Source organism: Coregonus clupeaformis, chromosome 30 (assembly GCF_020615455.1).
Source record: "Coregonus clupeaformis isolate EN_2021a chromosome 30, ASM2061545v1, whole genome shotgun sequence".
Lineage (NCBI taxonomy): Eukaryota > Metazoa > Chordata > Actinopteri > Salmoniformes > Salmonidae > Coregonus > Coregonus clupeaformis.
Genome location: NC_059221.1, coordinates 26,741,989 through 26,811,679, shown reverse-complemented (window position 1 = coordinate 26,811,679; position 69,691 = coordinate 26,741,989). Strand labels below are relative to the sequence as shown.

At 42.8% G+C, this 69,691-nt stretch overlaps 2 protein-coding genes and 1 non-coding gene across 5 annotated transcripts; 1 reads left to right on the top strand and 2 right to left on the bottom strand.

The window, feature by feature from the left end:
- Positions 1-286: 286 nt before the first annotated feature.
- Positions 287-359, top strand: trnaf-gaa. The gene has a single exon. It is a non-coding gene; the product is annotated as a tRNA-Phe (tRNA).
- Positions 360-11,590: 11,231 nt separating this feature from the next.
- Positions 11,591-22,249, bottom strand: tbc1d25 (TBC1 domain family, member 25). 3 transcript variants are annotated; one of them, XM_045209320.1, is made up of 7 exons: positions 22,081-22,249; positions 20,990-21,099; positions 20,174-20,328; positions 19,676-19,875; positions 19,388-19,579; positions 15,844-16,119; positions 11,591-14,440 (listed from the first exon to the last, which is right to left on the bottom strand). In XM_045209320.1, exons 1-7 carry the CDS (start codon positions 22,123-22,125, stop codon positions 12,674-12,676), a joined length of 2,745 nt encoding a protein of 914 aa, XP_045065255.1. In that variant the 5' UTR covers positions 22,126-22,249; the 3' UTR covers positions 11,591-12,673. The 3 variants fall into 3 exon arrangements, with proteins under 3 accessions (XP_045065255.1, XP_041712071.2, XP_045065256.1); XM_041856137.2 differs by having other exon boundaries at positions 19,751-19,875; XM_045209321.1 differs by lacking the exon at positions 22,081-22,249 and having other exon boundaries at positions 20,174-20,351; positions 20,990-21,069.
- Positions 22,250-31,651: 9,402 nt separating this feature from the next.
- nt5dc2 (5'-nucleotidase domain containing 2) lies at positions 31,652-66,647 on the bottom strand. Its single transcript, XM_041856136.2, has 14 exons — positions 66,107-66,647; positions 53,100-53,284; positions 52,913-52,987; positions 52,744-52,799; positions 51,666-51,759; positions 43,666-43,794; positions 39,141-39,201; positions 38,289-38,391; positions 38,039-38,140; positions 37,833-37,914; positions 35,410-35,496; positions 35,102-35,242; positions 33,373-33,437; positions 31,652-32,561 (listed from the first exon to the last, which is right to left on the bottom strand). Exons 1-14 carry the CDS (start codon positions 66,471-66,473, stop codon positions 32,300-32,302), a joined length of 1,809 nt encoding a protein of 602 aa, XP_041712070.1. The 5' UTR covers positions 66,474-66,647; the 3' UTR covers positions 31,652-32,299.
- Positions 66,648-69,691: the final 3,044 nt, after the last annotated feature.

Sequence of the window (69,691 nt, the reverse complement as noted above, 5' to 3'; positions counted from 1 at the left end):
CCACTGTTTTGGTAAAAAGCGTATTCAATCTCAAATTCATAGACAGAGCCATGACATCAACATAAACCATGTTTTGAGGGCTTACGTTGCTTGTTTACAATGACATTGTATACAAACAATGAAGTAAAACAAGTTTATATTCTGGGTTCTGATGGGGTCCGACAGTTGAACTAAGCTCATGAGGCACTTATAACGTATACTGTTCAAGAATCAACGGGAATGTAGCGTTAATGTAAAATACCAAAAGTGGATTTAGGTGTTGCAGATTGCAAGATTCTTTAACGTGGCCGAAATAGCTCAGTTGGGAGAGCGTTAGACTGAAGATCTAAAGGTCCCTGGTTCGATCCCGGGTTTCGGCAGTTAGTTTTTCCTTTATAGCCTAGTCTCGCAGAACTGTCCTTTAATGCTTGCAAAACACTGATACGATACATGATGTGTGTTTTGACTTTATTTTACACTACCTGCTTTGATGCCAGCTACATAGAAATGCTGCCTCTCTCGTTCTGTTCTCGCTTTAGATGTGACGTCACTCCCTGCAGTGCTCATGCAGGTGCTTTATATTCACGACCCCCGGCCGGAATATGGCGCTCCGGTATGCAACAATGATGGTATAGACACAGTTTCTAAACAGAGACGAAACATCGCGAGATTTCCGGCCGGGGTTTGGCGTTTGAGAAGTCAATGAGAGACGCAATGTTTTTTTCCTTAGTTGTTAATTTTCTCGAAATATAAAGGCACAAACTAGATTCGAGCCAATGTCTTAAGTATTTGATAATGTTATTACTTAAACTTCATGAAAGTGACAAACTGACACGTTTTTATTTTCGTAAAAAATTACTTTATATCGAAGGAGTGCTGTTGATTTAACGGCCTGCACATGCGCAGTTCTGCGCGAGACGACCGTTAGACCCGAGGGCATATTTCTGCGCATGAGTTTAGCCAGCCAAGGTTACCATGACGTCGCCTACAAGTGTGATCGGGGATTTCTATTGGAGAAATTGGAGAAGCAGTTTTATCGTCATACTGTACTGTCTTTGGTATGAACACTGGATAGAGCCCCACGGTGGAGGTGTCATAATACCCATAAAACCAGGGAAAAGGTCAAACAGGGAAATTGCTCCATTCATTTTTCCCATATGGAATTTTTGAAATGCTTAAAATAAGGGCTGTGTTTCGTGAAGGCTTACCCTGGCGTGACGTTTTGATAACCATTTAAATCTCTCTTTGATTAGGTGACTTTTATCAATATATTTGGCTCTCAGATTCGAAAATGCTAATTAGAATTAACATTTACATTACATTTACATTTACGTCATTTAGCAGACGCTCTTATCCAGAGTGACTTACAAATTGGTGCATTCACCCTATAGCCAGTGGGATAACCACTTTACAATTTTTTATTTTTTATTTTTATTTATTTTTTTAGGGGGGGGGGGCGGGGGGGTAGAAGGATTACTTTATCCTATCCCAGGTATTCCTTAAAGAGGTGGGGTTTCAAATGTCTCCGGAAGGTGGTGAGTGATTAAAGTAGATATCATGCAAGACTACAAATCCCTGCAAGCTCCTGCACGTCATCTCTAGCTGACACCTTTACTAACAGGTATTGTGTCAATTTAAATCTTGCAAAAGACTGATCACATAATTGTCCATTTAAATAAATAATTACTAAATTTAGCTAACATTAGATAGTTAATCCAGAGATTCTTACCTTTGCCTCGATTTGCCAGTCTCGTCCAGATCATCATGGCATTTGCAGTTCTTTATGATAGCCACATTAGCAGCTAATTAGCATTTCATTTTGGGGGGTTACAAACAGGCAAATATATTGATAAAAGTCACCTTGTCCTAGAGAGATTTACACAGTTATCAAAATGTAAGCCTACACGAATCACAGCCCTTATTTTAAGTGTTTCTAAAATCCCATATGGGTAAAATTAATGGTGGAAAAACAATTGGAACCATTTCCTTGTTTGACCGCTAGGTTCGATGGGTATTATGACTCATACTGTGGTACCTTATTGCTGATGCTTTGTATTAAGGCCAGCAAAAGGCATTGAAGTCACCGGTCGGCCATATTGGCACTCCCCAGAAGAAGCAGTCCTCCATAGGAATGAATGGAATTCTACAGTATTTAAGGTGTCCAATCAAAACTGCATCTTTTGACCAATGTTAATTGCGTAGATAATCCTCTAAGAAAACTGATGGTCCAAGCCTCAAAGTTATTGGAGTGTTTACCCTTGTAGGATACCCAGCATTAGGGTGACTAAATCAATGGAGGCCAGAGAAAAAAATAGTGGTCAGAAATCTGGAAAATTCCATTATATCAGCTAGGCTGGATTCTGTGCAAGAATTAAGGCTACTGGCTACATGACGGACTAACTTTCCCGTTTATCTCGTCATCTTTCTTCTCAAATCTGAAGAACAAATCTGAAGAACATAAAACAATATAGAGGTAAGATGGATATCGATTTTGAGACATGACATGCAGTTTTTTAATATTTTAGTTTACGCTTTTGATATTCATTAGAAATTCCTGTTCTTTTTTGAAGATTTCTCACAAGAACAAGCGTATCTCTGTCAAGTATCAACTGAGCACTGAGCGTATACCAAGCTTTCTATTTTCAAAGCCTTTTACATGTATTTCAGCTCGTGTCATGCTAATTTAGCGACCTGGGGGAAAGAACTTTGAAGACGATGACCACAAAAAGTACAACGGTGGGGGAGTGCCAAGATGGAGGCATGGTGGCTTCAAAACAGCGTCCTATGTTAGTCATCTAGTGTATATATAAATCATTTGGATGGAAATACCTCTGCCAGTAAAATGTGCATATCTTTTTGAGTGAATATTATACAATTCACTTGAAAATCTATCTACAAGCGGATGGAAGCCTAACTATTGTCTTCATATAGTGAAACATTTTTAAAAAATTAGTCTGACCCTTTCTCTCTGAAAGTGTGCTTGATCTAATGCAAACTTGTTACAGATAGAAAAGTTTTTTTGGTCAATGATACAACAGTCAGTATTAATAACTGTTTTATGCATATATGAAGTAAGAAATAAAAATATTGAGTTTATTTATTGTACAAATACACATATTGCTAGCATTCAGTCTAGCAAGTTTCTTCAAGGGGTAAATATTTAAACAGGCTTTAAAACACTATCCTACAAAAAACTAAGGAAACAAATAATCATCATTATGTTTCCAAATATCACAAGTACATCTCCAAATCCAGGACAATATCTTCTAAACCTTGTTAAAGGCCTTCTTCAGTTAAAATCATGATTTTCATATGTTCTTTTTACAACCTCAGACTAAATTAACCAGGTGTAAGAAATATGCTCAATGTTTTCAGGAAGAAAAAAAGATTTCTGCACATTGCAACAGATATTGCACTCAGAAGGAAGACTCAAAAGCTGGAAAATAGAACACTTGAGAGAAATTGCAAAGCAATTATACTGAACAAAAATATAAACACAACATGCAACAATTTCAAAGATTTTACTGAGTTACAGTTCATATAAGGAAATCAGTCAATTGAAATAAAATCTTTAGGCCCTAATCTATGGATTTCACATGACTGGGAATACAGATGTGCATCTGTTAGTCACAGATACTGTACCTTTTTAAAAAAAGGTAGGGGCATGGATCAGAAAACCAGTCAGTATCTGGTGTGACCACCATTTGCCTCATGCAGCGCAACATATCTCTTTCGCATAGAGTTGATCAGACCGTTGATTGTGGCCTGTGGAATGTTGTCCCACTCCTCTTCAATAGCTGTGCGAAGTTCCTGGATATTGGCGGAAACTGGAACAAGCTGTCGTACACATCGATCCAGAGCATCCCAAACATGCTCAATGGGTGACATGTCTGGTGAGTATGTAGGCCATGGAAGAACTGGGACACTTTCAGCTTCCAGGAATTGTGTACAGATCCTTGCGACATGGGGCCATGCATTATCATGCTGAAACATGAGGTGATGGCGGTGGATGAATGGCACGACAATGGGTCTCAGGATCTCGTCACGGTATCTCTTTGCATTCAAATTGCCATAGATAAAATGCAATTGTGTTCATTGTCCGTAGCTTATGCCTGCCCATACCATAACCCCACCATGAGGCACTCTGTTCACAAATTTGACATAATAATATAATAATAATATGCCATTTAGCAGACGCTTTTATCTTACAGTCATGCGTGCATACATTTATTTGTGTATGGGTGGACATCAAACCGCTCGCCCACACAACGCCATACACGGTCTGCGTTTGTGAGGCCGTTTGGACATATTGCCAAATTCTCTAAAATGACCCTGGAGGGGTAGAGAAACAAACATTACATTCTCTGGCAACCGCTCTGGTGGACATTCCTGCAGACAGCATGCCAATTGCACGCTCCATCAAAAGTTGAGACATCTGTGGCATTGTGTTGTGTGACAAAACGGCGGCAGGTAGCTTAGTGGTTAAGAGCGTTGTGCCAGTAACCGAAAGGTCGCTGGTTCTAATCCCCGAGCCGACTAGGTGAAAAATCTGTCGATGTGCCCTTGAGCAAGGCACTTAACCCTAATTGCTCCTGTAAGTCGCTCTGGATAAGAGCGTCTGCTAAATGACGTAAATGTAATGTAAAACGGCACATTTTAGTGGCCTTTTATTATCCCCAGCACAAGGTGCACCTGTGTAATGATCATGCTGTTTAATCAGCTTTTTGATATGCCACACCTGTCAGGTGGATGGATTATCTTGGCAAAGGAGAAACGCTCACTAACAGGGATGTAAACATTTGTTTACAAAAGTTGAGAAATAAGCTTTTTGTGTGTATGGAACATTTCTGGGATCTTTTATTTCAGCTCATGAAACATGGGAACAACACTTTACATGTTGTGTTTATATTTTTGTTCAGTGTACATTTTCATCATAAAATAAGATGCTTTCTTCCATGGGACTAATCTAGATAGATACAGTGCCTAGAAAGTATTCACACTCCTTTACTTCTTCCACATTTTGTTGTGTTACAGCCTGAATTTAAAATGAATTACATTTTTGAATTTTTTTTGTCACTGGCCCAAACATAATACCCTATAATGTCAAAGTGGAATTATGTTTTTTTGAAATTTTTACAAATTAAAAATTAAAAGCTGAAATGTCTTGAGTCAATAAGTATTCAACCCCTTTGTTATGGCAAGCTTAACAAGTCACACAATAAGGTGCATGGACTCACTGTGTGCAATAGTAGTGTGAGAAGATTGGTGAGAAAAAAAAATCAATTGAATTCAGGATGTAACACAACAAAATGTGGAATAAGTCAAAAGGTATGAATACTTTCTGAAGGCACTGTATCATGATTTTGTTGTCTGGTTTGTTAAAATATGCAGTTCGGGCATATTTATTATTGTCCATGACATCATCTACACTTGGTATTAACACGATTTAAAATCGAAAATACAGACAATATGATCACTCAGCATCTATGAAAATGTGTCCAGTATATTATGAGATTATGATCTATTTCCAAATGTGTCTAGCATGCCTGCAGGATTTCACACTCACTGAAATGACTAATAGACAAAACTTGGACACACCAATTCAACCCATTCTCTGGCCTGTCTTCTCTACACCTATAGCTACTTCACCTGATGAAGGCATTTTGTGCTGGGTATTGGCATTTCAAAAGATTTTAACCCACATTCTCATTGCCCATGTCTAATACATAGCACTTACAGTACCCTTAAGAAATGTTTCAAAAGGACTCGGTGGTTTTGGTAGGTCCCACAAAGGAATACATTTACCTTGTGATAATCAACCGTAATGGCTACACAAAAGCTGTTCAATATGAAGATAATTAAGCCTTGTTGGTGGAGTAAATAAAGATGATTATTAAGCTCACAAACATAAAAAAAAAAACAAGGCTACACAATTACTTCTGGTGATGATGAGGCACTTATCTGCAAAGAGGGTCCATTTAGGCTTACTTGATACTACATAATTAAGTAATGGCCTCTTCTTGTTACATGGTGTATCAGTACCACATTTCCAATGCTACTGCACGATACCAGGGTAACATTCAGTAGGCAAACGTTGCGGAACATTGCAGATAGAAATGTAATGAAAAGAGCTGACATGACTCCCAAGAATTGGAAAGAGAGCCGCAAAAATAAAAATCAATTCCTCAAGGATTTTCCATGATGCCAACGTTATTTTACACGTCAGAGGCATGTTTGTTCTAAATAATATAAGCCGGACAAAAATATAAATGCAACATGCAACAATTTCAAAGATTTTACTGATTCACAGTTCATATAAGGAAATCAGTCAATTGAAATGAATTCATTAGGCCCTAATCTAAGGATTTCACATGACTTGGAATACAGATACAGTGGGGGAAGAAAAGTATTTAGTCAGCCACCAATTGTGCAAGTTCTCCCACTTAAAAAGATGAGAGAGGCCTGTAATTTTCATAATAGGTACACGTCAACTATGACAGACAAATTGAGATATTTTTTCTCCAGAAAATCACATTGTAGGATTTTTAATGAATTTATTTGCAACTTATGGTGGAAAATAAGTATTTGGTCACCTACAAACAAGCAAGATTTCTGGCTCTCACAGACCTGTAACTTCTTCTTTAAGAAGTTACAGGTCTGTCCTCCACTCGTTACCTGTATTAATGGCACCTGTTTGAACTTGTTATCAGTATAAAAGACACCTGTCCACAACCTCAAACAGGCACACTCCAAACTCCACTATGGCCAAGACCAAAGAGCTGTCAAAGGACACCAGAAACAAAATTGTAGACCTGCACCAGGCTGGGAAGACTGAATCTGCAATAGGTAAGCAGCTTGGTTTGAAGAAATCAACTGTGGGAGCAATTATTAGGAAATGGAAGACATACAAGACCACTGATAATCTCCCTCGATCTGGGGCTCCACGCAAGATCTCACCCTGTGGGGTCAAAATGATCACAAGAACGGTGAGCAAAAATCCCAGAACCACACGGGGGGACCTAGTGAATGACCTGCAGAGAGCTGGGACCAAAGTAACAAAGCCTACCATCAGTAACACACTACGCCGCCAGGGACTCAAATCCTGCAGTGCCAGACGTGTCCCCCTGCTTAAGCCAGTACATGTCCAGGCCCGTCTGAAGTTTGATAGAGTGCATTTGGATGATCCAGAAGAGGATTGGGAGAATGTCATATGGTCAGATCAAACCAAATTAGAACTTTTTGGTAAAAACTCAACTCGTCGTGTTTGGAGGACAAAGAATGCTGAGTTGCATCCAAAGAACACCATACCTACTGTGAAGCATGGGGGTGGAAACATCATGCTTTGGGGCTGTTTTTCTGCAAAGGGACCAGGACGACTGATCCGTGTAAAGGAAAGAATGAATGGGGCCATGTATCGTGAGATTTTGAGTGAAAACCTCCTTCCATCAGCAAGGGCATTGAAGATGAAACGTGGCTGGGTCTTTCAGCATGACAATGATCCCAAACACACCGCCCGGGCAACGAAGGAGTGGCTTCGTAAGAAGCATTTCAAGGTCCTGGAGTGGCCTAGCCAGTCTCCAGATCTCAACCCCATAGAAAATCTTTGGAGGGAGTTGAAAGTCTGTGTTGCCCAGCGACAGCCCCAAAACATCACTGCTCTAGAGGAGATCTGCATGGAGGAATGGGCCAAAATACCAGCAACAGTGTGTGAAAACCTTGTGAAGACTTACAGAAAACGTTTGACCTGTGTCATTGCCAACAAAGGGTATATAACAAAGTATTGAGAAACTTTTGTTATTGACCAAATACTTATTTTCCACCATAATTTGCAAATAAATTCATTAAAAATCATACAATGTGATTTTCTGGAGAAAAAAATTCTCATTTTGTCTGTCATAGTTGACGTGTACCTATGATGAAAATGACAGGCCTCTCTCATCTTTTTAAGTGGGAGAACTTGCACAATTGGTGGCTGACTAAATACTTTTTTCCCCCACTGTATGCATCTGTTGGTCACAGATACTTTTTTTTTTAAAGGTAGGGGCGTGGATCAGAAAACCAGTCAGTATCTGGTAGGACCATAATTTGCCTCATGCAGCGCGACACATCATCTTTGCATAGAGTTGATCAAGTTGTTGATTGTGGCCGGTGGAATGTTGTCCCACTCCTCTTCAATGGCTGTGCGAAGTGGCGGGAACTGGAACACGCTGTCATACACATCGATCCAAAGGATCCCAAACATGCTCAATGGGTGACATGTCTGGTGAGTATGCAGGCCATGGAAAAACTGGGACATTTTCAGCTTCCAGGATATGTGTGCAGATCCTTGCGACATGGGACAATGCATTACCATGCTGAAACATGAGCTGATGGTGACGGATGAATGGCACGACAATGGGTCTCAAGATCTCACCACTGTATCTCTGTGCATTCAAATTGCTTATGCCTGCCCATACTACAACCCCACCGCCACTATGGGGCACTCTGTTCACAACGTTGACATAAGCAAACCGCTCACCCACACGACGCCATACACATGGTCTGAGGTTGTTAGGCCAGTTGGACATACTGCCAAATTCTCTAAAACAATGTTGGAGGCGGCTTATGGTAGAGAAATTAACATTCAAATCTCTGGCAATAGCTCGTGGACATTCCTGCAGTAAGCGTGCCAATTGAATGCTCCCTCAAAATTTTAGACATCTGTGGCATTGTGTTGTGACAAAACTGCACATTTTAGAGTGGCCTGTTATTGTCCCCAGCACAAGGTGCACCTGTGTAATGATAATGCTGTTTAATCAGCTTATTGATATGCCACACCTGTCAGGTGGATTGATTATCTTGGCAAAAGAGAAATGCTCACTAACAGGGATGTAAACAAATTTGTGCACAAAATATGAGAGAAATAAGGTTTTTGTGCATACGGAACATTTATGGGAGCTTTTATTTCAGCTCATGAAACATGAAACATGACCAACACTTTATATGTTGTGTTTATATTTTTCTTCAGTATATTTCTACTTGGATGTTCCACAACGTTATGTACTGCTGAAAGTGGCCCATATAATTCACAGTGGAATGTTTTGCTTCAGAGTAAAACTTTGACCAATTAATCGAATATCTTACAGGAAAAGAGAATTCTCTAGACATACAGTTCCAGCCAAATATATTGGCACTCTTGCACTTTTCTTTAATTCCCTATTTCTTCTAAAATAAGGTGAAATTGAAAAAAAGCTTTTGGTCTCCACACCTGGTTATTGAATTTCCAACATTGCAGAACAAATTGATTTTTGTAAACTTAAGTTTACAATTTTAATTGAGAAAATAAAGACAAGTACTTGGTTGCGCAGCCTTTTGCAAGATATAGTGCATTCGGAAAGTATTCAGACCCCTTGACTTTTTCCACATTTTGTTACGTTACAGCCTTATTCTAAAATGGATTAAATTGTTTTCTTTCCTCATCAATCTACACAAATACCCCATAATGACAAAGCAAAATCGATAAAATAAAAAAAACTGAAATATGACATTTACAGTATTCAGACCCTTTACTCAGTACTTGGTTGAAGTACCTTTGGCAGCGATTACAGCCTAGAGTCTTCTTGGGTATGATGATAGAAGCTTGGCACACCTGTGTGTGGGGAGTTTCTCCCATTCTTCTCTGCAGATCCTCTCAAGCTCTGTCAGGTTGGATGGGGAGCGTCGCTGCACATCTATTTTCAGGTCTCTCCATAGATGTTAGATCGGGTTCAAGTCCGGGCTCTGGCTGGGCCACTCAAGGACATTCAGAGACTTCTCCCAAAGCCACTCCTGCGTTGTCTTGGCTGTGTGATTAGGGTTGATGTCCTGTTGGAAGGTGAACCTTCGCCCTAGTCTGAGGTCCTGAGCGCTCTGGGGCAGGTTTTCATCAAGGATCTCTCTGTACTTTGCTCCGTTCATCTTTCCCTCGATCCTGACTAGTCTCCCAGTCCCTGCCGCTGAAAAACATTCCCACAGCATGATGCTGCCACCACCATGCTTCACCGTAGGGATGGTGCCAGGTTTCCTCCAGACGTGAGTTCGATCTTGGTTTCATCAGACCAGAGAATCTTGTTTCTTATGGTCTGAGAGTCCTTTAGGTGCCTTTTGTCAAACTCAAAGCAGGCTGTCATGTGCCTTTTACTGAGGAGTGGCTTCCGTCGGGCCACTCTACCATAAAGGCCTGATTGGTGGAGTGCTGCAGAGATGGTTGTCCTTCAGGAAGGAGGACACAGAGGAACTCTGGAGCTCTGTCAGAGTGACCATCGTGTTCTTGGTCAACTCTCTGACCAAGGCCCTTCTCCCCCAATTGCTCAGTTTGGCCGGGAGACCAGCTCTAGGAAGAGTCTTGGTGGTTCCAAACTTCTTCCATTTAAGAATGATGGAGGCCACTGTGTTTTTGGGGCCCTTCAATGCTGCAGAAATGTTTTGGTACCCTTCTCCAGATCTGTGCCTCGACACAATCCTGTCTCTGAGCTCTACGGACAATTCCTTCGACCTCATGGCTTGGTTTTTGCTATGACATGCACTGTCAACCCTTGGCCCTTATATAGACAGGTGTGTACCTTTCCAAATCATGTCCAATCAACTGAATTTACCACAGTTGGACTCCAATCAAGTCGTAGAAACATCTCAAGGAGGATCAATGGAAACAGGATGCACCTGAGCTCAATTTCAAGTCTCATAGCAAAGGGACTGAATACTTATGTAAATAAGGTATTTCTGTTTTTTTTTTATTATAAATTAGCAAAAATGTCTAAAAACCTGTTTTCGGTCTGTCATTATGGGGTATTGTGTGTAGAAAAAATTATTTAATCAATTTTAGAATACGGCTGTGACATAACAAACTGCTCTAATTCTTAAATATTTGAGGGGTGCCCTCCACCAACTGCTGTTTTTAGCTCTTGCCATTGGTTATGGATGTGATTCAGATCTGGACTCTTTCCTGGCCACTACAGAACAGTCCAAAGTTTCTTCTTGAGCCATTCCAGCGTGCTTCTGATGTGTGTTTGGGGTTGTTGACCTGCTGGAAGACCCACAACATTTAACATAAGACGGTTTTTGGACACTGGGTTGAACATTGCACTCCAAAACACCTTGATAATCTGCTGATTTCATTATGTCTTGCACACATTCAAGGCCCACAGTAACAGTGGCAGCAAACCAACCCCACAGCATTATTGAACCTCCCCTATGTTTTATTGTAGGGAGGGTGTTATTTTCTTTGAATGCTTAATTTGTCAGTTGGTCGAAAAACCAATAAGTTGTGGTGATCAAAAGTAAATTTTTGATTCAACTTATTTGAGAAGAAATAGGGAATTATTTAAGAAAAGTTCAGGGGGTGCCAATATATATGGCCAGAACTGTACTATATAACATGAATAATAAGGATTGACACATTTATAAACATTCTCATAAAGCCATGATGAATCCTATATCTTATGAAATCTTTTAGCACCATATAGTAGCTATGTGCACATTGTGCAATGTACCCGTCACCTACGGCGATACATGATCCAGGGAAAATGCATAACTTGTGCAATCCATTTTTTTTTTTTTTCGATTGAATGATCCATTGATTCATTGAACCCCTGAATAGCAAAACATTCCCATTTAATACAGTATATTGTTCAGATCATAGTGGTTGTGTGTGATTCTAAAGCAAACAATAGTAAATTGTGAGAGCAAATGCAGAAACTGGCCATGAAACTGCAGTACTGAAACCCATTCATTTCTTATAAGGCCTCTCCCAATATACTGTAACTTTTCTTTGCCGTTCAGATTCCTATACGGCACACCATGCTTCATAGTTTCTTTGGAAAGACTAACTTCATCTCACCTTGATATTTAAAATGTGACCTTGCAACACCAAAATGATATACAGTACTGGAATTATTTTGATAGAAAATGTAATGTAATGAGGTGATGAACACAATGCAATTACTGACTCATGAATATAACATTTACAAAGCTCAGTTGTTGTCGTGTCCTCATAATCACTATGCTGGCATGTGTGCAGTCAAATACAGACATATTTTATATATTCTCAACAGGGCATTTTTAAGGAGAATCAAATGACTCATTCATATTGTTCATATTTCTCCATACTTCCAATGGCCAGTAGCCACCGCTCACTCCAACTGTAGCCAAGTCAGGGAACAGAGGGGGCAGAGCTTGAACCAGTAACCACACACACTGCCATTGTGCTAAAGAGTCCAGACTAGCAAAGTGGCAGTGTTGGTTCTTAGCAGTGTGATCACACAACTACAGCTCTTTCGTCAAGAAGACACAGTTGTGGCTTATCCAATATGAGGTTATAATCTAAGTTAACCTTGGGTAACACAATGTGTTCAGCCCTGGGCCCTCATTTAAAGGTATTTGAAATGTTCAATGATCCCTGTAACTAAAAGAGAAGGCAAAAACAGGACAGTTTGAAACAGTAAAAACTCAAATGGATGAGTGCATAGCAAGGCGAGAGTAAGCCTAGAGGAAATGGAGAGAAGAGCAACACAGACAGCATACACAGGGAACACTAACAGTAGTAACCTTCTAGTCTAGTCTGGTATGGGTGGAGAGCTAAATAAGATGAGCAACGATAAAGGGACAAGCTGGACTAGGCCACCATTAGTCATTGTACTGTAAGTGTGTTGGGGACGGGGTGGGGATATAGTGACAGAAGTCAAGAGGAGGGAGAGAGGGAGACAGGTGAAGAAGGGGAAGGTATGGTGTCAGCCAGGTTATAGGTGGAGTTTGGAGAGGATGGTTGTGGGGATGACAAAGGGGTAAAAAGAGGCCTGGTGGCGGAGGGGGGCGGGGAGTGGAGAGCAGCAGTGACTGTGGTGGGCGAGTCCGAGCTGACCTCATCCCCTTCCTCCGAATCCCACACCTCACTCTGCAGGTAGTCCGCAAACAAGGCCTTGGCGCGTTGCAGCACCCTGCCCAGATTGTGTCGGCGGACAAGGCGGTCAAAGTGCATAGCCAGCTCGTTGTAATCGAAGCTGTTCTTTATAATGTGGTCTCGATGCTCCAGCAAGATCGACAGGCACAGGAACAACATGAAAGGATTCCCTTTACCAAACTCTTGAGGCGGTGGCAGGGAACAAGGTTTGATGGTGGTAGTCTCTGGTTTGGTCGAATTTGGAGTGTTGGGCGCGGTGCTGGAGGCTCTGCTGCAAGGAGAGGGGAGGTTACTGGAAAAGGACTTGTTCACTGTGCTGACCGGTAGCGAAGGAAGAGCTCTCCCGAAGGACAAAATGGGCGAGGAGAGCAATGATCTAGTCAGCAGGGGAGAGGAAACCAAGGACCTCCCTGTGGGGGTAGCAGGTGAGTTAGCTCCGGTTCCGTTCGGCACCGAGGCAAAGGACACAAATCCTCTTGTGGCTTTCTCAGGCGACTCAGCCCTTCCGTTGGGTAAAATGGGGGAGGTGTACTTTGGTGACGGGGTGTCCGGGGAGACACCTCTCCAACTTGAGGGGGAAGGAGTGGAGCCTGGAGACGGAGAGGAACCATTCTTCCAGCTTGGCAGGCCATGAGGAAATGGGGAGACCGGAGAGGCAGTTTGTCCATTGGGGGAGCTCCTCTCTTCCGTCTCTGGGCTGGAGGACTTGTCCTCGTCCGTTATAAGAGGTGCTCTCTCCCCTGGATCCTCCTCGCTGTCCTCGGTGGCCTGCCGGGCCGGTGGACTTGATACAGGGTGCGAGGAGGCTTCCATCACAACAGGACCCTCTGGTGGATCTCTCTCCACGAAATCAAAGCTGTTCTTGTTCCGTGCATTGTAGTATTTGAACTCACCAAAACTGGTCTGCTTCTGGAAGGGAGGAACAGGCGCATTGTTGTGCGCCTTCTCCTTTCCTACGTAAGGCATGTCGAAGTTCCCCTCACCCTCTCTTCTGGCTCCTCTGTCCTCCCGCTCTCCTTCCTCAATGTCGATCTTTCTCCCACCGTCTGCCTCCTCTCTTGAAGGCCTCAACATGTGTCGTCTCCGCTGCTTCTCTTTTTGCTCCCCTTCTTCTTCACCTGCGAAAGCGGGCCTCTTTTCAACACCACTCTCAGATGTCACTCTGGTCTGGTCTGTCTCTAGGGGCGGCCCAAAAAGCTCCACTTCCGTTTCGGGAGGGTCAGGAGGCAGGGAGCTCCAGGTGACCTCCAGCATCCTCAGGGCATCGTCGAAGGCAAACTCCCGTTTGAGTTCCAAGAGCAGCCAGCGGTAACAGAAGAACAGGTCATCAGCTCCGCGGGACACCAAATAACAGTAGAACTCGGGGTCGGAGTACTGCAGTAGCAGCTTCAGATGCTGGAACTTGACGGACATGAGTTGGCCATCTGGGCGGAAGTTGCCCTCTAGGCGTTTCATGATGCCACAGAAACAGATGAATGCATGTGCCTCATTGTCCATGACGGCAAGTATCGGAGAAGCGATGTCACTCATGCCTTGGCAGTACGACACCTACGAAACAAGAGTTGAAATGAATTAAACACAGCAAAAATATATGAACACCAAAAACTAGGATTACATACACTACATGACCAAAAGTATGTGGACGCCTGCTCGTCGAACATTTCATTCCAAAATCATGGGCATTAATATGGAGTTGGTAGGCTTTCCACTAGATGTTGGAACATTGCTGCGGGGACTTGCTTCCATTCAGCCACAAGAGCATTAGCGATGTCGGGCACTGATGTTGGGCGATTAGGCCTGGCTCGCAGTCGGCATTCCAATTAACCTCAAAGGTGTTAGATGGGATTGAGGTCAGGGCTCTGTGCAGGCCAGTCAAGTTATTCCACACCGATCGACAAGCCATTTCTGTATGGACCTCGCTTTGTGCACAGGGGAATTGTCATGCTGAAACAGGAAAGGACCTTCCCCAAACGGTTGCACAGAATCGTCTCGAATGTCATTGTATGCTGTAGCGTTAACATTTCCCTTCACTGGAACTAAGGGGCCTAGCCCGAACCATGAAAAACAGCCCCAGACCATTATTCCTCCTCCACCAAACTTTACAGTTGTCACTATGCATTGGGGCAGGTGGCATTCTCCTGGCATCCGCCAAACCTAGAATCATCCGTCGGACTGCCAGATAGTGAAGCGTGATTCATCACTCCAGAGAACGTGTTTCCACTGCTCCAAAGTCCAATGGCGGCGAGCTTTACACCACTCCAGCCAACGCTTGGCATTGCGCATGGTGATCTTAGGCTTGTGTGCGGCTGCTTGGCCATGGAAACCCATTTCATGAAGCTCCCGACGAACAGTTCTTGTGCTGATGTTGCTTCCAGAGGCAGTTTGGAACTCGGTAGTGGGTGTTGCAGCACTCAGCGGTCCCGTTCTGTGAGCTTGTGTAGTCTACCACTTCGCGGCTGAGCCGTTGTTGCTCCTAGATGTTTCCACTTCACAATAACAGCACTTACAGTTGACCGGGGCAGCTCTATCAGGGCAGAAATTTGACGGTGACTTGTTGGAAAGGTGGCATCCTATGACGGTGCCATGTTGAAAGTCACTGAGCTCTTCAGTAAGGCCATTCTACTGCCAATGTTTGTCTATGGAGATTGCATGGCTGTGTGCTTGATTGTATACACCTGTCAGCAACGGGTGTGGCTGAAATAGCTGAATCCACTAATTTGAAGGGGTGTCCACATACCTTTGTCTATATACTGTATCAGACAGAGTTTACTAATCATAACTCGAAAGCAAATAGACATAATCTAAGATGCCAAACACCAGTGTTGAGCATATATTTGTTCTCAATGAGCTAATACCACCACACCCCTTAGCATGTCTGCATGTCAAGGAATGTAAAAGGAATGCCACCGTTAGGCTACCAAAGAGGACAGAGGAAAAATAGATCCCCACACCTGTGGATGTGTAATGGCAAAGGTGGTTAGCAGGTCGGTGAGAGCGGTGAGGTGGGGGCTGTCCTCGGAGCCGGCGTAATAGGGATGGGCCCGGTCGGTCCTCAGGACGTCCTTCAGTACGTTGCCCCTGATGAACTCCAGGTCCTCTGGACTGGCCCTTGCTGACCACTCCCCCTTCAGCTGGTCATACTCCCTAGTCTTTCTCTTCATGTAGTCCATCCTCTCCTGACCGGTCAGCCCATCGGGGTACACGTTCAGGAGGTAACGCCACACAACCTGGGTACAGAGGAAATGACAGATCTAAAATTATTTTAACCACGAAATGTCCATTAGAGAATGGGTTTTGACATGTAGAATATACACTCCCCTACGTATTTATTTGGACATTGAAGCTAAAACTTGTAATGTGGCTCTATACTCCAGCATTTTGGATTTTAAATCAAATGTTTTATATGAGGCGACAGTAAAGAATGTCACATTTTATATGAGGGTATTTTCATAGTGTCATTTTGGAGTAATTTTTATTGTAAATAAGGATAGAATATGTTTTTGAACACTTCTAAATTAATGTGGATGCTACCATGATTACAGATAATCATGAATGAATCGTGAATAATGATGAGTGAGAAAGTTAGAGGCACAAAGATCATACCCCCAAGACACGCTAACCTCTCACCATTACAATAACAGGGGAGGTTAGCATATTTTATCACCATTATTCACGATTCATTCATGATTATCCGTAATCATGGTAGCATCCACATTAATGTAGTGAAGTGTTCAAAAACATTATATTCTTATTTACAATAAATTGACTCCAAAATGACAATACATTATTTAACATTCACTTCTATTGGGCACAACATTATCTGAAAAACAAACAAAACAAATGTTGCAAGGTTGTTGTAGTATATATACACACTAAACTTTTGACTACTTTAATACACATAAGTGAATTTGTCCAAATACTTATGATAGCTTCAAATCGGGGGACTAGATACAGTGCTTTCAGTTCTAAATGGTAAAACAGACATGCATGAAAATACCCTCAAATAAAAGGTGTAAATGTACTGCCGCCTCAGAGCCAAATTAAACGTTTTAGCTTCACTATCTAAATAAAATATCTATATTCATACAATACAGTGAGTGTATAGTAATTTAACAATATAGCTCTTCTACTTCCAAATGGCATTTCATTGTGCTCATTTCCTCATACATTCTTGTTCCACATTGAATGACCTACAGTGGGGGAAAAAAGTATTTAGTCAGCCACCAATTGTGCAAGTTCTCCCACTTAAAACTCCTTACTCCTGAGTGGCGCAGTGGTCTAAGGCACTGCATCGCAGTGCTAACTGTGCCACTAGATCCTGGTTCGAATCCAGGCTCTGTCGCAGCCGGCCGCGACCGGGAGACTCATGGGCGGCGCACAATTGGCCCAGGGTAGGGGAGGGAATGGCCGGCAGGGATGTAGCTCAGTTGATAGAGCATGGCGTTTGCAACGCCAGGGTTGTGGGTTCGATTCCCACGGGGGGCCAGTATAAAAAAAATATGTATTCACTAACTGTAAGTCGCTCTGGATAAGAGCGTCTGCTAAATGACTAAATTGTAAAATGTAAAAATGTTAAAAAGATGAGAGAGGCCTGTAATTTTCATCATATGTACACATCAACTATGACAGACAAATTGAGGAAAAAAAATCCAGAAAATCACATTGTAGGATTTTTAATGAATTTATTTGCAAATTATGGTGGAAAATAAGTATTTGGTCACCTACAAACAAGCAAGTTTCTGGCTCTCACAGACCTGTAACTTCTTCTTTAAGAGACTCCTCTGTCCTCCACTCGTTACCTGTATTAATGGCACCTGTTTGAACTTGTTATCAGTATAAAAGACACCTGTCCACAACCTCAAACAGTCACACTCCAAAATCCACTATGGCCAAGACCAAAGAGCTGTCAAAGGACACCAGAAACAGAATTGTAGACCTGCACCAGGCTGGGAAGACTGAATCTGCAATAGGTAAGCAGCTTGGTTTGAAGAAATCAAGTGTGGGAGCAGTTATTAGGAAATGGAAGACATACAAGACCACTGATAATATCCCTCGATCTGGGGCTCCACGCAAGATCTCACCCCGTGGGGTCAAAATGATCACAAGAACGGTGAGCAAAAATCCCAGAACCACACGGGGGGACCTAGTGAATGACCTGCAGAGAGCTGGGACCAAAGTAACAAAGCCTACCATCAGTAACACACTACGCCGCCAGGGACTCAAATCGTGCAGTGCCAGACATGTCCCCCTGCTTAAGCCATTACATGTCCAGGCCCGTCTGAAGTTTGCTAGTGCATTTGGATGATCCAGAAGAGGATTGGGAGAATGTCATATGGTCAGATGAAACCAAAATAAAACTTTTTGGTAAAAACTCAACTCGTCGTGTTTGGAGGACAAAGAATGCTGAGTTGCATCCAAAGAACACCATACCTACTGTGAAGCATGGGGGTGGAAACATCATGCTTTGGGGCTGTTTTTCTGCAAAGGGACCAGGACGACTGATCTGTGTAAAGGAAAGAATGAATGGGGCCATGTATCGTGAGATTTTGAGTGAAAACCTCCTTCCATCAGCAAGGGCATTGAAGATGAAACGTGGCTGGGTCTTTCAGCATGACAATGATCCCAAACACACTGCCCGGGCAACGAAGGAGTGGCTTCGTAAGAAGCATTTCAAGGTCCTGGAGTGGCCTAGCCAGTCTCCAGATCTCAACCCCATAGAAAATCTTTGGAGGGAGTTGAAAGTCTGTGTTGCCCAGCGACAGCCCCAAAACATCACTGCTCTAGAGGAGATCTGCATGGAGGAATGGGCCAAAATACCAGCAACAGTGTGTGAAAACCTTGTGAAGACTTACAGAAAACGTTTGACCTGTGTCATTGCCAACAAAGGGTATATAACAAAGTATTGAGAAACTTTTGTTATTGACCAAATACTTATTTTCCACCATAATTTGCAAATAAATTCATCAAAAATCCTACAATGTGATTTTCTGGAATTTTTTTCCTCATTTTGTCTGTCATAGTTGACGTGTACCTATGATGAAAATTACAGGCCTCTCTCGTCTTTTTAAGTGGGAGAACTTGCACAATTGGTGGCTGACTAAATACTTTTTTTCCCCACTGTACATAGATACTCTGTTTACACTCCGAAGTGAAACAAGGATACACCCAAATGCTTTAGTCCCACATCTAATCCACATTTTGGGAAATTATTAATATCCAAAGACCATAAGTATACAATTCCTGTCAATGTTTTGGAGACCATGGGCCCTTCTCAATCGCAACTCAAATGTGTGCGCAAATCTCCCATTGACATCAATGCATGGTTTACGAGAAAGTCTAAATTACACACACTCAAGTTAAGATTTGGCCCTATGGGATCTTATATGATATTCTAGCACTTTCAATTATATTTCTGAAATGGTTTGGTATCGAGGGTTAAAAGAGCCGTCTGGTAGCACACTTGTTGTTGGAATCTCTCAGTGAATGCGCTGTTACCTTGCGTAGTGAAGGCTCTACCCCACCATGATAGATGCGTAGCCTCAGTTCCTCTGGTCGGGAAAGCTGGCCTTGGCCGTTGAGGTAACTGTGGAACTCTGCGTCGCTCAGAGGGGGCTTGAAAGGCTTCACCTCCTCCCCGTACGACCAGCTCAAGGCCTGTTGTACTCTGGACAGTGTTCGACCCATCATCTGAACAGAGACAGACAGCAAGAGGTTAAACCGCAGGTGGGTCATTGGGAGCAATACTAACCTAGAACTGGAGTTATTTAGCATTAGCAGAAGGACCTGACTCAAGGCAGCAGTGACTGGCTGGTAAAAAAGATGGCTGACAGGGTGAAGAGCGAGAGCGTCGTCAGTAACCTGGGACAGTAGGGACTGGGTGAAGGGGAGGGCGGCAGCCGCCAAGGACCTCCTATCACCAGGAAGCTGGTCAGAACAAATCACTTCTTTGGGGCTTATTATGTCCCAGTCCTCCATAACGGGACCTAAAAGGAAGAAAGTGAAAAAACGAGGTGATCGATAAATGGGACTGTATGAAGGAGGCCAACAAATACATTGCGAAAAAGTTTCAATAGGGAAGAGATATTTGACACAAACTCATTTAACACATATCCCAAAAACATATACTGAATGAAAGCATGCACGCACACACACCAGTTTTCTTCAGGTGGTGAACCATAGGAACACATCAACAGACATTGGCAAATACAGAGATTGACTGTGTCTAAATTATCTAAATGAGGGCATTGGTTATACAAGTGAACGTTTGACAAGTCTGCTTACTGTCTTCGCAGGGCTTAATGTCCATCTTGAGCTGTAGATAAGGTTTAGCTGCACTGACAAATGCAGCATCTAAATCCCAGTCAGACAGGAGCGAAAGATACACTTCCACACCTCCACGGTCCCGGGATAGGTAACTTATCCCAAAGTTGCATTTGCTAATAAGGAAACAAGAAAATAGCTGATAGCAATATTTAAAAGGCTGATATCAATTCTAGAAAGTATGGCAATCCAAGGCATTCCATATCCATCTCCATCATTTTTTCAAACTTTATTGTAGGCAAAGATTTCTCCCAAAACAATACTTTCTAATATTGTCTGCAGAATGGCGAAAGTGCATAATGATGGTGGAATTCAGATATGATGTCAATGTTTAGCACTATCCATTGAGTTTTTAAACTATGGCACACGACATGGTTCAATGCACCAACAAATCAGCACAATCTACTTTTTCAAACTGCTGCCATCTTGGAGCTAAAATTGGGATCATGTATACTGTGCTAATGCCAATACAAAAAAAGAGTAACGGAGAGCAATGTACAATAGGGCGAACTTAGTAAAGTGCATGGAGGCCACCATTTTTATGCACCTACGCAATTCTGCTTGCATTTTACATTTACATTTTAGTAATTTAGCAGACGCTCTAATCCAGAGTGATTTACAGTTAGTGAGTACATACATTTTCATACTGGCCCCCCGTGGGAAACGAACCCACAACCCTGGCGTTGCAAGCGCCATGCTCTACCAACTGAGCTACACGGGGCTTGCCATGTCAATCAACAGCACTGTAGATATTATTATGTTGATGATGCTCCTCACCCATTTAACTCGAAGGCTCGGATGAGGATGTGCTGTAGCACCTCAAGTGATGTTATCTGAGGATCCACAGCAAATGAGCGGAACTCCACTGGAAGCATTCCCTCACACTTCTGAGGAAGGTGAGAAACATTGAGGTACATTGTAGGCCCATTTCATACCATCACTGTACATCACGTGTGACTGAATCAATGTCATTCTTCAGTTCCAATAAAAAGGCTAGCCTGGGTTACAGAATTTAGTTTCGAAATTCAGTTAACCCAGGCTACCAAATGCCAACAACAAAGGTGAATGTCATAAATAGCAGACTGACCTTCTACAATGGCAGACTAAATTTTTTTTGTAATGATTGGGTCATATATCAAATATGGTGTAGGCTATATTTGTCACAAGAGAGCAGAAATGCTTACTTTCATCTCACTAAATGACGTGTCACCTGTTCTCAGTCAAGAGCTCTCAGAGCTGACCTGGTGATGACGGTGATGTTTACTAAATGACTCACTACTATTACTAAAGCATCTAGTCAACGTTATATTAACCAGCCACGTCACTGTGGGGTCTGTCTGTGAATAACTGAGTTCATTATTTGGAATATCACAATAAACCAATCGAGCTAGCTGTGAAGATTCGCGGGCTTAGTTGACTCGCAATCTTGCTTTAAATCGTTTCCCCAGTGCACGATCACGTATCACCAGCAGCAGGTAGCTAGCTAGACCTATTGTCAATAATCGAATCTTCATAATCCGTTAGCTTTCTTTTTCATAGATACATTATTTACTTTTTGTAGTCAGAAGATCCAAGAGGGTTACGTTCAGAATAACTGTCCACTATTGCTCATTAGATGTTAGCAGGTGTAATGCTAAAAACAACAAAGCACTGGTCTGGGCAGAAGAAGAGGATAGCATTCAAACAGGCTAGCTAAATGCTAACGCAAAAGTCAACTAAATGTAACGACAAATGGCCAAAACACGTCGGCCACAGTGATGACAATAAAGCTAGCTAACGATCTAGCCAGCTACCTGGAAATGTGATACCTGTCAAAGGGTACCCCAGTAAGCTAGCTGCAGCTATTCCATCGTTCACATATTCCTCACCTTGACTTTGACACGCACCACGCCCCTCTCCTCATCAGTTGCCATGTTGATGAGGAGTCCACTGGACCCACGATGGTTGTATTCAATTTGATTTTTCTTACATATGCGTTTGTAAAATTAGAAGAGAACGATTGCAGCGACTCATCTTGTTCTTCTTCAGTGGGGTTTATCGGCGGTTGGCATCCAACATTATGGTGCATTACCGCCACCTACCGTACTGGAATGTGGGCCAGAGACTGGGAGAAACTAAATCCTACCTGCCAACCCCGTTTGTCTTAAAAAATATATACATTATTTGAGACTATATCTAATGACGTTCTGCTCAATATACTCTTTAAACTAATTTCCTGTATCCCCTTCTCCCTCATACTAAATCTCATCCTCTCTCTTTCCCTCTGATACTGCCCACACTGTAGCAATACATGCTCCACAGTCTCTATTTCCTGACAATAATCACACTTTCCTGATGGATGCTTTCCTATCACGTTTAATGTCTTATTCAACTGGCTGTGTCCCACCCTTAATATTGTAAATATAGCCTCCTCTCTTCTGTCCCTTCCTGCCGTCCTCCCCTCCCCAACTTTCCTCTGTACCTGAAATAAATGCCTTACCTTATTATCTCTATTCCACTGCTCCTGCCATCTCTGCACCATCACTGTATATATATATATATATATATATATATATATATATATATATATATATATATATATATATATATATCAGCCTTTTTGCCTCTGCCTTGCTCAATGACACTTCAACATCCCCACTACTAAGTGCTTGTTTAGCCTGTTCATCTACTGCCTCGTTCCCCTCCACCCCCACATGGGCTGGAACCCAAGTAAATCTTATCTGAATACCCATCTGTTTAATCCTGCCATGGGTTTGTAGCACCTCATAAAGCAGGTCTTGTCTGCTACGTGAGGTAAAGGACCGGAGACTCATTAACACTGCACTTGAGTCAGAGCAAATAACTATTCTGTCTGGCTTAACTTCCTCCACCCACTGCAAGGCCAACAGTATGGCCATCAGCTCCGCCGCATATACAGCCAGATGATCTGTAATACGTTTCCTGACTTCCACCCCACATTCCTGCACTACAAATGCTGACCCAGTACGTCCTGTCCTTGGATCTTTTGAACCATCTGTGTAAATGGCCACAAAATCCTGATACACAGTTTCCAGACGTCTCTTAAAGAAATCAGCTGGATCAACCCCTTCCCTATCTTTCTGTAGTTTTTCCAACACTTCTAGATCAACTACTGGAGGCGGGAGTAGCCATGGTGGATTTACAGGAATAACTACCGTTGGACTAAACTCCCTTCCATACAGCCCCATCTCTTTCGCCTGGGTATTACCCATCCACCCAAAGCTTGTGTTCGGTCTTTGCTCATGTTCCCAGCATGCCTGTAAAATCCCTTTCGCAGGATGAGACACCCCATGTCCTTGTAGGTTGACCCAATAATTAACTGCCAGCTGCTGTCTCCTAATCTGCAACGGCATATCCCCCCCATCTCCACCTGTAATGCAGCCACTGGGGACCTTCGAAACGCCCCACTACATATTCTGAGTCCTTGCCCCTGTATGACATCTAGCCTTTCCAGTGAGGTCTGGGCTGCCAAACCATATGCTATACTTCCATAGTCTATTACAGATCGAATCAATGCAACATACATGGTCTTCAATGAGGAACACCCAGCCCCCCACTCCTTCCCTGTCAGACAGCGCATCACATTTAGCACCTTCTTACACTTTCCCACCACTCTCTCAATGTGTTCTGCTCAGGTCAGTCTAGTATCAAAGTATACCCCATGGAACCTGAAGGCCCCCACCCTCTCCAAGTTTCTCCCATATAACCTCAAGCATACCTCATCTCCCACCTTCCTCCTGGTAAAGAACACTGTTTGAGTTTTCTCTACAGAGAACCTGAATCCCCACATTAATGCCCATCGCTCTACCTCATCAATTGCTTCCTGTACCTTCCTGACTATGTATGGCACATTTCTTCCCCTCTTCCATAAGGCCCCATCATCTGCAAATAACGACCTCCCTATATCCGGCTGTACCTGAGAGTAAACATCATTGATCATGATTGAGAACAACAGAGGACTAATCACGCTCCCCTGCGGTGTACTATTATCCACCAAGTAGCTGCTTGATAAAGACTTCCCCACCCTCACCTGGATAGACCTTCCAAACAGGAAGTCCTTTATCCAGTTGAACATTCTTCCTCCTACCTCCATAATATCAAGCTTGATTAACAACCCCTCCTTCCACATCATATCATACGCCTTCTCCACATCAAAAAAGACAGCTACAACAGTTTCCTTGTTCACTTGAGCCTTCCTGACCTCTGCTTCTAAGCAGAGCACTGGATCCATAGTTCCCCTAACCTTCCTGAACCCACTCTGATATGGCGTTACTAGCCCTCTGCTCTCCAGGAAGTAAGTTTGGATTGGTACCACTACTGCCTCCTTCCAACTGCCTGGTAGTTTCCCCTCCTCCCACACTCTGTTGTACAACACCAATACTTTATCCATTGCCTCATCACTAAGATGGGCCAACATAACATAGCACACCATCTTTCCCAGGTGAAGTTAACCCTCCCTTACCTATTGCTCTTTTCACCTCTGCCCTGGTAAATGGTGCACTCAACGCATCATTTACATCCTCCCTCCTTTCCAGCACTCTAGGATGCTCCTCTCTCGTGTTCTCTCTCCCCCTCTGCCCCTCCTCTGACAGATTTGCTGAGCTATGCACTTGAACAAATGCTTTGGCCATCATCTCTGCTTTCTCCTCATCTGTTACTGCCATATCCTCCCCAATCGTCAACACTGGATAATCCCACTCCCGCTCCCACTCATCCTCTTAATCATCCCCCACACTTCTCCCACAGGTGTCGCCCTTCCAATGGTGTCACAGAACCGATGCCAACATGACCTCTTTGCCTGACGGATAGTTCTCCTCACCATGGCCTGGGCCTGTTATATTGAATCAGATGTTGGAAATTATGCGTCATTTTCAGTACTCTAAATGCCCTGTTCCTAATCCTCACCATTGCCCCACATTCCTCCGTCCACCATGGAACTGCTTTCCTCCTCCTCCTCCTCCTCCCTGAACTCTTAGGTGTAGCCTCAGTAGCTGCCCCCACTAACGCTGTTCTCACCCAGTTATTCATACTATCTACATCCCCTCTCATATCCACCCGAGCCATCACCTGCTCACTCAGCTCCTGAAACTGATCCCACTTTGCCCTTCCAAACACTCACCTGCCTACTCCCTCCACTAAAACCTCCTCCTCCCTTCGGCCTACTAAGCATACAATGAGGTAATGATCACTCCCTTCTGTCGACTCCTCCCATACCTCCCACTCACATATTCCTGCCATCACACTAGATACCAGAGTGAGGTCCAAGGCAGACTCTTTCCCTGTGGCTACATCAATCCTGGTCCCTCGGCCATCATTCAGGCACACCAGATCTTTATTTTCTATCAAATTTTCCATCACTTGGCCATTTCCATCCATCCGTTTCCCCCCCAAAGCATGTTGTGGGCGTTAAAATCCCCACACCACATTACCTTACTTCTTTCCTGGCCCTCCACCCTCTCCAGCACTTCCATTTCCAATATCTGACACGGTTTATAGTAATTCACTACCACTAGCACCCCTCCTCTCAGCCACACCTCCACCACCACATACTCCTGTTCAATACCTTTGCCTATTATCTTGTAGGGAATTCCTTGCTTTATGAAGGTGGCACATCCCCCCCCACATCTCGGTCCCTATGAACCACGACATATCCCTGTATAATACAGTCTTCTGAGTGGCGCAGTGGTCTAAGGCACTGCATCGCAGTGCTAACTGTGCCACTAGAGATCCTGGTTCGAATCCAGGCTCTGTCGCAGCCGGCCGCGACCGGGAGACTCATGGGCGGCACACAATTGGCCCAGCATCGTCCAGGGTAGGGGAGGGAATGGCCGGCAGGGATGTAGTTCAGTTGATAGAGCATGGCGTTTGCAACGCCAGGGTTGTGGGTTCGATTCCCACGGGGGGCCAGTGTAAAAAAAAATAATATATGTATTCACTAACTGTAAGTCGCTCTGGATAAGAGCGTCTGCTAAATGACTTAAATGTAAATAATAAACTCCACATTCGGTTTGAGCCATGTTTGCGGCACACAAATCACATCCGGCTTAGCTAGCATATCAACAATGAATTCCTGCCCATTAGCCAACAGGCTTCGAGCATTCCATTGTAGTACTACTAAGATCCAGTAATACATGACTCCACCATTGGCTGATTGAGGTCATCTCGAACCTCTTCCCATGTCAACCCTGTCATACTCAAATGTCTCCCAGAAGCTTTCACTATTAGTTTAATCCTCTCCGTTTTAGACTATACTTTATCAGTGCTATTGATAGCTCCTGCTATGAACGTCACCAGCTTTCTCTTTTCTATGTATACCATATCGCTGCCCACCTGCCCCGTAGTCCCCGGTCTAGATGCTCCTACCTTTCTTTCCCTTGAACCTGTATCTCCCTGGACCTGGACCACCCTCACTGCCTCAGCATATGACACCCTTCTCTCCTGGACCACCCTCACTGCCTCAGCATATGATACCCTTCTCTCTACTCTCACTTGTTGCACCTCCACTGCCGGTCCTTAAAATTTAACAGAATAGACGTGCTATCTACCCTATCTCCACCCCTTGTTGCTTGCAATCTTTGTGCATTCACTAGAACGCCTCCTCTCAAATTTTCCCTTATCTCTTTAGTGCTAACACTCACAGGCACTCCTGTTATCACCCCTTTACTCCACTGCTTGGTCAGACCTCTCGTGTCTTATCTTGCCCTTCCTCTGCACTTTCTGCCTCCGAACTTCCACTATCGTTGGAATCTAGGTTGCTCTCCTCTACCTCCATAGAACTCTCGCTCCCCTTCATATCCCTACTCCCTTTCTTTTTCTTTTTCTCTTTCTTACTCCCTCCTTTATTTGTACTACTATGTTCCATACTTGTTTCCCTTTCCTCTCCATCACTATCTCCTACCATCTCTGACCCATTCACAGCACGACCGTGCCGAACCTCCGCCACGCCGAGTAAAGTTGTTTGTTTTTCAACGATTTCAAAAATTCCTGTCTGTTCGTCGACAAGCAGCTCCGCCTGCAGCGACTCATGCTTTTTCTTCGCCGTTTTATCCAGACCTGTACATCTGCGACAATAACAACAATCTGTTTCTGTTTAACGGGAATTCGTTTTCAAAATAAAAGCGTATTCACACATTTGCAGAACTTCACTGGAGCTAATTTGTCAAAGGTTATTTCGTGATTATGTTCTGAGTAACAAGAAACAGAAAACATCATTTACTACCGAATTTGAGAATAATCCGATGTTAACATTCTAGCTCAAAATTGGAAAAATACCCAAAATGCCTTTCTTGGTAACAAATAAGAACTTTTAATATCTCAAAAAATTATTGAAGTTTCAGCTTTCACGACTGGAACTCAGGATATGACGCACGTATACGTTACATCATTTAGTGCTGCTGATGGAGCGTTTTTAGACAACTCGGAACTCGGACATTTCCAACATGGAAACTCTTTGTAGAAAGATGAGGCCCTAGTTTCCCACATGGAAAGTGTGGATTTTTTTGTATGGTGGTCAATGAGAGTGTCAAATTTGGTCAACAAATTGAATTGCAAAATGTGCTACTTAAGGCTTATTTGATCGAAATAGACGTTTAGTAATGTTTAGGTTGTTACGAATGTACTGATATAAGTGGCATTCCGGCAACTTTGAGAAAACCAATTTTGTATAGGAGTTGTGCCTGTTGTTTTTGTTTACACGTGTATCTGCCCTCTCATTGGCTAGAATGTTCTCAGCTGATCCCGCCTCCTCCTGCCTGCCTTTGCAGAGATTCATTCCCATTTTTACAGCGGTCACTTCACTATCTTGTCAGTTTACAATCCTTGTTTATGTTAATTTTTAACTTGGAATTCCGAGTTTCTGACTTGTCATGAATACCCCATCAATCCCTCTTTTTGCTTGCAGAGGAAAACCATATCCCAAGTATTTTATACTGAACAAAAATATAAACGCAACATGCAACAAAGATTTTACTGAGTTACAGTTCATATAAGTAAATCAGTCAATAAATGCATTAAACCCTAATCTATGGATGACTAGGAATACAGATATGCATCTGTTGGTCACAGATACCTTAAAAAAAAGCTAGGGGCGTGGATCAGAAAACCAGTCAGTATCTGGTGTGACCACCATTTGCCTCATGCAGCGCAACACATCTCCTTCGCATAGAGTTGATCAGGCTGTTGATTGTGGCCTGTGGAATGTTGTCCCACTCCTCTTCAATGGCTGCGCGAAGTTGCAGGATATTGGCTGGAACTGGAACACGCTGTCGTACACGTCGATCCAGAGCATCCCAAACATGCTCAATGGGTGACATGTCTGGTGAGTATGCAGGCCATGGAAGAACTGGGACATTTTCAGCTTCCAGGAATTGTGTACAGATCCTTGCGACATGGGGCCGTGCATTATCATGCTGAAACATGAGGTAATGGCGGCAGATGAATGGCACGACAATGGGCTTCAGAATCTTGTCACGGTATCTCTGTGCATTCAAATTGACATTGATAAAATGCACTGGTGTTCATTGTCCATAGCTTATCCCTTCCCATACCATAACCCCAACGCCACCATGGGGCACTCTGTTCACAACGTTGACATCAGCAAACCACTCGCCCACACAACGCCATTTGCCCGGTACAGTTGAAACCGGGATTAACCTGTGAAGTGCCAGCAGCCATCAAAGGTGAGCATTTGCCCACTGAAGTCGGTTACGACGCCGAACCTGTAGTCAGGTCAAGACCTTGGTGAGGACGACGAGCACGCAGATGAGCTTCCCTGAGACGGTTTCTGACAGATTGTGCAGAAATTATTCGGTTGTGCATACCCAGTTTCGTCAGCTTTTCGGGGGGCTGGTCTCAGACGATCCCGCAGGTGAAGAAGCCGGATATGGAGGTCCTGGGCTGACGTGGTTACACGTGGTCTGCGGTTGTGAGGCTGGTTGGACGTACTGCCAAATTCTCTAAAACGACATTGAAGGCGGCTTATGGTAGAGAAATGAACATTGAATTCTCTGGCAACAGCTCTGGTGGACATTCCTGCAGTCAGCATGCCAATTGCACACTCCCTCAAAACTTGAGATGTCTGTGTGACAAAACTGCACATTTTAGAGTGGCCTTTTATTGTGCCCAGCACAAGGTGTACCTGTGTAATGATAATGCTGTTTAATCAGCTTCTTGATACGCCACACCTGTCAGGTGGATGTATTATCCTGGAAAAGGAGAAATGCTCACTAACAGGGATGTAAAGAAATGTGTGCACAACATTTTAGAGAAATAAGCTTTTTGTGCGTATAGAATATTTCTGGGATCTTTAATTTCAGCTCATGAAACATGGGCCCAACACCTTACATGTTGCGTTTATATTTTTGTTCAGTGTACAATGTCCATCAGTATGTATGACATATACAGTTGAAGTCGGAAGTTTACATACACTTAGGTTGGAGTCATTAAAACTCGTTTTTCAACCACTCCACAAATGTCTTGTTAACAAACTAATAGTTTTGGCAAGTCGGTTAGGACATCTACTTTGCGCATGACACAAGTAATGTTTCCAACAATTGTTTATAGACAGATTATTTCACTTATAATTCACTGTATCACAATTCCAGTGAGTCAGAAGTTTACATAAACTAGGTTGACTGTGCCTTTAAACAGCTTGGAAAATTCCAGAAAATGATGTCATGGCTTTAGAAGCTTCTGATAGTCTGGTTCATCCTTGGGAGCAATTTCCAAACGCCTGAAGGTACCACGTTCATCTGTACAAACAATAGTACACAAGTATAAACACCATGGGACCACGCAGCAGTCATACTGCTCAGGAAGGAGACGCATTCTGTCTCCTAGAGATTAACGTACTTTGGTGTGAAAAGTGCAAATCAATCCCAGAACAACAGCAGACCTTGTGAAGATGTTGGAGGAAACAGGTACAAAAGTATATATATCCACAGTAAAACAAGTCCTATATCGACAACCTGAAAGGCCGCTCAGCAAGGAAGAAGCCACTGCTCCAAAACCGCCATAAAAACTGCACATGGGGACAAAGATCGTACTTTTTGGAGAAATGTCCTCTGGTCTGATGAAACAAAAATAGAACTGTTTGGCCATAATGACCATCGTTATGTTTGGAGGAAAAGAGGATGCTTGCAAACCGAAGAACACCATCCCAACCGTGAAGCACAGGGGTGGCAGCATCATGCTGTGGGGGTGCTTTGCTGCAGGAGGGACTGGTGCACTTCATAAAATATATATGTGAATATATTGAAGCAACATCTCAAGACATCACTCAGGAAGTTAAAACTTGGTCGCAAATGGGTCTTCCAAATGGACAATGACACCAAGCATACTTCAAAGTAAAGGTATTGGAGTGGCCATCACAAAGCCCTGACCTCAAGCCTATAGAAAATGTGTGGGCAGAACTGATAAAGCATGTGCGAGCAAGGAGACCTACAAACCTTACTCAGTTACACCAGCTCTGTCAGGAGGAATGGGCCAGAATTCACCCAACTTATTGTGGAAGGCTACCCAAAACGTTTGACCCAAGTTAAACAATTTAAAGGCAATGCTACCAAATACTAATTTAGTGTATGTAAACTTCTGACCCACTGGGAATGTGATGAAAGAAATAAAAGCTGAAATAAATCATTCTCTCTACTATTAGTGACATTTAATTCTTAAAATAATATAATATGCCATTTACCAGACGCTTTTATCCAAAGCGACTTAGTCATGTGTGCATACATTTTTACGTATGGGTGGTCCCGTGGATCGAACCCACTACCCTGGCGTTACAAGCGCCATACTCTACCAATTGAGCTACAGAGGACCACCCATACCCAAGTGGTGATCCTAACTGACCTAAGACAGCGAATGTTTACTAGGATTAAATGTCAGGAATTGTGAAAAACTGAGTTGAATTTGTATTTGGCTAATAAGGTGTATGTAAACCTCCGACTTCAACTGTAGCTGGAATCCACAAATAATCATTATTATATGGTCACAGTTAGGGTGACATGGTTGGGGTCAATTCCATTTTAATTTAGTAGACAAAATAAAAATAAAATAATTAAAAAGTGGCATTTATCAGTCACTACAAAAACAAAATATTTTGTTAAAAAGGTAATTCTTTGAATTGGGGTGGCATTTAAGCATTGCATTTTGTAACCAATGAACTTAATTGTATTTAATTTAAATGTATTTGGGTACATCTTCCCATTCTAAATAAACTAATATGGCAGCTTAATAACTTTTTAATACATTTTTGACTATTATGATAACATTGTGCCACCAGTAGGAGTAGTAACACCAATGCTACATTTTTGGTAATTGAGGATTTTCATAAAATGGAGGTCACAGATACTCAAATCTATGGTCAATAACCCTTTAAAAATCATTTACAAAAGTGACATGATTAATAATCTCACAATGAAACACCAATGACACTTTATTTTAACACAACATTATCAATCTTCACATTTATGACATTCAAAAAAGGGTTTGATTAGCTAATCATTTTCTTTAATATAGGCCCCTCCCCGATAACAGTTTGCCACTGAAGAGAATGCTCAAGGTCCTTGTACATCTTTGTAATGAGTGACTTTCAAGGCGGTAACACCAATGACTTAAAACATACTTGTAAAACATTCTAATAATTAAGACCCATTACTCAAAACTCAAACTGATGCGGTCATAAGATACTGTATGTCATTATAAGACGTCATTCCATTACAGTGATTCAATTACATGGTTAAAAATGAGAAAAAAAAAGTAATCATGTAACAGATATCAAAAACATACGTTTGTACATGGTGTGGATAACAAGTTACAACCTTAACTAACCTAAATCCATCAAATGTCCCGGCCAACCAAGTGATATTGGGTGTCTTGAATAGGATAGATATTTTGATTTGATACTACTGTAGGCTTACTGGCATACAACAACCCAGCAGGTGGCACTCTTGATCCATGCAGACCTTTAACCTGTTCGGTGTTGTCCACCATGCCTCCTTACTCTCGGCTTAGCCTCAGTTCCTGCATCTTCATATTCAGTTTGCGGTTTGTGAGATCTCGGAGCCCCTCTCAGCGGATGTGAGCCATCTCCTCCAGAAAGGGAGTCTTCATGCAGCCAGTGCAAAGCTGGTCCATCCACAGGGGCGCCTCATGCTGCAGGGGGGTGCGACGAGGGTAGAAGGTGTAGGAGAGGTCGTAGTTCAGCAGACAGCTGATGGACGCCATGTAGACATCAGAGAAGCGGCACAGGCGACGAGAGAAGTAGGTGGGGTTGTGGCAGGTGCGGAAAATGCTGCCAAAGTGAGGGTTGAACAGGTTCTTGGTCACAGCTCTGTGAGAGGGGAAAATGGAAGAAAGGGTCAAAGGAAGTTCATAGGTCTGTACGAAGCTTGTTAAGTCAAAATGACACTGAATCCTTTAGGTCTGACTTGCTGTCCGACGGTCTTGATAAATTAAGTATTTCTTTAGAATATTATGACATACACTACATGCCCAAAAGTATGTGGACACCTGCTCGTCGAACATCTCATTCCAAAATCATGGGCATTAATATGGAGTTGGTCCCCCCTTTGCTTCTAGAACAATGGCGGCGAGTTTTACACCACTCCAGCCGACGCTTGGCATTGCGCATGTTGATCTTAGGCTTGTGTGCGGCTGCTCGGCCATGGAGTCCATTTCATGAAGCTCCCAATTAACAGTTATTGTTCTGATGTTGCTTCCAGAGGCAGTTTGGAACTCGGTAGTGAGTGTTTTACGCGCTACGCGCTTCAGCACTCGGCGCTCCCATTCTGCGAGCTTGTGTGGCCTACCACTTCTCAGCTGAGCCATTGTTGCTCCTAGATGTTTCCACTTCACAATAACAGCACTTACAGTTGACCGGGGCAGCTCTAGCAGGGCAGAAATTTGACGAAGTGACCTGTTGGAAAGGTGGCATCCTATGACAGTGCCACGTTGAAAGTCAATGAGTTCTTCAGTAAAGCCATTCTACTGCCAATGTTCTATGGAGATTGCATGGCTGTGTGATCGATTTTATACACCTGTCAGCGACAGATGTGGCTGAAATTGCCGAATCCACTAATTTGAAGGGATGTCCACACACTTTTGTATATATAGTGTATAATATCTACTAACACTAGACTCACCGAAGCTCTTCTCTCTCCTTCAACCAATCCTGCAGAACTTTCTTTGACTCTGGATCTCGATGCATCTGCACAAGTTCAATGAAAATGTTTTTACTTGAATATTTTCATCACAACATAAAAAAAAACATGGCATGGCTGATGGGTAGCAAAATCATAATATTAGCTTGTGGTAGTAGTGCTTTTTGTGGGGGTACAATTGATTGGGACCAGAGTATGTGGAGCGGAGCATGACTAATTTGACTGGAGCGCTGATTCTCTAAGGCTGGAGTGTCAGCCTTCTCGCCCGCTCCAATTTCGCTCCAGTAGCGCTCACTTCACGAGCTCTGGGCATGCCTGGCCCAGCATGCATTTGTAGACTTCTTGTGTGCTGCTATAGCCCCTTGCTTTAGCTACTGTCATGGAGTTCACTAAATATTTTAATAAAGAAACTGATAAAACACACAGGTGCTAAATCAAGGGGACTTACAAAGATTAGGACCAAGAGCAAGAGAGGGAGTGCAGTGAAGTAGTGTCCACAACTAAAGAATCATTGTGGAATCTGAAAAGACACGTATACCGAAAGCATGATGGTGTATTTACTACGTGCACATGCTAAAAGAAAGGAACGAGGTGGGTAGATAACTAAGTGTGTCATTGTAGCAAAGTATTTATAAACGAAAAATCTGATCTCTTAAAAGTTTCCTTCATTTTTGTTTTATTATCTATACAATAGGCCATCATTGATTTTGGCCCAATAGGCCTGGCATATTCCCACTTTTAAGGAGCTTTCCGTTTTGATTCGGTTATTTTGCCTAAAAACCTTTAGGCCTACCTATAGAAAAATAAGAAATAAAAACTCTGCATCTCTGCCAAACCTGGCCAGAGTGGCCAAAGGGGTGTTTAGCATCCCCAGTGTCTCTGCAAACGCAGAGAGGATATTCTCCACTGCTGGCCTGCTGGCCTGCTCTCCAGGCATCATCGCATGAGCCTGAAGCCAGACTCAGGCCAAACTTGTGTTTCTAAAAATGAATTCAAAAAGGCACAGTAGACTGAGCCTAATAAGGCATTTTTTGTTTAATTTGTATTTAATTCTATGTAAGTCACAGCCTATATGCTCAATTTATAGACTATAATGATACAACGAAATGTTGTAGAAATGCTGAGTGCTTTATGTTCCTACCAGCCTATAGTGTCGCACTCGCAAATGCTTCACAATATATTTCTTTGTAGGCTATAGCCTTGAAATAATGTAAATAATATAGCCTAAATAATTCATTTTCGTTCCTTCATAGGCTCCCTGTCTGGCTCCTGACCTATTTAGAGTGTTTATATGCTGTTTAATATTACATGTAGCCTATTTGAAATGATGAGCGCTTCTTACATTCACCTTTTCATGTTTATCAAAATACTTTTCATTCAAATCATATGGTTTGGTTTTAATACTTCAAAACCATATGGTAGCTCCAGGTAGTCACAAAAAGTAGATAGGTGTTGGTTAAATTGTGATTTTAATGAATGGAGCTAATTTTGAGCAGCATTTTTCCCCCTGTGAGCACAGAGCGGTTTTTAGCGGAGGGAGCAGTGCCACTCCATGAGTGGGATTTCCGACCACTCAACTCCGCTCACATACTCTGATTGGGACTACATTCTATATATGCAAGGGACCCCTCATGGTAAATGCAACATTGCTTTGACCTCACAGTTAGCCGATTTCTATGTTGTAGAACACCCTATAGCTCTATAAGTGTACCTGCATGCGTTCCAGCAGACCGGTGAGTGCCTGCAGCCAGGTGAGGCCCTGGGCATACTGCTCTGTGTTCACAATCCTGGTCTCCACCTCCAGCTCCGGCACTATGGCCCCCGTCCGCCAGCCGTGACGCAGCATCAGGTCCTGCAGAAGAGCATGAGTAGTCAGCCCAGTACAACGACTAGCCACAACATGACACAGGTTATTACAGTCAGTCAATTTCTGTGTGCAATTTCCTGTGTTGAGAAATCACATCCACACTGCCTGCATCAGTAACCAAAAAATGCAGACATAAATATAGTATGACTCACTGCCAAGTCACTGTACAGATGATCTCCAAAGTACAGCACCTTGGATCCTCTCCATCCTGTTAGCCTGAGAAAGTCAAACAGGTTGCCCTACAACAAGGAGACAGCGTAATGAATGTCACTAGGAATGATTATTAAGTTAAATCAGGCAATGGTTGAAGTTAAAACAGAGGAGGAAATATGGCAAACAAAGGAAGGTGGATTGGCAAAACTATAACATGACTAATGACAATAATTATCTGGTCAAGGATGTGTTCCATCAAATTCTGCTGAAGCCTTGGCAACAGACAACTATTGACCTTGAGGGTCAGTCTGGCAATGATGTTGGCAGTGCTCTTAGAGGAAAAGTACTGCATGGTTAACATGTCCAACTGTGAGGCAACCCCACATGTCAAGGCATCAAAATAATATCCACTTATCACCAAGCCTGATCGATTGTCCCCAAATCCTCTCCTGTCCAGATAACAGAGAACGAGCTGGCCTCATGCTTGTCATATATTAAGCCACACAAAGCACCAGGCCCAGATGGACTACGGGGCAAAGTACTGAAGGTCTGCGCCGACCAGCTCTTCACACGACTGTTTCAACTCCTGCTGAGCACCTCCTGGAAGGTGTCGACCATTGTACCGGTACCTAAGAAGTCAGGGGCCAAATCACCAAATGACTTTCGACCTGTGGCCCTCACGCCCCTTCTGGCCAAATGCATGGAAAGGGTTGTTAGTAAGCACCTTACCCTGTCCATAGCAGATCAACTGGATCCATTACAGTTTGCCTATAAGGCACAGAGGGGGACTGAGGATGCTACCCTGACCTTGGTGAACATGGTGGCTAGTCACCTTCAACATGCAAAATCATATGAACACATTATATTTATTGATTTTAGTTCAGCTTTCAATACAATGCAAATACACACACTGCTGAAACGACTATTGGACCTGAATGTCAACGGAGGCCTCGCAGGTTGGATCAAGACTTTAACTGACCGCCCACAGAGGGTCCTTATGAATGGGGCCCTTTCTGATGAACTGACCCTGAACACAGGGGTGCGTCCTTTCACTGTTGTTCTCTATCTACACGAATGAGATGAAGATCCAAGGAAACAATGTGAGCCTTTTCAGGCGGATGACATGGCTCTGGTGGGACTCTTTTTGACTCTTTTTTAAAGATGCTACGTCAGATGGGGACAGCTATTTTAAACAGACCAACAACCTTCAAGAATGGTGCCGTTCAAGTGCCCTCCACATCACTGTGGAAAGGACAAAGGAGCTGATCATCAATAGCAACAACTTGCCAACCATTCTCTCTGAACGACCAACCAGTGGAGGTGGTTGAGTGTTTCAAATACCTAGGGACACAAATTGATAACAAGCAGAGTTATACAGAGAATGCAGACTGTATTTTTTTAAAAGCAAGCCAGCGCCTGTTTTTAATCAGGAAATTGAAGGGGTTTGGGGTCAGCCAGGATGTTATGGAGAGGGTGTACAGCAGCTTGGTGGAGAGCATCTTCACGTTCAATATGACAGTCTGCTATGGTCATCTGAGCGTGAGGAGCAAAAGCAAACTAACCAGAATAGTAAACACAGCCAGCAAAATAATTGGTCGACCACAGGCACATTTGAGCAGTCTGTTCCACAAGTCAACCAAAAAGAAGGCACTGGCTGTCATTGGCGACCCCTCCCATCCTCTACACCCTCAGTTCGAGAGGCTTCCCTCTGGCCGGCCCTTCAGAATGCCCATGACCAAGAAGAACGTGTTCAAACATTAATTTGTTCCTTGTGCTGTTGGACTACTAAATGCAACGTAAATTGTATCGGTATATGTACTTATCTATCCAGCGCAGTTGGGACAGCGGTCAGTTGTGAGTGAATGTATCAATGTCCTATGTTTTTAGTATGATGGACTGACTGGTTTAAATGTGTATGATGTGAGAATGTATGTGTATGTGATCCTTTAAATGGAAGATGATGCCAAAGAAAAATGTCCATCCTGGATGGACAATTAAGTTTTATTCTATTATTAAGGGACCTAAATTCAAGGACAAGACTAACATCTTTGCACAGGCTTCAAAGGCCAACTTTGTAACACCAGCCAAAGACTTTGGGCATTTGATTCAAGTTGAATAAAGAGTTGTGATGTGGAAATTTAGTCAATATGCTTTTGTTGACATACGTCATTCACTTCCCACAATAAAAGGAAAAAATGTGGTTTTGACATTGTGAATCTCACAAATGACCACAATCTGGTACGCAAGTAGTCAATGCTGGTAAGTCCTGCAACTGAGTTAGTCACTTTGAGTTAGTCATATATTTTCCAAGCTGGCAAAAACATATATTTTCCAAGCTGGCAAAAACAGTACCAGCTAACGTACTATTTTAGTTCCATATACTGTATACAGTAATACTGCTGGGTAATGTCTCCGCTCTTACTTGTTTGTAGATCTGGCCCTTATCCAAGCTCTTGATCTTGTCCCACTGAAGGTCCCCGTTGCTATCCAAACGTCTGAAAGGTCTGCAAGTGGCAAATATGGTCACAGAATGACCTGAACAGTATGCATTTTCTGTGAAGACCAAGGTTTCGGAATTTGGACACTTCTTGATTGGGAATATAAAGATATGCAGAGTACCAGACTTACTTGCCACGGCTGTTGAAGAAGTGTGGTTTGTCAGCTTGAACAATGACAACATCAAATAAGTCCCTCCAGTCCTTTCCTACCATGTATTTCATCCCTTTGTCTCTAAATAATGAAGATCAAAGCTGGTTAGTCAACAACCATGAAAGGTACAGATAATGTGGAGAGCTGAAAGTGCCCAGAGAACAAATCAATAACCTGCATGTATATATCTCTGATTAACTCAGTTAGTTTGGTTGATTGTGGCACTCACACAAAGCTAAATGGGCTGTTGGTTATAAGGAAGAGCTTCTTGCCATGGCTGGCCAGACGGTGCAGAACTGCATATGTCTCATCTCCTCTGAGGATATATTTCTCTGTGGGAGGGAGATGAGAAGAGGGGTTCAATTCTGACTGGAATATCCCCTGACTTCAAACAGACTGAGCTTCCCTACAGCAAGTATGTAAATATTCCACTTCCATCAGAACGTATTGTCCTTTGGAGGAAACTGGCAGCTTTTTCCGTTGGGAAACAACCCTGTAGCATTTAAGCAAAAGATTAAGGCATTTAAAGTAATTTTCTTGAGACTGTGAGACTGTGGGAGAGCAGAGTATAAAGAGATAGATATTATGTCCTAAAATGTTCTTCTCTCAACTCCTGCGAAACCTGATCCATAAACACATATTTAAACAGAAACTAGGGTTTAAAGATTATAAATTGTAAAGTGTACTGTCATTTTTATATTCACTTAAAAGTATGGTAATATTTTTGCACTTTAAAGTATGTTAGTAACATTTTATGAATTATCTTGACTTCCACTTGGCCATGGTTTTCTGGCTTAAAAAAATCTTTGAAAAAGTTTAGTAGTGCTTTCTTACCTTATCATTACCCCAAAACTATTATCTGCAGGTCCGTTAAATTGCTACACTGTTTAGGTTTTCAAATACAGAAAACGAGAATGAATAGTGAATCAAGACCACACTGCTTTTTATATAGGGGATTTTCACACTGTTCAGTTTGAGAGAACCTGCAAACTGGGCGTGGTTGACATAGCATCCGATACAAACATATTTGGGATTTATGTCTAGAAGCAAATACAAAAAAAAACATAATAGTATATCTCACCCAAGTCTTGCATTATCCACTTGTACATGTAGCCTTTGATATGCACCATTCCAATGGCATCCTTAGGAAAATAAAACAGATAGTGGATAAGCAGTTGAGCTGACCGTTTACTTTCACTGAGTATGTTCATATACAGTCGTTTTGCTCAAGGTATAAATACATGTTTGACTCGACCTCTGTATTTACACTTTTGATGGCTTACTACTCCTATCTAAAAGGACATTTAACCAGATACATTTTTTCAACATGGTTTTCGTCTCTCTCTTGGGAGAGAAAATTCCTTGAATGTTTGCATCGTGTGCTATAAACAGCTAGCATCCCTGGAATCTTGCCACTCACATACTGTACTTCTGTAACTGGAAAGTACAGTTTGTTCAGAACCAATCATAGACATCCTGAATCAGCAATTTAACAAAACAAGGCATGCATTAGCCTTCTCAACCAAACCACAAAGTATGGTCCAGTTGTTCTTAGCTGTGTTTATGAAACAATGAAAGTATAGAAGTAAAAAAAATAAAGTTACATTTGAAGCAATCTTACAGGGCAGCTGAACTCACAGATTACGCTTGTTTTTCTGATGCTCATTAAGAAAAACGAGATTTGCATCTTGGGGTGTGGTTCGAAATGGGTGTGTTATGTTCACAATATTGTAGTCTGGCAGTTGTTGTTTGTCCCTTTTGTCCCTCTTGAGTCACAGTAGCAACATTTTGCCCTCAAGAAATATGGAATTGATCTTTACATTTTTGCAGAGGAGGTCTTAATCGCAGAATTTTACATCTAGCTAAGGTGTTTGGTGCAGTATTTCAAGTAAAATAATTTGCATGAATACTAGTAGTGCACTGCAGTCTGCTTCGAGTCAGCTGCCGTTTGCTATTTGGACTGATTTGACAACATGTTTACAACTTATTTAGCAAGCTGTCAAACTACCGTAAATAAAGCACAAGCCACATGCTGTTTATCAGTGCCAAAAACCACTAGCAAGCTAAATGTAATCTCTGTGTTTGTCAATAAAGCTAGCTAGTAGCTAGCTGGCATATTGAGCAGGCATGCTACGTTAGCTAAATCAAATCAAATCTAATTTTATTGGTCACATACACATATTTAGCAGACGTTATTGCGGGTGTAGCGAAATGGTTGTGTTCCTAGCTCCAACAGTGCAGTAGTATCTGACAATTCACAACAATACACACAAATCTCAAAGTAAAGGAATGGAATTAAGAAATATATAAATATTAGGATGAGCAAGAGTGGCATTGACTAGAATACAGTAGAATACAGTATATAAATATGAAATGACTAAAACAGTATGTAAACATTATTAAAGTGTCTAGTGTTCCATTATTAAAGTGACCAGTGATCCCATGTCTATGTACATAGGGCAGAAGCCTCTAAGTTCAGGGGAGGGTATTGGGTGGAGGCCGGCTAGTGATGGCTATTTAACAGTCTGATGGCCTTGAGCTAGAAGCTGTTTTTCAGTCTCTCGTCCCAGCTTTGATGCACCTGTACTGACCTCGCCTTCAGCGGGGTTAACAGGCTGTGGCTCGGGTGGTTGATGTCCTTGATGATCGTTTTGGCCTTCTTGTGACATCGGTTGCTGTCGGTGTCCTGGAGGGCAGGCAATGTGTCCCCGGTGATGCGTTGGGTAGAGCGCACCACCCTCTGGAGAGCCCTGCTGTTGCGGGCGGTGCAGTTGCTGTACCAGGCAGTGATACAGCCCGACAGGATGCTCTCAATGGTGCATCTGTAAAGGTTTGTGAGGGGCCAAGCCAAATTTCTTCAGCCTCCTGAAGTTGAAGAGGCGCTGTTGCGCCTTCTTCACCACACTGTCAGTGTGGGTGGAACATTTCAGATTGTCAGTGATGTGTTCGCCGAGGAACTTGAAGCTTTTCACCTTCTCCACTGCGGCCCCATCGATGTGGATAGGGGCGTGCTCCCTCTGCTGTTTCCTGAAGTCCACGATCAGCTCCTTCATTTTGTTGACGTTGAGGGAGAGGTTATTTTCCTGGCACCACTCCACCAGGGCTCTCACCTCCTCCCTGTAGGCTGTCTCGTCATTGTTGGTAATCAGGCCTGTCAACTGCAAACTTGATGATTGAGTTGGAGGCGTGCGTGGCCACGCAGTCATGGGTGAACAGGGAGTACAGGAGGGGGCTGAGCACACAACCTCGTGGGGCCTCTATGTTGAGGATCAGCGTAGTGGAGGTGTTGTTTCCTACCTTCACCACCTGGGGGCGTTCCGTTAGGAAGTCCAGGACCCAGTTGCACAGGGTGGGGTTCAGACCCAGGGCCCCGAGCTTAATGATGAGCTTGGAGGGTACTATGGTGTTGAAGGCTGAGCTGTAGTCAATGAACAGCATTTCTACATAGGTATTCCTCTTGTCCAGATGGGATAGGGCAGTGTGCCGTGCGATGGCGATTGCATCGTCTGTGGATCTATTGAAGTGGGTCTAGGGTGTCAGGTAAGGTGGAGGTGATATGACCCCTAAATAGCCCCTCAAAGCACTTCATGATGACAGAAGTGAGTGCTACGGGGCTAAATGTACATTTCATTTTTGTAATTTAGCAGATGCTCTTATCCAGAGCGACTTAGGGTTAAGTGCCTTGCTCAAGGGTAGACAGATTTTTCACCTAGTCGGCTCTGGGATTCGAACCAGCGACCTTTCGGTTACTAGCCCAACGCTCTTAACCACTAGGCTACCTGCCAACCCAAATTAGCTTATCAAGTCACTGGTGAGTGGCAAAGTGCTTCGGTGCGGTCTTGTTTTTACAACTTTCTCACTATCTATTACCAGAGTGTGCATCAGTATGGCAATGTATCATAGCAAATCATGTTACAAATAAGGTCGCGAATGGGTTTAGAATTTTGGAATACTGACAAGTGGCAGTTGGGATGCAAGTGCGCATTGTCTCAATTCTCATTTTGCCCAAAACAGTGGAAGACTCGAGTGATCAATATCAAACACATCAGCAAGTGGCCCCTCGATAAAGGGCTTAGGGGCCAATAGTGCTGAGCGATTAACCAACATTTCTGTTATTTTTTGTTTTTAAACAACTAACTGAATTATTTGAAATCCATTTAGTTCGTTTTTGTTCTGTGAGCGCAATGCGCAGTTTCTCTATAAATACATCAGATCAAGCTCGAACTGTGCAATGTAGTAGGGCGTTGTAGTTTCTAACAGGCCAATATTAACTAATGACCATAATCCATTGCATGCCTACTTGTCCAGTTTGAGACGGAGAGAAGAACGCGCAATCGAGAGGAATAGAGAGCAGTTGCTTCGTGAGGTATCTCTAACCGAAAATACATGATCTAAGATTGATAGTTGGTATTCAGCAGTCATAAAAGTATGTCTTATTTACTTTGAAGAACTACTAAAATAGTGTCAGACAGCATAGGCAGCAGCTCTAGAGATGAGATGATGACTTGGAATGAAATAAGAAAGTCATTAAATAGGCCTAAAACAAATGTAATATACACAACTGAAATATTTTATTAAAGTAATGTGAATCAATTATGGTTAATCAGTGATAATCATTAATGGGCAGTCACTACCATCATGGGACTTTTACTAATTGTTTTATTCTGTGTTGTTACAGTATTCAACCCACATAATGCATAGTGCATTTAATGTTAAAAGAAATATATAGAAACCGAAAACCGCGATAATTTTTTAATAATCAAACTGACTTTAAAAAGCACTAATCACTCAGCACTAGGGGCCGAGTGTTCTTTCAACATAATATTGGTGACATGTTGTCTTATGGAAACAAGTCCGAGGCGCAACGTAATGTGGCCAGGTCTGTAAGACCGTCTGTAGGGTCTGCCACACGATTGGATGGAGCGCAATCAGCGCAGCTTTTTCTCTGTGCATGACAATTCTTCCTAGGTGTTACCATCCTGTGTTAGTGGGCAAGTGGGCATGATCGAAATCATAACCCAACCCTCAAATATCCAATGGATATATGAAATGTAACAGCTTCCCTAAATCACGCAAATGTCAGTTTTAGAAGATACTGACTTAATGACCAAAATTATGCTACTTACACTAGAATAAATGTTTCTGACTAATATCGATGCAACATTTGCCATTTTCAACCAGAGAAGTTGTTTTTTTAGTTCAGCTGCCCTTTAAACGGAATGAGAATATCAAATGGTATGCATCTTTACATTTTTTCATTAAGGGGGAATGAAAGAGCTTTTGGCTCACTGACCGACCGGCACAGCATAAAAAACAATGTTTAAATCACATTCCCAACGGCCATGCACACCGGTAGACAAAAGGACAATTCACAGATATTGACTTTGGTGCAACTACTTAGGAGTCAGGATGCAGCAATCAACTAAGTTAGTTACATTATTTAAGTCAAAAAGCATTTTTTGTTAAAAGCCTCTATTTTCAGAACCAGCTATTTGCCCACATTTTCATAGCTGGTTTCAGTTTGAATGTCTCAATTAAAATACAGTATTACCTTTGGATTCAAGTGTGTCAGAATGTGGATATGTTTTGTTGCCGAATGCACTCACCGAAACATCTTTGTAGAGATGACCAGGGTCATATTCAATGTCATTGGAGTTGAAGTAGTCATTGGCAGCAGCCAGGAGAGTCATCTCTGGGATGGAGAAAACATCCATGAACTGCTTCATCACAGGACCCTGTAAGATAACATTAGCTCAACGGGATAGAAGACAAAGCTGAGCATCAGCAAGAAAATAAACAACAAATGATTACAAATTATTTAGCCTATAACAGATCTTAATACAGATCTAATCCTTGGGTGAAATTAGTGAGATGACAATCTGACATAAATACCGTCTTATTCCAAACCAAGTTGGACATATTCATGCACACCAGTCAGTTAATTGCTTTTTATTCCAGTAATACAGTAGGAGTAGAACACTGACCATTTGGTTAGTAGGCAATTTTATCAAGTGGGCAAATAAACTCAACTTCACCCAAAGCTCTGAGGAAACAAGATTTACAGCGCAATAAAGTGGGACCATGTATATGTCTACAGTAGCTAGCCTTAAGTCTCCATAGGACTGATTCAAATAAAAGGTGGTGTAGAGCAGGTCATGGACATGCTTGACACGGTAGAACTTGATATATACAATACATTCGGAAAGTATTCAGACCCCTTCACCTTTTCCACTTTTTCGTTACGTTACAGACTTATTCTAAAATTGATAAAATAAAACATCTTCCTCATCAAGCTACACACAATACCCCATAAAAATGCCATTATTGAACAAGGGGTGAGACATTCTTACTAATCTGCTAGAATACCAGTTCTGATTGAAATATAACTTTTGTATGACTCCTTTCGTGAGAGGTCTAATGCTTTAATAATTTATGCCCTCTGAATTCATATTCATGATATAAATAGGTCCATTTAATTTTGTCTGGCTAGCCGTTCCAAATAAAATGGAATATTTTTTGCTCATATAATTTTAAAAACAGGTCGCTAGGTGTAGGCAAGACCATTAGCAAATAGGTCAACTGGGATATGACTAAAGAGTTAATCAGGGTGATTTTTCCACAAATAGACAGGTATTTTCCTTTCCATGGTAGCAAAATCGTATCTATTATTGCTAAATTTCTATAAAAATGTATTGTAGTAAGGCCATTTCTTTCTTTCGGGAATATGTATACCGAGTATGTCCACATCACCGTCAGACCATTTTATTGGTAAACTACATAATAATATAAAAGTTGTATTTTTTAGTGATCCAATATGTAATATAGTACACTTATCATAATTTGGTTGTAATCCAGAGAGGTTAGAAAAAGTATCTAGATCCTCTATGAGGCTGTGGAGGGATCCAAATTGTGGATTTAAAAGAAAGCATGAATCATCAGCGTACAATGACACATTTGTTTTTAAACCCTTGATTTCTAACCCCTTGATATTGTTGTTGGATCTGATTTTAATAGCTAACATTTCGATGGCCATAATAAATAGATATGCCGATAGAGGACAACCTGATTTTACTCTTCTTGACAGTTTAATACTTTCTGAGAAGTAGCCAATATTTACACCTAGGGTTACTATACATAACTTTAACCCATTTTATAAGAGATTCTCCAAAATTGAAATATTGTAGGCATTTATATATAAATTCCAGTCATACTTTATCAAAAGCCTTTTCAAAGTCAGCTATGAATACCAGGCCTGGTTTCCCAGATTTAAAGGCTTTAATTGATCAAGAAGTTCCTCCTCTGTAATTTGGCCTTCACATGAGTCTTTCTGTACAGCTGTTCATTTTACATTATTAATCTTCGGTTAGTGGGTTGTCATCCCAGTGACCGTCAGACCACCCCTGTCCCACCGGATCCCAGGGCCCTCGAGAGACCGGGACACATCCTTCGAAAAGAGCACACAGTGCCACCCACAGAACAGAAGCAGATCAACCGCCAAAAGCATTTCCAATGCCCTCACCTCGATTTGTATTATATATTGTTATACTGTATATTTTAAAAAAATCTTGTGTATCTTAATTTCCACAATTCACTAATAATATGTGTAATAATGTAGGCTGGGGGGGTAGATTGTTACCTATAACCAGTATTACCATTACAAAGATTACATTTTTGCCAAGCAAATTATTATTTTAGCTGATTTATGATTAATCCTATACTGTCCCTAACATCATAAGCCCATAGCCACAGGTGTGGGATACATACACACATACTCATACACACTCGACTCCTTTCCCCCACAAACAACCACAAGCTCAGATGTTCAACAGTTGTTCCATCCCCGAGCCCAACTCAAGAAAGGACTTGATGTGCAAATGCATATCCAGTTGCAGCTGTTTGAGAATGCATGCAAAATTGAGCACATAAAATGGAGAAAAAAATTTGATGAACCAATGTCAAGTCCGAGCTGATGGAGATCAGGTACACCCCCTTCCCCTGAAACACACACACACACTGGTCCCCCGTTGTGACCATTTTCCCAAGCATCTCTGTGCAGTCAGACCTTTGATCATGCCGTGTCACCAGGGCCACAATAATTTGCCCCCTCTCCGATTGTCCCGAGTGTGACCACCTCCCCATGGGTTACTGTAGCTAGTGTTGACAGCACTGCCACTACCTGGGTGGGGGCACCCCACCGGAATCCCCACCGGCTAGGTCCAAGGTCGTCAAGGTTCTCATTAGCAGCTTTGAGAAATTCCTCACCCATCAGGGGGCTTTGGCTTTGTAGGACCAAGCCTGCCAGGCAGGCTCAGAATCTTGAGGGGCGGGGCTGGTTTAGTGGGTCTCTGACTGCATTTATCTTTCTGTTTTGGCTGCGTATAGGCTACTTACAGTAGACCCATAAAACAGAAAATAACTTCTCCTTAGTGTATGGGTCGCTCAGGTGGGTGTCTAGCGTATAGGGTTGGGGACCGTTCAATCATGATAGGACAATAAATAAATAAACTATACAGTGGGGGAAAAAAGTATTTAGTCAGCCACCAATTGTGCAAGTTCTCCCACTTAAAATGATGAGAGAGGCCTGTAATTTTCATCATAGGTACACGTCAACTATGACAGACAAAATGAGAATTTTTTTCTCCAGAAAATCACATTGTAGGATTTTTAATGAATTTATTTGCAAATTATGGTGGAAAATAAGTATTTGGTCACCTACAAACAAGCAACATTTCTGGCTCTCACAGACCTGTAACTTCTTCTTTAAGAGGCTCCTCTGTCCTCCACTCGTTACCTGTATTAATGGCACCTGTTTGAACTTGTTATCAGTATAAAATACACCTGTCCACAACCTCAAACAGTCACACTCCAAACTCCACTACGGCCAAGACCAAAGAGCTGTCAAAGGACACCAGAAACAACATTGTAGACCTGCACCAGGCTGGGAAGACTGAATCTGCAATAGGTAAGCAGCTTGGTTTGAAGAAATCAACTGTGGGAGCAATTATTAGGAAATGGAAGACATACAAGACCACTGATAATCTCCCTCGATCTGGGGCTCCACGCAAGATCTCACCCTGTGGGGTCAAAATGATCACAAGAACGGTGAGCAAAAATCCCAGAACCACACGGGGGGACCTAGTGAATGACCTGCAGAGAGCTGGGACCAAAGTAACAAAGCCTACCATCAGTAACACACTACGCCGCCAGGGACTCAAATCCTGCAGTGCCAGACGTGTCCCCCTGCTTAAGCCAGTACATGTCCAGGCCCGTCTGAAGTTTGCTAGAGTGCATTTGGATTATCCAGAGAGGATTGGGAGAATGTCATATGGTCAGATCAAACCAAAATAGAACTTTTTGGTAAAAACTCAACTCGTCGTGTTTGGAGGACAAAGAATGCTGAGTTGCATCCAAAGAACACCATACCTACTGTGAAGCATGGGGGTGGAAACATCATGCTTTGGGGCTGTTTTTCTGCAAAGGGACCAGGACGACTGATCCGTGTAAAGGAAAGAATGAATGGGGCCATGTATCGTGAGATTTTGAGTGAAAACCTCCTTCCATCAGCAAGGGCATTGAAGATGAAACGTGGCTGGGTCTTTCAGCATGACAATGATCCCAAACATACTGCCCGGGCAACGAAGGAGTGGCTTCGTAAGAAGCATTTCAAGGTCCTGGAGTGGCCTAGCCAGTCTCCAGATCTCAACCCCATAGAAAATCTTTGGAGGGGAGTTGAAAGTCCGTGTTGCCCAGCGACAGCCCCAAAACATCACTGCTCTAGAGGAGATCTGCATGGAGGAATGGGCCAAAATACCAGCAACAGTGTGTGAAAACCTTGTGAAGACTTACAGAAAACGTTTGACCTGTGTCATTGCCAACAAAGGGTATATAACAAAGTATTGAGAAACTTTTGTTATTGACCAAATACTTATTTTCCACCATAATTTGCAAATAAATTCATTACAAATCCTACAATGTGATTTTCTGGATTTTTTTTCTCATTTTGTCTGTCATAGTTGACATGTACCTATGATGAAAATTACAGGCCTCTCAAAACGTTTTAAGTGGGAGAACTTGCACAATTGGTGGCTGACTAAATACTTTTTCCCCCCACTGTATTTATAATTTATTTTAAAATGTATATCCCATATCTGCACAAAATTGAAAGCTCTCTCTCACAACCCCTGCTCGCAGACACCAATGTGCTCTGGTATTCGCAACCATTTTCCTTTTTCACTCACTTAAGTCCACACTTTTCCAAACACAAAAAACACACATCCCACCTTCCATCACAATACACCCGCACAGACCCACACACTGTGCCTTCTATGTCCTCTGTTTGCTGTGTTTTTATCCCTACCATGTTGATTCTGAGTATGTTTGTGTTCCAGTTCCTTATATTTGAAGATGTATTATTTAGCTAATTATCCTTTCTTCTAATGCTGTCTTATCTATTTATAAAATACTATAAATAGAAAGTTGAATGCTAATTATTTTACAACATTCCCCATCTTGAATGGTGTAGTGTACTTGTAGTTTATTTCTTTATCAATTGTTGTATTTTATAGTATTCCTATGTTTTTTTTTATTACAATCCCTACCATTGGGTGTTCCATTATTCGACTCCTCTATGGGAACTTTGTAATATTTTGAAAAGGCATGGAGTAGTCTTGGTGTCTCGGAACATTTGGTTATCAATATACAGTTTATCGACTACGAGAGCTACACATTTCACTTTTAATCTATTCTCCTTGAAGAGTGGGTACATAATTTTGCGCCGTTCTGAAATTTCCTTCGGGAACTGATCATTCACACCTATTTTCGTGCCAGCAAGTCTTTTACCCAGGCTTTCAACCATTATTTCATCTTTAAAGAATGCAAATTTGGCAACGATTGCAGAAAAGTCACGGATTTTCAAACATACAATGCGTTCGGAAAGTATTCAGACCCCTTTACTTTTTCCATATTTTGTTACGTTACAGCCTTATTCTAAAATGTATTAAATTAAAGATGGGGTGGGGGTGGGGGGGCAGTGCAAATAGTCCGGGTAGCCATGATTAGCTGTTCAGGAGTCTTATGGCTTGGGGATAGAAGCTGTTGAGAAGTATTTTGGACCTAGACTTGGCACTCCGGTACCGCTTTCCGTGCGGTAGCAGAGAACAGTCTATGACTAGGGTGGCTGGAGTTTTGAGGGCCTTCCTCTGACACCGCCTGGTATAGAGGTCCTGGATGGCAGGAAGCTTGGCCCCAGTGATGTACTGGGTCGTACGCACTACCCTCTGTAGTGCCTTGCGGTTGGAGGCCGAACAGTTGCCATACCAGGCGGTGATGCAACCAGTCAGGATGCTCTCGATGGTGCAGATGTAGAATTTTTTGAGGATCTGAGGACCCATGCCAAATCATTTCAGTCTCCTGAGGGGGAATAGGCTTTGTCGTGCCCTCTTCACGACTGTCTTGGTGTGTTTGGATCATGATAGTTTGTTGGTGATGTGGACACCAAGTAACTTGAAGCTCTCAACCTGTTCCGTAGTCCACAAACATCTCCTTTGTCTTGGTTACGTTGAGGGAGAGGTTGTTATCCTGGCACCACACAGCCAGGTCTCTGACCTCCTCCCTATAGGCTGTCTCATCGTTGTCGGTGATCAGGCCTACCACTGTTGTGTCGTCGGCAAACTTAATGATGGTGTTGGAGTCGTGCCTGGCCATGCAGTCATGGGTGAACAGGGAGTACAGGAGGGGACTGAGCACGCACCCCTGAGGGGCCCCCGTGTTGAGGATCAGTGTGGCAGATGTGTTGTTACCTACCATTACCACCTGGGGGCGGCCCGTCAGGAAGTCCAGGATCCAGTTGCAGAGGGAGGTGTTTAGTCCCAGGATCCTTAGCTTAGTGATGAGCTTTGAGGGCACTATGGTGTTGAATGCTGAGCTGTAGTCAATGAATAGCATTCTCACGTAGGTGTTCCTTTTGTCCAGGTGGGAAAGGGCAGTGTGGAGTGAAATAGAGATTGCATCATCTGTGGATCTGTTGGGGCGGTATGCAAATTGCAGTGGGTCTAGGGTTTCTGGGATAATGGTGTTGATGTGAGCCATGACCAGCCTTTCAAAGCACTTCATGATCATCCTTGAGATGTTTCTACAACTCAAATTCAATTGATTGGACATGATTTGGAAAGGCACACACCTGTCTATATAAAGGTCCCACAGTTGACAGTGCATGTCATAGCAAAAACCAAGCCATGAGGTCGAAGGAATTGTCCGTAGATCTGGGGAAGGGTACCAAAACATTTCTGCAGCATTGAAGGTCCCCAAGAACACAGTGGCCTCCATCATTCTTAAATGGAAGAAGTTTGGAACCACCAAGACTCTTCCTAGGGCTGGCTGCCCAGCCAAACTGAGCAATCAGGGGAGAAGGGCCTTGGTCAGGGAGGTGACCAAGAACCCGATGGTCACTCTGACAGAGCTCCAGAGTTCCTCTGTGGAGATGGGAGAACCTTCCAGAAGGACAACCATCTCTGCAGCACTCCACCAATCAGGCCTTTATGGTAGTGGCGCCAGACTGAAGCCACTCCTCAGTAAAAGGCACATGACAGCCCGCTTGGAGTTTGCCAAAAGGCACCTAAAGACTCTCAGACCATGAGAAACAAGATTCTCTGGTCTGATGAAACCAAGATTGAACTCTTTGGCCTGAATGCCAAGCATCACGTCTGGAGGAAACCTGGCACCATCCCTATGATGAAGCATGGCTGTGGCAGCATCATGCTGTGGGGATGTTTTTCAGCGGCAGGGACTGGGAGACTAATCAGGATCGAGGCAAATATGAACGGAGCAAAGTACAGAGAGATCCTTGATGAAAACCTGCTCAAGAGTGCTCAGGACCTCAGACTGGGGCGAAGGTTCACCTTCCAACAAGACAACAGCCAAGACAACGCAGGAGTGGCTTCGGGACAAGTCTCTGAATGTCTTTGAGTGGCTCAGCCAGAGCCCAGACTTGAACCCAATCGAACATCTCTGGAGAGACCTGAAAATAGCTGTGCAGCAATGCTCCCCATCCACCCTGACAGAGCTTGAGAGGATCTGCAGAGAAGAATGGGAGAAACTCCCCAAATACAGGTGTGCCAAGCTTGTAGTGTCATACCCAAGAAGACTTGAGGCTGTAATCGCTGCCAAAGGTGCTTCAACAAAGTACTGAGTAAATGGTCTGAATACTGATGTAAATGTGATATGTTTTTTTTTTTTGTTATACATTTGGGGGGTTTAATCCATTTTAGAATAAGGCTGCAACGTAATAAAATGTGGAAAAATTGAAGGGGTCTGAATACTTTCTGAATACACTGTCCTTTCCATGTTCGTAGTTGCTTCCCTATAAGTCCAAGGGCTGTCTTACCCATTATTTCGGTCTTTGTGCTCTTGTCTTATAGTTCCTGGCATTGCAACATGAATGAATTACAATTGTGAACGATTTTATTTTTCTGTTTGTGCATTTGCATGTGCTTATTACCTAGTATTTTCTTGCTTTTTGAACATTTAGGCCTATAGGTGAAATATTTTCATGCACAGTCTCCGGTCCTTGTTTTTCATTTAAGGTAGAAGAATGTGGTGAAGTAATGACCTTTCCATAGAAGCCACTGACTTCCTCAAGAGGGACATGGTTAGTTCCACCGTAGAGCTCCAAAACCTCCTCATCTGGGACAGGCTTCAGACCCCTGTGGGAATCAACATCTCTCATTATAGTCTCTCTATTACAGAATTTAATCAATGACATAGCAATAGCAAAGAGTATTGTTATTAGAAAAAACGTAATGCGCAAAAGTCACCAGAAGGAGGAGGGTGGAGAGGACGGGACGAGCAGAGCGGTGAAACCAATAGACAGTGTGAACACCGTCCCGATTATAGTTTGGCTGGTGGTGCACTCGGTAGCTAGCAAGATTTGATAGTTCTCTGGTACTTCAAATGAATGAATCCCCGTCAGTTATGTTTAGTATCTGCATAGTTAATACCATCAGTAGCAAGCTACTGTTGCTAGCAACTTGGGGAATAATACATTTACACTTTTGAGCACCCTCTAAAAAGTTCTACTTTTCAACAGCTTACCTTGAAATAAAATGTCAATTCTCACCTCCCTCTCTTTCAACATCGGCAACTACACCACCGATGACAGTTCTGGCTTTTGCTTTGACTGTATGCTAGCAGGATAGTCCATACCTCCAATCATCTTTGCTGACAGCGATGTTTCGATAAGTGGATAAATTTGTCTAATTTAGCATGTATGGTAAAGCCTCAACCATTAGCTAACTCTTCCAATTCAAATGAGCTCTACAAAAAGTTAGTAAGGACAAAATGACTACAGCGCCAGCGATAAAAAGCCAAAATAGACACGTTGTAATTGAGAGGAGCGCCAAAGAGGACAGAGTTCACTACCCGCCCTGCTTCAGTTGGATCATTAAAAACAAAGCATTCTGAAATAAATCACACGCCTCAAGTTATTCTTATTTCATTGTGTTACTATTTTTCGCAAATTTTTCTTACTTATTTTTTTAAAACTCTGCATTGTTGGTTAAGGGTTCCTAAGTAAGCATTTCACTGTAAGGTCTACTACACCTGTTGTATTCGGCGCATGTGACTAATACAATTTGATTGGTGAGTTTAGGCCTTTCGTTTTCCATATATTCACCCAGCAAGTGTCTCACCTGTATACAGTCCCCAGCTGGATGTAATGGAAGGCATCAATTTTCATCAACAGTCCCTGCATGAAAAAATATCATTTCATTGCCTGAACTACCATTTCACTCTAGTTCCACTCTCAAACTTTTCGCTTTGAATGTTTATAAGCTTTCATACACAAATAAAAGCACTTACCTTCTGAATGTCATAGTGGAGACCACGTGCAGCGAAGTTGGGAATATAGTCATACTTGCCAATGCCCTCTGGATACTGTGAATTAAAAGTAACAATTTAAATTCAATCAAACAATAAACAACGTGCATCATGACCATTTGTATGAGGATATATGAGGCAAACAGCATCACATTTCCATCAAACTAACCTTGTAGTGTTTGACAAGGAATTCTCGAGCTGTATTGTAGATCATTGTATCAAGAGTGTTGGAGTACAAAGCAAGTGTGTAGTCATAATCAAAGCCATAGATTTCTACTTTGTCCAAGTCAACCTCATTGTTGGCATGGATGATGGAGGGGTTCAGTAAGTTACATACACCTGGAGGAATCAAATCTGCAGAAAAGGAGGGGGAGGCATTACACAAAAATAAAAAATCTAACATGATCCATCTTCAATGCATTGTGTGGGTAAACTGAAGAGTCTGGGCTTACAATTTTGGGCCGTAAATTGTCTATAGTTCAAAATGGCCAAATATGTATTTCATTAGGCTATTAACATTGCACTCACAGTTAGCACATAATTCAGAATTTATTACAGAAATAATCATTGGAATGGGAGGGGGGGTGTTAGTCTTTTCTAATAAGGTTTATTTATGGAAATGTAATGCTGTTTGCCAGCAGCATAACGCCCTGCATCCCACTGATGGCTTGCCTCTGAAGCTAAGCAGGGTTGGTCCTGGTTAGTCCCTGGATGGGAGACCAGATGCTGCTGGAAGTGGTTTTAGACAGCCAGTACGAGGCACTCTTCCTCTGGTCTTTTGGATGGGATGTTAAATGGGTGTCTTGACTCTCTGTGGTCACTAAAGATCTCATGGCACTTATCGTAAGAGTAGGGGTGTTAACCCCGGTGTCCTGGCTAAATTCCCAATCTGGCCCTCATACCATCATGGCCACCTAATCATCCCCAGCTTCCAATTGGCTCATTCCTCTCCGCGTAACTATTTCCAATGTCTTTGCTGTAAATGAGACTGAGAACACATTTAACTTACCTGATAAAATGTAAACCTTATTCTAATAAAGGGGGGAATTTCTAGCTGGGCGATATGGCCAAAATATCATATCACAGTATTTATCTAATATGATGGTATTTAACAATATTATGTTTCTGAATAATACAATTTCTAGATGGTTGTTTGTTTAGCAACACAACCGACGCGTGCACAACTACAGGGCAAAACTGACAGGGTTGGCTTCGATTGTTGACAACGTGAACTATATTTATTCTCCAATGTTTATTAAAAACATAAATACATTTGCACAATGAGCTCTTGCTGTCACGCAAATACATCGTTACAGTTGTTGGGTAGCTAGCTAGCAAATGTTTGCCATATTAGCATTGACATGAAAATCAGTCAAAACATGACATGGTATCAAGAACAAGATGAAACAAGTCACTTATGATTCCCCACATGGCAGTTTCTTGACATTGTTGGTAGCTATCTGGCCATCCAGAATCACAACAACTCACAGACTCCTTCCCCATTGAAGAATGCGCATCGTTTTCGTGACATTATCAGCTAACCCATCTACAGTGCCTTCGGAAAGTATTCAGACCTCTTGACTTTTTCCACATTTTGTTAGGTTACAGCCTTATTCTAAAATGTATTAAATCATTTTTCCCCCTCATCAATCTACACACAATACCCCATAATGACAAAGCAAAAACAGGTTTTTAGAAATTGTTGCTAATAAAACTAAAACAGAAATATCCAATTTACATCAGTATTCAGACCATTTACTCAGTACTTTGTTGAAGCACCGTTGGCAGCAATTACAGCCTCCAGTCTTCTTGGGTATGACACTACAAGCTTGGCACACCTGTATTTGGGGAGTTTCTCCCATTCTTCTCTGCAGATCCTCTCAAGCTCTGTCAGGTTGGATGGGGAGCATTGCTGCACAGCTATTTTCAGGTCTCTCCAGAGATGTTCGATTGGGTTCAAGTCCGGGCTCTGGCTGGGCCACTCAAGGACATTCAGAGACTTGTCCCGAATCCACTCCTGCGTTGTCATGGCTGTGTGCTTAGGGTTGTTGTCCTGTTGGAAGGTGAACCTTCGCCCCAGTCTGAGGTCCTGAGCGCTCTGGAGCAGGTTTTCATCAAGGATCTCGCTGTACTTTGCTCCGTTTATCTTTGCCTCGATCCTGACTAGTCTACCAGTCCCTGCCGTTGAAAAACATCCCCATAGCATGATGCTGCCACAACCATGCTTCACCGTAGGGACAGGTTTCCTCCAGACGTGACACTTGGCATTCAGGCCAAATAGTTCAATCTTGGTTTCATCAGACCAGAGAATCTTGTTTCTCATGGTCTGAGAGTCTTTAGGTGCCTTTTGGCAAACTCCAAGCGGGCTGTCATGTGCCTTTTAGTGAGGAGTGGCTTCCGTCTGGCCACTCTACCATAAAGGCCTGATTGGTGGAGTGCTGCAGAGATGGTTGTCCTTCTGGAAGGTTCTCCCATCTCCACAGAGGAACTCTAGATCTCTGTCAGAGTGACCATCAGGTTCTTGGTCACCTCCCTGACCAAGGCCCTTCTCCCCTGATTGCTCAGTTTGGCCGGGTGGCCAGCTCTAGGAAGAGTCTTGGTGGTTCCAAACTTCTTCCATTTAAGAATGATGGAGGCCACTGTGTTCTTGGGGACCTTCAATGCTGCAGAAATGTTTTTGTACCCTTCCGCAGATCTGTTCCTCAACACAATCCTGTCTCTGAGCTTTACGGACAATTCCTTCGACCTCATGGCATGGTTTTTGCTCTGACATGCACTGTCAACATTTTTACATTTTAGTCATTTAGCAGACGCTCTTATCCAGAGCGACTTACAGTTAGTGAATACATATATATTTTTTTTTATACTGCCCCCCCGTGGGAATCAAACCCACAACCCTGGCGTTGCAAACGCCATGCTCTATCAACTGAGCTACATCCCTGCCGGCCATTCCCTCCCCTACCCTGGACGACGCTGGGCCAATTGTGCGCCGCCCATGAGTCTCCCGGTCGCGGCCGGCTGCGACAGAGCCTGGATTCGAACCAGGATCTCTAGTGGCACAGTTAGCACTGCGATGCAGTGCCTTAGACCACTGCGCCACTCAGGAGTACAACCGTGGGACCTTTTATAGACAGGTGTGTTCCTTTCCAAATCATGTCCAATCAATTGAATTTACCACAGGTGAACTCCAATCAAATTGTAGAAACATATCAAGGATGATCAATGGAAACAGGATGCACCTGAGCTCAATTTCGAGTCTCATAGTAAAGGGTCTGAATACCTACAGTGGGGAGAACAAGTATTTGATACACTGCCGATTTTGCAGGTTTTCCTACTTACAAAGCATGTAGAGGTCTGTAATTTTGATCATAGGTACACTTCAACTGTGAGAGACGAAAATCCAGAAAATCACATTGTATGATTTTTAGGTAATTAATTTGCATTTTATTGCATGACATAAGTATTTGATACATCAGAAAAGCAGAACTTAATATTTGGTACAGAAACCTGTTTGCAATTACAGAGATCATACGTTTCCTTTAGGTCTTGACCAGGTTTGCACACACTGCAGCAGGGATTTTGGCCCACTCCTCCATACAGACCTTCTCCAGATCCTTCAGGTTTCGGGGCTGTTGCTGGGCAATACAGACTTTCAGCTCCCTCCAAAGATTTTCTATTGGGTTCAGGTCTGGAGACTGGCTAGGCCACTCCAGGACCTTGAGATGCTTCTTACGGAGCCACTCCTTAGTTGCCCTGGCTGTGTGTTTCTGGTCGTTGTCATGCTGGAAGACCCAGCCACGACCCATCTTCAATGCTCTTACTGAGGGAAGGAGGTTGTTGGCCAAGATCTCGCGATACATGGCCCCATCCATCCTCCCCTCAATACGGTGCAGTCGTCCTGTCCCCTTTGCAGAAAAGCATCCCCAAAGAATGATGTTTCCACCTCCATGCTTCACGGTTGGGATGGTGTTCTTGGGGTTGTACTCATCCTTCTTCTTCCTCCAAACACGGCGAGTGGAGTTTAGACCAAAAAGCTATATTTTTGTCTCATCAGACCACATGACCTTCTCCCATTCCTCCTCTGGATCATCCAGATGGTCCTTGGCAAACTTCAGATGGGCCTGGACATGCGCTGGCTTGAGCAGGGGGACCTTGCGTGCGCTGGCTTGAGCAGGGGGACCTTGCGTGCGCTGCAGGGTTTTAATCCATGACGGCGTAGTGTGTTACTAATGGTTTTCTTTGAGACTGTGGTCCCAGCTCTCTTCAGGTCATTGACCAGGTCCTGCCATGTAGTTCTGGGCTGATCCCTCACCTTCCTCATGATCATTGATGCCCCATGAGGTGAGATCTTGCATGGAGCCCCAGACTGAGGATGATTGACCGTCATCTTGAATTTCTTCCATTTTCTAATAATTGCGCCAACAGTTGTTGCCTTCTCACCAAGCTGCTTACCTATTGTCCCGTAGCCCATTCCAGCCTTGTGCAGGTCTACAATTTTATCCCTGATGTCCTTACACAGCTCTCTGGTCTTGGCCATTGTGGAGAGGTTGGAGTCTGTTTGATTGAGTGTGTGGACAGGTGTCTTTTATACAGGTAACGAGTTCAAACAGGTGCCGTTAATACAGGTAATGAGTGGAGAACAGGAGGGCTTCTTAAAGATAAACTAACAGGTCTGTGAGAGCCGGAATTCTTACTGGTTGGTAGGTGATCAAATACTTATGTCATGCAATAAAATGCAAATTAATTACTTAAAAATCATACAATATGATACTGGATTTTTGTTTTAGATTCCGTCTCTCACAGTTGAAGTGTACCTATGATAAAAATTACAGACCTCTACGTGCTTTGTAAGTAGGAAAACCTGCAAAATCGGCAGTGTATCAAATACTTGTTCCCCCCACTGTATGTAACTAAGGTATTTGTTATTTTCTTTGAAAACATTTCTAAAAATGTCTAAAAACCTGTTTTCGCTTCGTCACTATGGGGTATTGTGTCTAGATTGCTGAGGAAATGTTTTTATTTAATCCATTTTAGAATAAGGCTGTAACGTAAAACAAAATGTGGAAAAAGTCATGGGATCTTTTGTAGCCTCAAACACTGGTACACAACCAATGATTTTTATTTGCATAGTTATTTGATAAATTCCAACATTAACTTCCGGAATGTATCCATTTCTTTATTTCCTGCACTAATTTGTTATAATTTACACACTGTCACTTTTTTTGTCTTAGTATGCCTCCATTGCTTCAATTGCAGTTCTTACTTTCGCCACTAGGGGTAGTCTGACGATTTCCGGGGGTCTATTTGGCAAGGTTACCCTCCCGAAGTTGTTGACTAGAAAGTTAGGTAGCTACAGAAGTCCAAAGAGGACGTATCAATAAATAAATACAAATATTTCTCTCATGATCGCCACATTAAAGTTGCTTTGTCGGGATCACAAGATAATCAAACGTGCCACGCATCATCCATTAATTTGTTCAGATACACGATAACCACCTCATCAAGGAGCCCTGTGGATACTTTGATAGCAATGTGCATTTGTGTTTGGAGCTCAGTACTAGTTTATAAGTTAGAATGTTAGCAAGCTAAATGTCCCTTACCTTGAGCTAAGAGCTCTCAGGGGAGCTAAGCCCTCGTGGGGCATTTAAGCCCTGAACGATGCCTGACAAGCAGCACTGTCTCCCAGGCTGTGTTCTGCCCCCAAGACCACAGCAAATCTTATGCAAGGCGATATCTATACTGGTTGTTAGCTTGCATGACTGATATGTGTATAATTATAAAAAAGGGACAGTTCATGTATTATGGATAATATTTACATTTACAGGGGGTGAGCTCCATTCCTGACAGACTGATCAGATTCAATAGCAGTCTCAGAGGCTCATAAATCAGGATGCTGTCTTGCATGATGTTTTATAGGCAAGGCTCCTTACAGGCAGATTAGCTGTCAAAGTGCTTCACAGGCAGATTAGCTGTCAGAGCTTGATATGATGATTCATATAATCCAGAGTGGATGAGCTCTATTCCTGCAAGCTGAGTGGATGAGCTCTATTCCTGCAAGCTGAGTGGATGAGCTCTATTCCTGCAAGCTGATCAGATTCAATAGCAGCCAGCCTCAGAGGCTGATAAATCAGATATCAGGATGCTGTGTTGTACACTGTTTCATATGTAAGGCTCCTTGCAGACAGCATCCTAACTTATCAGCCTCTGAGGCTGCTATTGAATCTGATCAAGCTTTGAGGCTGAAATTGAATCTGATCAGCCTGTCAGGAATGGAGCTCACCCACTCTGTAAATGTAAATATTATCCATAAAACATGAAGTGTCCCTTACAATTATATACATCAGTTATGCAAGCTAACGACCCGCATAGATAACAAGATATCTATCTAGCTAACAAGACTACCTAGCTCGCTCACAAGACTAGCCAAGTTAGCTGCGTTGTTGCTTGCATGTGACTGGCTGTGGTCTTGGGGGTGGCACACAGCCTGGGAGACAGTGCTGCCTGTCAGGCATCGTTCAGAGTTTAAATTCCCCACGAGGACTTAGCTCCCCTGAGAGCGCTTAGCTCAAGGTAAGGGACATTTAGCTTGCTAACATTCTAACTTATAAATTCAGGACCATTTTCTTACTTGCCATAATTTTTCAGTCATTACTGAATTATTTAAAAGGTGCAATATGCAATAATTGCTCAGCCACTTCCTGGTTGCTGAAATTAATAATAGTTTGCCTAATTTCAGGTTGTGACAAAACAAGCACGTAGAGTGTAGAGAATCATTGTACCATGTAAACCGCTGTGAAATATATTTTCAAGAAACAAAAATATAGTATTTTCAGCTGCTTGAAGTAAAAGACGCAAAAACGAAACTTAAGAACGGGAAGCATAGAAATAGTGCACATAGAACAGATATACCGCTTCTTTGACAGTTTGTGCAGAAATTATTTGGTTGTGCAAACCCACAGTTTCATCAGCTCTCCGGGTGGCTCGTCTCAGACCATCCCGCAGGTGAAGAAGCCAGATGTGGAGGTCCTGGGCTGGCGTGGTTACATGTGGTCTGTGGTTGTGAGGCCGGTTGGACATACTGCCAAATTCTCTAAAACGACGTTGGAGGCGGCTTATAGTAGGGAAATGAACATTCAATACTCTGGCAACAGCTCTGGTGGACATTCCTGCATGCCAATTTCACACTCCCTCAAAACTTGAGACATCTGTGGCATTGTGTTGTGACAAAACTGCACATTTTAGAGTGACCGTTTATTGTCCCCAGCACAAGGTGCACCTGTGTAATGATCATGCTGTTTAAAATCAGCTTTCCTGATATGCCACACCTGTTAAGCATATGGATTATCTTGGCAAATAAAAAATGCACAACATTTGATAAATAAGCTTTTTGTGCGTATATAATATTTCTGGGATCTTTTATTTTAGCTCATGAAACATGGGACCAACACTTTACATGTTGTGTTTATATTTTTGTTCAGTATAGTTTACATGTTGGCAACAATCCTTTGATTCTACGCAAACCCCGCTTGTTCTTTTCCAAGGTTGCACACGCATCGGTTTTGTTGCTAAACAACCCACCCATCTATACACTTTCAGTTGGGAAAAAAACGTACATATTTTAGACAAGTAGCCTAGAAAAAAGAAGGAAGGAAAGCGCTGCTAGGTTACACAACAGGTCTTTGTAAATAGAAGGTGCTCTTTGGTAACAGGGGATCATTGGATTTTAAAAAGCAAGGAGGATCATAAACACAATCTTCATATTTGTATGACATTTTCAAATGGAACACTTTTTCCCCCTCACACCTTTGGCAGCATGGCCTTCTTCAGGAAGTACAAAGATACAGTGATGTCTTTTGAACAACCCTGATTTCATTTATTTATATATTAGCCACCAGATCCTCTTGCTTACAGCTGCAAACAGTTCAAAAAACCTGTTTTTGCTTTGTCATTATGGGGTATTGTGTGTAGATTGATGAGGGGAAAAAATAATTTAATCAATTTTAGAATAAGGCTGTAACGTAACAAAATGTGGAAAAAGTCAAGGGGTCTGAATACTTTCCCAACACACTGTATGTTTGAAAATACGCTGACTTTTCTGCATCCTCCCAATTCAGAATACATAATTTTCACTGTCATGGCACGCTTTGTTTAATAGCTATTGAAGATTGAAAGCCGGAATAATTTTTTCCCCTCTAAACTTCAACAACAAAAAAAGCTATGGATTTTTCTCCATCCTCCTCTGATTTAGGATATATCATTTTCATAGTCATGGCACGCTTTGTTTAATAGCTATTGATGAGAGAAAACCGAATATCCAATATAAAACTAATTTTACCTTTGTCTAAAATTCGCTAGCTAGCAAACCAACAACTGTAACGATGTATTTGAGAGACAAAAAGTGCTCATTGTGCACATTTCTTTATGTTTTCCAATAAAGATTTAGAGGAAATATAGATCGAACAAAAATATAAACAACAATTTAATAGATTTTACTGAGTTACAGTTCATTTAAGGAAATCAGTCAATTGAAATAAATAAATTAGGCCCTACTCAATGGATTTCACATGACTAGGAATAAAGATATGCATCGGTTGGTCACAGATACCTTAAAAAAAAGGTAGGGGAGTGGATCAGAACACCAGTCAGTATCTGGTGTGACCACCATTTGCCTCATGCAGCACAACACATCTCCTTCGCATAGAGTTGATCAGGCTGTTGATTGTGGCCTGTGGAATGTTGCCCCACTCCTCTTCAATGGCTGTGCAAAGTTGCTGGATATTACCCAGTACAGTTGAAACCTGGATTCATCCATGAAGAGCACACTTCTCCAGCGTGCCAGTGGCCATCGAAGGTGAGCATTTGCCCACTGAAGTTGGTTACGACGCCAAACTGCAGTCAGGTCAGGATCCTGGTGAGGACGACGAGCACGCAGATGAGATTCCCTGAGCCGGTTTCTGACAGTTTGTGCATCAATTCTTTGGTTGTGCAAACCCAGTTTCATCAGCTGTCGCGGTGCCTCGTCTCAGACCATCCCACAGTTGAAGAAGCCAGATGTGGAGGTCCTGGGCTGGCGTGGTTACACGTGGTCTGCGGTTGTGAGGCTGGTTGGACGTACTGCCAAATTCTCTAAAACGATGTTGGATGCGGCTTATGTTAGAGAAATTAACATTCAATTATCTGGCAACAGCTCTGGTGGACATTCCTGCAGTCAGCATGCCAAGTTCATGCTCCCTCAAAACTTGAGACATCTGTGGGATTGTGTTGTGACAATACTGCACATTTTAGAGTGGTCGTTTATTGTCCCCAGCACAAGGTGCACCTGTGTAATGATCGTGCTGTTTAATCAGCTTCTTGATATGCCATACCTGTCAAGCGGATGGATTATCTTGGCAAAGGAAAAATGCTCACTAACAGGGATGTAAACAAATTTGTGCACATAATGTGAGAAATAAGCTTTTTGTGCATATGGAACATTTCTGGGATCTTTTATTTTAGCTCATGAAATATGGGACCAACACTTTACATGTCGCGTTTATATTTTTGTTCAATATAGTTTACATGTTGGCAACAATCCTTTGATTCTACGCAAACCCAGCCTGTTCTGCTCCAAGGTTGCACTCATCGGTTTTGTTGCTAAACAATCCACTTTCAGTTGGCAAAAAAAACATACATATTTTAGGCAATTAGCCTAGAAAAAAAGGAAGGAAAGCACTGCTTGGTTACACAATAGGTCTTTGTAAATAGAAGGTACTCTTTGGTAAAAGGGGGCAATTGGATTTTAAAAAGCAAGGAGGACCAAGACACTGTTCATATTTGTATGACATTTTCATTTGGAACAAATGTTTTTTTTTTAAATGACATGTTTGGCAGTATGGCCTTCTTCAGGAAGTACAAAGATACAGTGATGTCTTTTGAACAAATGATGTTCCAATCAACCCTGATTTTATTTGCTTACAGCTGCACTAGGATCAGACAGCATTCCTGTGTATATTAAGACACCACGAAGCCGGTGCGAGGTATGACTCGGAAAATGTACCTCAATCCAGGGATGAGAAATGTGTTGTACTCCGAATTGTTCCATTATCCCAACTGTTACACCGAGAAGAATGAACAACTGCTGTGCCTGAATCGACTAGCGCCTTACACTGGGGAACATCCATGTGCTCAGGAAAGGAGACAAGTATTTTACAGTGCGCAGCAGAGGGCTCTGAACGAGTGTGGGTGTTCGATACTTGGGGTGATGCTTGAGTGCCCTGCCTGCCGCCTCCAGGCCCAAAAGAACGTTGACTACGACGTGTGACTGTCACTCGGCCGGCAGACCCCTACCAGGACGTCCTCTGGCTGCCAGCAGGTTGTCCAACCGAATGGCCATGTCCACCAGTTTATCGAAGGACAACATGATGTCCCGGCAGGCTAGCTCCCGTCGGACGTCCTTCCGCAGATGGCACCGGAAATGGTCGATCAGGGCCCGCTCATTCTACCCGGACCCCGCTGCCAGCGTACGAAACTCCAACGCAAAGTCCTGCACGGTCCTCGTCCCCTGCCTCAGGTGGACCAGTCGATCACCCGCCTCTCGACCCTCGGGCGGGTGGTCGAATACTGCCCGAAAGAGGCGAGCGAACTCCCTGTAGTCCTCCAATGCGGCTCCTTCTTCGTTCCACACCGTGTTGGCCCACTCCAGGGCTTTCCCACAGAGACAGGAAACAAGGACGGACACCTTCTCCCGCTCCGATGGTGCCGGCCTGATGCTGACGAAGTAAAGCTCCAATTGGAGGAGGAATCCCTGGCACAGCGCTGCTGTCCCCTCAAACGCCCGTGGTCGGGATATCTGGATCCCTTCTGGTGCTGGGGTGTAGGTGGCTGGATCCGGTTGGCCAGCTGGTCTCGACAGATCGGGTCTGCTCCTCTCCAGGTGTTGGACGACCTGAAGAACCCGATCCATCGCTTCCCCCAAGCTGGCCAGCATCGTGGAGTGCTCCTGGACCCGTGCCACGACTCCAGGCATGCGCTCTTCTCCCACTGACTCAATAGCGGGTGGGTGATTCTGTGATGCGTGTGATAGAAGGAGTCAGGCGCAGGAGAGTAATATGCATCGAAATAGTTTATTCCGTCGATAAACAGTTGTGCAAGCATGCGACAACAAAACTCAGGCACAGGGGAAATATCTACCCTGGCAACAACAAGGTAAGGGTAGCTCAACCGAGCTACACACAGCTCACTACAAACAATCACCCACACAGACAAGGAAGCAGAGGAAACACTTATTGACTAATTGGGGATAAGGACCAGGTGTGTGTGATGAATTAGACAAGACAAGTGGAGTGATGATAAATGGATCAGCAGCTGCTAGTAAGCCGGTGACGAACCACGAAACCTGCCCGAACAAGGATCTTGAGCGCTGCGCGAGTGGAAATTTGAAATGGAAGTTATGGAACTCCCTTGCGTGCTTCTGTTATCGGGAAAAGTCCACAATGAAACTGACATTAAAATGTGGAGAATGATACATTTGCATCTGTTGGCCATCCATTTCTATGCCTATGTAAGCTACTGTAGCCTACCATTTTATAAAATAAATATATTGAAATGACGATATCACTGGAGCCATTGCAAATCAATTTGTGCCATTTGTGTTGCCTACCTTGAGCTGGCAAACAGATTTAATAAATTGCCTATAACTTCAGTTTATTGTTGTTGTAGCCTTGTGTTATTATGCAATGGGTAGTTTAGTTAATGAAATTGGAAGTTATCAATTGTGATCATGGTTACAGTTCTATCGCAATTGCCGATCAGCTGTTGTTAGAATGCATTAGATTGAAGGTAACAGCCAGTCAGATCAGTTTATATCCATATTATTAATATTTGATTAAGTGATTGAAATTACATTTTAGTCATTTAGCAGACGCTCTTATCCAGAGCGACTTACAGTTAGTGAATGCATAAAAGGGATTTAAAAAATAAATTAAAAAATGTCATACTGGCCCCCCGTGGGAAATGAACCCACATCCCTGCCGGCCAAACCCTCCCCTACCTTGGACGACGCTGGACCAATTGTGCGCCGCACATGGGTCTCCCGGTCGCGACAGAGCCTGGACTCGAACCAGGATCTCTAGTGGCACAGCTAGCACTGCGATGCAGTGCCTTAAACCACTGCACCACTCGGGAGTGCAACCCGATCCTCAGTAGCCTATTCCAGCAGGCTATTGGGCAACGGAAGCACTTCTACCATGAAATCTCCTCGCTATTCATGTTGAATAAATTAGTCTGTCAATTTGAACTAAGCAAGCTGCCTAGGCTTCTGTGAATGCTATTTGAAATTAGATGTAGGCCTATCAGGGGCTATAGGCTACCTGCATCTAGCTAACCAAACCATGGCAAAGTTGAATTACAATCTTAAACCCAGGTTTTGGTCAGTAGGCCTAGCCTATGCCTATTGAAAAGACACGTCAATCTCCCAAATAGGCCATTTATAACAGTTTGCAGTCTTAACATCTGGCACATAATAACGGCACAACTGCCAGAAAATAGCATAACATTCAAGTTTAAAAAGGGTGAATTATCTTTTCTCTTGCAACATATTCAAATTATTTTATTAGTCACATTAGCTCTCAATAATTATTATTTTGATGGAAAACCGAATTTTGCTTCTTAGGGTCGTTAGAAGTTAAGTCGAGATTCCTTCTCAATTCCCTCATAACCTTATGGAGAAAGTGTCTATTGGCTAAATATGGCAACTCCTTTCTTGCTGCAGAAAAACAAATTTGGCCTACTTTTCAGGCCTTGTGGTCGGGTTTTGAGTAGTCATTGGGCTACACATTTTTGCTAGACCTAGCAAACCTGACGAACTGTTTGGCTAACACTGCCATTCCAAAATGGCTGCTGTGCCTTCTGCTACCTAGTATGAGAACAAAAAGTACAGGTTTCTGGAAAAAACAGCAGTTGTTCAATCTCCTAAGTGTAACAGTTGGGATAACAGGACAATTCCGAGTACAACGCATTTCTTATCCCTAGATTGAAACACATTTTCTGAGCGATATCTTACACCAGCTCTGTGGCGTATTAATAGGCTATAAACAGGAATGCTGTCTAACCCTAGTGCAGCTGTAAGCAAGCGGGTCAGATCTGCTGGCTAATATTACATTTTAGGCAAGCTTTAAACATTACATAAAAACATCTTACCGTGCACAAGTCGTTTCATCTCATTATACCTTGACCAAAGGTAAGTCTTGGAGTCAATCTTGGGTGCTGTAGTGAATGCCCTTTCAGACAATGTCTGCGACACCTCCTTACGTTTCTTGCCCGCGACTTGTCTGTGATTTGCGGGTGATGAAGAAGTTGGGATGGCTGGGGACCCTGCAGGCTGGATACCTGAATTTGATCCACAACTTTGACCATCTTCGCAGCATTTTCCTATTTGGGTGGTCGGACCTCTAGATGCCACGTTACCACAATACGCAACAGACGTTTTTAAAACTTTGCAAAGCGAAGCTGACTTACTTTTCTGCAATAACGCATGGCTAAACGTTCTTATTTTTTGACAGGACATTACTACCTGGCATTTATCAGAGTATCTTCAGAACGCTATCTCATTCAACCCAAGATGTAGGCGACAGTTGATATAGTAGCCACTGAGTCAGATGCACAAGAAAAACAGCGTATCAACGGAGAGTATGCTATCTATATACTGAGACGGTCTCAATGCTCTAACAAAGGGAATAAATATCCGCAAAGGAGGCGGGAACAGGCGGGAACATTCTAGCCAATGAGAGGGCAGATTCGCATGTAAACAACTTAACCAATGTAGCCAGGGACACATTCTTTTGAAAAACGTTATTGATGTTGCAGATTTAAATTACATCAATATAGCCTAAATTATTCCTTATTCAACAGAGAGGCATGTTTGTTCAACATATAATATTTATATCTGAACTTTCCAAAACGTTGCTTCCTGCTGAACATGCCCCAGGCATAAAATAAACGCCTGAAACTAGATCCCCCACATTCTGGTCTTGAGGATATATATATTTTTTTTTTTACTGTCGGGGGAGGTGCTCTTCTGCACCATTCAACCAATCCAGTAAATGTGAAGGAGGAGTTCAGATGGAGTGTTGCCGCGGAGTTTCTAAACACGGAGGCACAACATTGCAGACATCAAGAATCTCTTGCAAAACAGACCAAGCAGACCAGGCCAGGGTTTGAGAAGTCAATGAGATAAGTGAACAAGTAAATCAAATCAAATTGTATTTGTCACATGCGCCGAATACAACAGGTGTAGACCTTACCGTGAAATGCTTACTTACAAGCCCTTAACCAACAATGCAGTTTTAAGAAAATAAGAGTTTAAAAAAGATTTACTAAATAAACTAAAGTTTAAAAAAGTAACACAATAAAAAAACAATAACGAGGCTATACACAGGGGGTACCAGTACGGAGTCAATGTGCAGGGGTACAGGTTAGTCGAGGTAATTGAGGTAATATGTACATGTAGGTAGGGGTAACGTGACTATGCATATATAATAAACAGAGAGTAGCAGCTGTGTAACAAAAAGGGGGGTAGCCATTTCATTAATTGTTCCGCAGTCTCATGGCTTGGGGTAGAAGCTGTTAAGGAGCCTTTTGGACCTAGACTTTGCACTCCGGTACCGCCTAGTAGAGGTCCTGGATGGCAGGAAGCTTGGCCCCAGTGATGTACAGGGCCGTACGCACTACCCTCTGTAGTGTCTTACGGTCAGATGCCGAGCAGTTGCTATACCAGGCAGTGATGCAACCGGTCAGGATACTCTTGATGGTGCAGCTGTATAAGTTTTTGAGGATCTTTCTCAACATGCTCACAACCTTCCATTGGATGCAAATTATAAAAATGTGTGCATGTGAAGTTATAGTGAAATACTGTATGGAAAATTATATTTACCATCTACTATTGCTCCTATTCAGCACTTCAAAAAGAACAGTTTGGAAATGTGTATCTTGTATTTTTGCTATTGGATTAAATGGTAGTTAAAAATACTAAATGGTGAGCCTGTCATTATCTGATGGATTTTCCATATCTGTCCCCATCACAAGTAAATGTAAATGTTCACACAAACATAATAAAACTATCAAGTTGATGTTTTTGCAGGCCCTTTACCACACTGCTGAATTCACTATTCACTCAGTTGGTAGAGCATGGCCCTTGCAACACCAAGGTTGTGGGTTCGTTTCCCATGGGGGGCCAGTATGAAAATGTATGCACTCACTAACTGTAAGTCGCTCTGGATAAAAGCGTCTGCTAAATGACTAAAATGTTAAATGTAAAACACAAAAGTTTTAATATAATCTGAATTCAAGTTATTCCATACTGAGAAGAGGCATATACACTTATTTTTTATATATTTTTTGGGTCATTTCCCCCCATTTTTTAGGGGGTAGATCAGCTTTAATATTGCAGATACATTGGGGGAAAAAGTATTTAGTCAGCCACCAATTGTGCAAGTTCTCCCACTTAAAAAGATGAGAGAGGCCTGTAATTTTCATCATAGGTACACGTCAACATTGTAGGATTTTTAATGAATTTATTTGCAAATTATGGTGGAAAATAAGTATTTGGTCAATAACAAAAGTTTCTCAATACTTTGTTATATACCCTTTGTTGGCAATGACACAGGTCAAACGTTTTCTGTAAGTCTTCACAAGGTTTTCACACACTGTTGCTGGTATTTTGGCCCATTCCTCCATGCAGATCTCCTCTAGAGCAGTGATGTTTTGGGGCTGTCGCTGGGCAACACAGACTTTCAACTCCCTCCAAAGATTTTCTATGGGGTTGAGATCTGGAGACTGGCTAGGCCACTCCAGGACCTTGAAATGCTTCTTACGACGCCACTCCTTTGTTGCCCGGGCGGTGTGTTTGGGATCATTGTCATGCTGAAAGACCCAGCCACGTTTCATCTTCAATGCCCTTGCTGATGGAAGGAGGTTTTCACTCAAAATCTCACGATACATGGCCCCATTCATTCTTTCCTTTACACGGATCAGTCGTCCTGGTCCCTTTGCAGAAAAACAGCCCCAAAGCATGATGTTTCCACCCCCACGCTTCACAGTAGGTATGGTGTTCTTTGGATGCAACTCAGCATTCTTTGTCCTCCAAACACGACAAGTTGAGTTTTTACCAAAAAGTTATATTTTGGTTTCATCTGACTATATGACATTCTCCCAATCCTCTTCTGGATCATCTAAATGCACTCTAGCAAACTTCAGACGGGCCTGGACATATACTGGCTTAAGCAGGGGGACACGTCTGGCACTGCAGGATTTGAGTCCCTGGCGGCGTAGTGTGTTACTGATGGTAGGCTTTGTTACTTTGGTCCCAGCTCTCTGCAGGTCATTCACTAGGTCCCCCCGTGTGGTTCTGGGATTATTGCTCACCGTTCTTGTGATCATTTTGACCCCACGGGGTGAGATCTTGCGTGGAGCCCCAGATCGAGGGAGATTATCAGTGGTCTTGTATGTCTTCCATTTCCTAATAATTGCTCCCACAGTTGATTTCTTCAAACCAAGCTGCTTACCTATTGCAGATTCAGTCTTCCCAGCCTGGTGCAGGTCTACAATGTTGTTTCTGGTGTCCTTTGACAGCTCTTTGGTCTTGGCCATAGTGGAGTTTGGAGTGTGACTGTTTGAGGTTGTGGACAGGTGTCTTTTATACTGATAACAAGTTCAAACAGGTGCCATTAATACAGGTAACGAGTGGAGGACAGAGGAGCCTCTTAAAGAAGAAGTTACAGGTCTGTG

Coding starts and splice junctions, on each gene's coding strand:
- tbc1d25 (XM_045209320.1), bottom strand. CDS start 22,125: ATGGCAACTGATGAGGAGAGGGGCGTGGTGCGTGTCAAAGTCAAG. Junction 19,580..19,675: donor TCACTGCTGCCTTGAGTCAG/GTCCTTCTGCTA, acceptor GTCTCTGTTCAG/ATGATGGGTCGAACACTGTC. Junction 14,441..15,843: donor TTGCCATTACACATCCACAG/GTGTGGGGATCT, acceptor CTTGTTTCGTAG/GTGTCGTACTGCCAAGGCAT.
- nt5dc2 (XM_041856136.2), bottom strand. CDS start 66,473: ATGTCCTGTCAAAAAATAAGAACGTTTAGCCATGCGTTATTGCAGAAA. Junction 51,760..52,743: donor CAGCTGGGGACTGTATACAG/GTGAGACACTTG, acceptor TGATTCCCACAG/GGGTCTGAAGCCTGTCCCAG. Junction 38,141..38,288: donor AACAGCCCATTTAGCTTTGT/GTGAGTGCCACA, acceptor TTCATTATTTAG/AGACAAAGGGATGAAATACA.